A 69530-nucleotide genomic window follows, 5' to 3' on the forward strand; every position below is an offset into this window, starting at 1 on the left:
GAGGATGAGGATTGTAGGGGCTGGAGGAGGTTACAGAGATAGGGAGGGGGGGCGGGGGCCATGGAGAGGTGGAGAGGGAATTCCAGAGCTTCGGGCCGAGGCAGCGGGCGGCCCTCTGCCCGATTGCTATCTGCCATTAACGGCACGTCTGATTCCTTTACAACTCTGCAGTTTGCGAAAACCACAATAAATAATTAAGGTGCGATTCATAACGAAGCAATAATGAAATAATAATTCAAGAAACAGGAGCCGTGGAAATGTAATAATTCCTTGAATTATCAGTGGCCTCTGGGAGTCTCTCCGTGAATATAATCATTTCTAATTTAATGCTGAGATTAATCATTAATTCAAGGATGGAAAATTTGATGCACCATTGGTCCTGATCAACCATTCCTGCACTTGTCATCCCTGTCCCCGGCAACCGACTCCGTCCCCGTCCCCGGCAACCGACTCCGTCCCCGTCCCCGGCAACCGGCTCCGTCCCCGTCCCCGGCAACCGGCTCCGTCCCCGTCCCCGGCAACCGGCTCCGTCCCCGTCCCCGGCAACCGACTCCGTCCCCGTCCCCGGCAACCGACTCCGTCCCCGTCCCCGGCAACCGACTCCGTCCCCGTCCCCGGCAACTGACTCAGTCCCCGTCCCCGGCAACCGACTCCGTCCCCGTCCCCGGCAACCGACTCCGTCCCCGTCCCCGGCAACCGACTCCGTCCCCGTCCCCGGCAACCGACTCCGTCCCCGTCCCCGTCCCCGGCAACCGACTCCGTCCCCGTCCCCGGCAACCGACTCCGTCCTCGTCCTCGTCCCCGGCAACCGACTCCGTCCCCGTCCCCGGCAACCGGCTCCGTCCCCGTCCCCGGCAACCGACTCCGTCCCCGTCCCCGGCAACCGGCTCCGTCCCCGTCCCCGGCAACCGGCTCCGTCCCCGTCCCCGGCAACCGGCTCCGTCCCCGTCCCCGGCAACCGACTCCGTCCCCGTCCCCGGCAACCGACTCCGTCCCCGTCCCCGGCAACCGACTCCGTCCCCGTCCCCGGCAACCGGCTCCGTCCCCGTCCCCGGCAACCGGCTCCGTCCCCGTCCCCGGCAACCGGCTCCGTCCCCGTCCCCGGCAACCGGCTCCGTCCCCGTCCCCGGCAACCGACTCCGTCCCCGTCCCCGGCCACCGACTCCGTCCCCGTCCCCGGCAACCGACTCCGTCCCCGTCCCCGGCAACCGGCTCCGTCCCCGTCCCCGGCAACCGACTCCGTCCCCGTCCCCGGCAACCGACTCCGTCCCCGTCCCCGGCAACCGACTCCGTCCCCGTCCCCGGCAACCGACTCCGTCCCCGTCCCCGGCAACCGGCTCCGTCCCCTGTCCCCTGTCGGAGGCGCCGTCTTTCGGATGAGACGTTAAACCGAGGGCCCCGTCTGCCCCTCTCGGGCGGGTGTAAAAGATCCCACGGCCCACTATTGGAAGAAGAGCAGAGCGGGGGAGTTCTCCCCAGTGTCCTGGGGCCGATATTTATCCCTCAATAAAAAAAAAACAATGATCTGGGTCATTTATCACAGTGCTGTTTGTGGGATCTTGCTGTGCGCAAATTGGCTGCTGCGTTTCCCACATTGCAAACAGTGACCGCACTTCGGAAAGTATTTCATTGGCTGCCCAGGTGGTGGGACATCCTGTGGTGGTGAACGGCGAGACGGAAATGGGAGTTCTTCTCAATTGCTGACAGCCTGAAATCTTGACCTCTTCCTCTCCCGAAATCTCTCAGAGAAAAATAGAGGAAGTTCGAGAGGGCAGAGAGTGAGGTCTGCCTTCGGGTCTCTCTCTCTCTCTCTCTCTCGTCACCTCTTCACTGCACTGATTGTCCCGGGTATTCTGATCACAACAATCCTGCCCTGATCTGCAGTCCTCTCAGACACAAGCAGAGATTCAGTCGAGTCTGCTCCAGGCCCTCGTGTCTCCAATGATAAAAAGGCTCGTCAAATCGCAGTCTTCAGAGTCACCGAGAGACACACAGAGCTGGCTGGTCTGCACACCGTGTCTCGGTATCTCCCTCTCCGCCTCGCAACCTCTCCCTCTCTCCCTCTCCACCTCTCTCTCTCTCCCACTCTCCATCTCCCTCTCCCTCCCTCTCCCTCTCCCTCCCTCTCTCGCCATCTCTGTCTCTCTCCCTCTCCACCTCTCTCTCTCCATCTCCCTCTCCCTCTCTCTCCCTTTCTGTCTCTCTCCCTCTCCACCTCTCTCTCTCTCCCACTCTCCATCTCCCTCTCCCTCTCTCTCCCTCTCCCTCTCTCTCCCTCTCTCGCCATCTCTGTCTCTCTCCCTCTCCACCTCTCTCTCTCCATCTCCCTCTCCCTCTCTCTCCCTTTCTGTCTCTCTCCCTCTCCACCTCTCTCTCTCTCCCACTCTCCATCTCCCTCTCTCTCCCCCACCACCTCTCTCACCCTCTCCCTCTCCCTCTCTCTCTCTCTCCCTCTCTCGCCATCTCTGTCTCTCTCCCTCTCCACCTCTCTCTCTCCATCTCCCTCTCCCTCTCTCTCCCTTTCTGTCTCTCTCCCTCTCCACCTCTCTCTCTCTCCCACTCTCCATCTCCCTCTCCCTCTCTCTCCCTCTCCCTCTCTCGCCATCTCTGTCTCTCTCCCTCTCCACCTCTCTCTCTCCATCTCCCTCTCCCTCTCTCTCCCTTTCTGTCTCTCTCCCTCTCCACCTCTCTGTCTCTCCCACTCTCCATCTCCCTCTCCCTCTCTCTCCCCCACCACCTCTCTCTCCCTCTCCCTCTCTCTCCCTCTCTCGCCATCTCTGTCTCTCTCCCTCTCCCTCTCTCTCCCTCTCTCGCCATCTCTGTCTCTCTCCCTCTCCACCTCTCTCTCTCCATCTCCCTCTCCCTCTCTCTCCCTTTCTGTCTCTCTCCCTCCACCTCTCTCTCCCTCCCTCTCTCTCTCCTTTTCCGCCTCTCTCCCTCTCTCGCCATCTCTGTCTCTCTCCCTCTCCACCTCTCTCCCTCCACCTCTCTCTCCCTCCCACTCTCTCTCCCTTTCCGCCTCTGTCCCTCTCTCGCCATCTCTGTCTCTCTCCCTCTCCACCTCTCTCTCTCCAACTCCATCTCCCTCTCCCTCACTCTGCCTCTCCGCCACTCTCCCACTCCTTCTCTCTCCCTCACTCACCCTCTCGCTCTCCCTCACTCTCAGGGAGATATCTGTACACTGACTGGTGTCTCTCAGTCCCTCTCTCTCAGGGAGATATCTGTACACTGACTGGTGTCTCTCAGTCCCCTCTCTCTCAGGGTGATATCTGTACACTGACTGGTGTCTCTCAGTCCCTCTCTCTCAGGGAGATATCTGTACACTGACTGGTGTCTCTTAGTCCCTCTCTCTCAGGGAGATATCTGTACACTGACTGGTGTCTCTCAGTCCCCTCTCTCTCAGGGAGATATCTGTACACTGACTGGTGTCTCTCAGTCCCCTCTCTCTCAGGGAGATATCTGTACACTGACTGGTGTCTCTCAGTCCCCTCTCTCAGGGAGATATCTGTACACTGACTGGTGTCTCTCAGTCCCCTCTCCCTCAGGGAGATATCTGTACACTGACTGGAGTCTCAGTCCCCTCTCTCTCAGGGAGATATCTGTACACTGACTGGTGTCTCTCAGTCCCCTCTCTCTCAGGGAGATATCTGTACACTGACTGGTGTCTCTCAGTCCCCTCTCTCTCAGGGTGATATCTGTACGCTGACTGGTGTCTCTCAGTCCCCTCCCTGTCTGGGAGATATATATACACTGACTGGTGTCTCTCAGTCCCTCTCTCAGGGATATATCTGTACACTGACTGGTGTCTCTCAGTCCCTCTCTCTCAGGGAGATATCTGTACACTGACTGGTGTCTCTCAGTCCCCTCTCTCTCAGGGAGATATCTGTACACTGACTGGTGTCTCTCAGTCCCTCTCTCTCAGGGAGATATCTGTACACTGACTGGTGTCTCTCAGTCCCCTCTCTCTCAGGGAGATATCTGTACACTGACTGGTGTCTCTCAGTCCCCTCTCTCTCAGGGAGATATCTGTACACTGACTGGTGTCTCTTAGTCCTCTCTCTCAGGGAGATATCTGTACACTGACTGGTGTCTCTCAGTCCCCTCTCTCTCAGGGAGATATCTGTACACTGACTGGTGTCTCTCAGTCCCTCTCTCTCAGGGAGATATCTGTACACTGACTGGTGTCTCTCAGTCCCCTCTCTCTCAGGGAGATATCTGTACACTGACTGGTGTCTCTCAGTCCCCTCTCTCTCAGGCAGATATCTGTACACTGACTGGTGTCGCTCAGTCCCCTCTCTCTCAGGGACATATCTGTACACTGACTGGTGTCTCTCAGTCCCCTCTCTCTCAGGGACATATCTGTACACTGACTGGTGTCTCTCAGTCCCCTCTCTCTCAGGGAGGTATCTGTACACTGACTGGTGTCTCTCAGTCCCTCTCTCTCAGGGAGATATCTGTACACTGACTGGTGTCTCTCAGTCCCTCTCTCAGGGAGATATCTGTACGCTGACTGGTGTCTCTCAGTCCCCTCTCTCTCAGGGAGATATCTGTACACTGACTGGTGTCTCTCAGTCCCCTCTCTCAGGGAAATATCTTCACACTGACTGGTGTCTCTCAGTCCCCTCTCTCTCAGGGAGATATCTGTACACTGACTGGTGTCTCTCAGTCCCCTCTCTCTCAGGGAGATATCTGTACACTGACTGGTGTCTCTCAGTCCCCTCTCTCAGGGAAATATCTTCACACTGACTGGTGTCTCTCAGTCCCCTCTCTCTCAGGGAGATATCTGTACGCTGACTGGTGTCTCTCAGTCCCCTCTCTCTCAGGGAGATATCTGTACACTGACTGGTGTCTCTCAGTCCCCTCTCTCAGGGAAATATCTTCACACTGACTGGTGTCTCTCAGTCCCCTCTCTCTCAGGGAGATATCTGTACACTGACTGGTGTCTCTCAGTCCCCTCTCTCTCAGGGAGATATCTGTACACTGACTGGTGTCTCTCAGTCCCCTCTCTCAGGGAAATATCTTCACACTGACTGGTGTCTCTCAGTCCCCTCTCTCTCAGGGAGATATCTGTACGCTGACTGGTGTCTCTCAGTCCCCTCTCTGTCTGGGAGATTTATATACAATGAATGGTGTCTCTCAGTCCCCTCTCTCTCAGGGAGATATCTGTACACTGACTGGTGTCTCTCAGTCCCTCTCCCTCAGGAAGATATCTGTACACTGACTGGTGTCTCTCAGTCCCCTCTCTCTCAGGGAGATATCTGTACACTGACTGGTGTCTCTCAGTCCCCTCTCTCTCAGGGAGATATCTGTATACTGACTGGTGTCTCTCAGTCCCCTCTCTCTCAGGGAGATATCTGTACACTGACTGGTGTCTCTCAGTCCCCTCTCTCAGGGAGATATCTGTACACTGACTGGTGTCTCTCAGTCCCCTCTCTCTCAGGGAGATATCTGTACACTGACTGGTGTCTCTCAGTCCCCTCTCTCTCAGGGAGATATCTGTACACTGACTGGTGTCTCTCAGTCCCCTCTCTCTCAGGGAGATATCTGTACACTGACTGGTGTCTCTCAGTCCCCTCTCTCTCAGGGAGATATCTGTACACTGACTGGTGTCTCTCAGTCCCCTCTCTCAGGGAAATATCTTCACACTGACTGGTGTCTCTCAGTCCCCTCTCTCTCAGGGAGATATCTGTACGCTGACTGGTGTCTCTCAGTCCCCTCTCTGTCTGGGAGATTTATATACAATGAATGGTGTCTCTCAGTCCCCTCTCTCTCAGGGAGATATCTGTACACTGACTGGTGTCTCTCAGTCCCTCTCCCTCAGGAAGATATCTGTACACTGACTGGTGTCTCTCAGTCCCCTCTCTCTCAGGGAGATATCTGTACACTGACTGGTGTCTCTCAGTCCCCTCTCTCTCAGGGAGATATCTGTATACTGACTGGTGTCTCTCAGTCCCCTCTCTCTCAGGGAGATATCTGTACACTGACTGGTGTCTCTCAGTCCCCTCTCTCAGGGAGATATCTGTACACTGACTGGTGTCTCTCAGTCCCCTCTCTCTCAGGGAGATATCTGTACACTGACTGGTGTCTCTCAGTCCCCTCTCTCTCAGGGAGATATCTGTACACTGACTGGTGTCTCTCAGTCCCCTCTCTCTCAGGGAGATATCTGGACACTGACTGGTGTCTCTCAGTCCCTCTCTCTCAGGGAGATATCTGTACACTGACTGGTGTCTCTCAGTCCCCTCTCTCTCAGGGAGATATCTGTACACTGACTGGTGTCTCTCCGTCCCCTCTCTCTCAGGGAGATATCTGTACACTGACTGGTGTCTCTCAGTCCCCTCACTCTCAGGGAGATATCTGTACACTGACTGGTGTCTCTCAGTCCCTCTCTCTCAGGGTGATATCTGTACACTGACTGGTGTCTCTCAGTCCCTCTCTCTCAGGGAGATATCTGTACACTGACTGGTGTCTCTCAGTCCCTCTCTCTCAGGGAGATATCTGTACACTGACTGGTGTCTCTCAGTCCCTCTCTCTCAGGGAGATATCTGTACACTGACTGGTGTCTCTCAGTCCCCTCTCTCTCAGGGAGATATCTGTACACTGACTGGTGTCTCTCAGTCCCCTCTCTCTCAGGCAGATATCTGTACACTGACTGGTGTCGCTCAGTCCCCTCTCTCTCAGGGAGATATCTGTACACTGACTGGTGTCTCTCAGTCCCTCTTTCTCAAGGAGATATCTGTACACTGACTGGTGTCTCTCAGTCCCCTCTCTCTGTGGGAGATATCTGTACACTGACTGGTGTCTCTCAGTCCCTCTCTCAGGGAGATATCTGTACACTGACTGGTGTCTCTCAGTCCTCTCTCTCTGTGGGAGATATCTGTACACTGACTGGTGTCTCTCAGTCCCCTCTCTCTCAGGGAGATATCTGTACACTGACTGGGGTCTCTCAGTCCCTCTCTCTCAGGGAGATATCTGTACACTGACTGGTGTCTCTCAGTCCCCTCTCTCTCAGGGAGATATCTGTACACTGACTGGTGTCTCTCAGTCCCTCTCTCTCAGGGAGATATCTGTACACTGACTGGTGTCTCTCAGTCCCCTCTCTCTCAGGGAGATATCTGTACACTGACTGGTGTCTCTCAGTCCCCTCTCTCTCAGGCAGATATCTGTACACTGACTGGTGTCGCTCAGTCCCCTCTCTCTCAGGGACATATCTGTACACTGACTGGTGTCTCTCAGTCCCCTCTCTCTCAGGGACATATCTGTACACTGACTGGTGTCTCTCAGTCCCCTCTCTCTCAGGGAGGTATCTGTACACTGACTGGTGTCTCTCAGTCCCTCTCTCTCAGGGAGATATCTGTACACTGACTGGTGTCTCTCAGTCCCTCTCTCAGGGAGATATCTGTACGCTGACTGGTGTCTCTCAGTCCCCTCTCTCTCAGGGAGATATCTGTACACTGACTGGTGTCTCTCAGTCCCCTCTCTCAGGGAAATATCTGCACACTGACTGGTGTCTCTCAGTCCCCTCTCTCTCAGGGAGATATCTGTACACTGACTGGTTTCTCTCAGTCCCCTCTCTCTCAGGGAGATATCTGTACGCTGACTGGTGTCTCTCAGTCCCCTCTCTGTCTGGGAGATTTATATACAATGAATTGTGTCTCTCAGTCCCCTCTCTCTCAGGGAGATATCTGTACACTGACTGGTGTCTCTCAGTCCCTCTCCCTCAGGAAGATATCTGTACACTGACTGGTGTCTCTCAGTCCCTCTCTCTCAGGGAGATATCTGTACACTGACTGGTGTCTCTCAGTCCCCTCTCTCTCAGGGAGATATCTGTACACTGACTGGTGTCTCTCAGTCCCCTCTCTCTCAGGGAGATATCTGTACACTGACTGGTGTCTCTCAGTCCCCTCACTCTCAGGGAGATATCTGTACACTGACTGGTGTCTCTCAGTCCCTCTCTCTCAGGGTGATATCTGTACACTGACTGGTGTCTCTCAGTCCCTCTCTCTCAGGGAGATATCTGTACACTGACTGGTGTCTCTCAGTCCCTCTCTCAGGGAGATATCTGTACACTGACTGGTGTCTCTGAGTCCCTCTCTCTCAGGGAGATATCTGTACACTGACTGGTGACTCTCAGTCCCTCATTCTCTCAGGGAAATATCTGTACACTGACTGGTGTCTCTCAGTCCCTCTCTCTCAGGGAGATATCTGTACACTGACTGGTGTCTCTCAGTCCCTCTCTCTCAGGGAGATATCTGTACACTGACTGGTGTCTCTCAGTCCCTCTTTCTCAAGGAGATATCTGTACACTGACTGGTGTCTCTCAGTCCCCTCTCTCTCAGTGAGATATCTGTACACTGACTGGTGTCTCTCAGTCCCTCTTTCTCAAGGAGATATCTGTACACTGACTGGTGTCTCTCAGTCCCCTCTCTCTGTGGGAGATATCTGTACACTGACTGGTGTCTCTCAGTCCCCTCTCTCTGTGGGAGATATCTGTACACTGACTGGTGTCTCTCAGTCCCTCTCTCAGGGAGATATCTGTACACTGACTGGTGTCTCTCAGTCCTCTCTCTCTGTGGGAGATATCTGTACACTGACTGGTGTCTCTCAGTCCCCTCTCTCTCAGGGAGATATCTGTACACTGACTGGGGTCTCTCAGTCCCTCTCTCTCAGGGAGATATCTGTACACTGACTGGTGTCTCTCAGTCCCCTCACTCTCAGGGAGATATCTGTACACTGACTGGTGTCTCTCAGTCCCTCTCTCTCAGGGAGATATCTGTACACTGACTGGTGTCTCTCAGTCCCTCTCTCTCAGGGAGATATCTGTACACTGACTGGTGTCTCTCAGTCCCCTCTCTCAGGGAGATATCTGTGCACTGACTGGTGTCTCTCAGTCCCCTCTCTCTCAGGGAGATATCTGTACACTGACTGGTGTCTCTCAGTCCCTCTCTCTCAGGGAGATATCTGTACACTGACTGGTGTCTCTCAGTCCCCTCTCTCTCAGGGAGATATCTGTGCACTGACTGGTGTCTCTCAGTCCCCTCTCTCTCAGGGAGATATCTGTACACTGACTGGTGTCTCTCAGTCCCCTCTCTCTCAGGGAGATATCTGTACACTGACTGGTGTCTCTCAGTCCCCTCTCTCTCAGGGAGATATCTGTGCACTGACTGGGGGTCTCTCTAATTACCTGGTGCCGGAATTAATTGTTACAGTCTCGGAAACTTACTGACCGTCCCTCATCCTTCACACTTAACAGGTCCTGCCTCAGCTGTCAGTCGCCTTGGCGAGAAGCAAGTTCCACTCTGCTGACGGTAAATGAAATGCACAGAGCGCGTCATGGCTGATCGGGCTGCGTTGCCATGACGAAGCCTTTATCTGCGACGCGCGTGGGCGCCATTTGGGATCGCGAGCACGTCCCTCTCCCAGCAGGCTGTCGCTCCAAATAACAGGGTGTCCGCATGAGAAATCGCACTCGTGCGACGAATGACAACAACAGCCCCCCATTAACTTGATCAAACGTCCCAGGGGCGCTCCCCAGGAGCGTAGGTCAGGCAGAATCAGACCCCGAGACACATGAGGAGATCTTAGGGACAGGTGACCAAAAGCTCGGTCAAAGAGGGAGGTTTTAAGGAGCGTCTTAAAGGAGGAGAGAGAGGGGGGGAGAGGTTTAGGGAGGGAATTCCGGAGCTCAGGGCCCCAGGCAGCTGAAGGCACGGCCGCCAATGGTGGAGCGATGGGAATCGGGGAATGCACAAGAGAGAGCCTAACCACCTCCCCTTGACATTCAACGGCATTACCATCACCGAATCCCCCACCATCAACATCCTGGGGGTCACCATTGACCAGAAACTGAACTGGACCAGCCATATAAATACTGTGGCTACAAGAGCAGGTCAGAGGCTGGGTATTCTGCGGCGAGTGACTCACCTCCTGACTCCCCAAAGCCTTTCCACCATCTCCAAGGCACAAGTCAGGAGTGTGATGGAATACTCTCCACTTGCCTGGATGAGTGCAGCTCCAACAACACTCGAGAAGCTCGACACCATCCAGGACAAAGCAGCCCGCTTGATTGGCACCCCATCCACCACCCTAAACATTCACTCCCTTCACCACCGGCGCACCGTGGCCGCAGTGTGTACCATCCACAGGATGCACTGCAGCAACTCGCCAAGGCTTCTTCGACAGCACCTCCCAAACCCGCGACCTCTACCACCTAGAAGGACAAGAGCAGCAGGCGCATGGGACCAACACCACCTGCACGTTCCCCTCCGAGTCACACACCATCCCGACTTGGAAATATATCGGCCGTTCCTTCATCGTCGCTGGGTCAAAATCCTGGAACTCCCTTCCTAACGGCACTGTGGGAGAACCGTCACCACACGGACTGCAGCGGTTCAAGAAGGCGGCTCACCACCACCTTCTCAAGGGGCAATTAGGGGATGGGCAATAAATGCCGGCCTCACCAGCGACACCCACATCCCATGAACGAATTGGAGGAGCGCAGAGATCTCGGAAGGTTGTATGGGCTGGAGGAGGTTACAGAGATAGGGAGGGGGGCGAGGGCCATGGAGGGATTTGAACAGGAGGATGAGAATTGTAGGGGCTGGAGGAGGTTACAGAGATAGGGAGGGGGGGGCGAGGGCCATGGAGGGATTTGAACAGGAGGATGAGGATTGTAGGGACTGGAGGAGGTTACAGAGATAGGGAGGGGGGGCGAGGGCCATGGAGGGATTTGAACAGGAGGATGAGAATTGTAGGGGCTGGAGGAGGTTACAGAGATAGGGAGGGGGGGACGAGGGTCATGGAGGGATTTGAACAGGAGGATGAGAATTGTAGGGGCTGGAGGAGGTTACAGAGATAGGGAGGGGGGACGAGGGTCATGGAGGGATTTGAACAGGAGGATGAGAATTGTAGGGGCTGGAGGAGGTTACAGAGATAGGGAGGGGGGCGAGGGCCATGGAGGGATTTGAACAGGAGGATGACAATTGTAGGGGCTGGAGGAGGTTACAGAGATAGGGAGGGGGGCGAGGGCCATGGAGGGATTTGAACAGGAGGATGAGAATTTTAGGGGCTGGAGGAGGTTACAGAGATAGGGAGGGGGGGCGAGGGCCATGGAGGGATTTGAACAGGAGGATGAGAATTGTCGGGGCTGGAGGAGGTTACAGAGATAGGGAGGGGGGGGCGAGGGCCATGGAGGGATTTGAACAGGAGGATGAGAATTTTAGGGGCTGGAGGAGGTTACAGAGATAGGGAGGGGGGGCGAGGGCCATGGAGGGATTTGAACAGGAGGATGAGAATTGTCGGGGCTGGAGGAGGTTACAGAGATAGGGAGGGGGGCGAGGGCCATGGAGGGATTTGAACAGGAGGATGAGAATTTTAGGGGCTGGAGGAGGTTACAGAGATAGGGAGGGGGGGGCGAGGGCCATGGAGGGATTTGAACAGGAGGATGAGAATTGTAGGGGCTGGAGGAGGTGACAGAGATAGGGAGGGGGAGCGAGGGCCATGGAGGGATTTGAACAGGAGGATGAGGATTGTCGGGGCTGGAGGAGGTTACAGAGATAGGGAGGGAGGGCGAGGGCCATGGAGGGATTTGAAGAGGAGGATGAGAATTGTAGGGGCTGGAGGAGGTTACAGAGATAGGGAGGGGGGGCGAGGGCCATGGAGGGATTTGAACAGGAGGATGAGAATTGTAGGGGCTGGAGGAGGTTACAGAGATAGGGAGGGGGAGCGAGGGCCATGGAGGGATTTGAAGAGGAGGATGAGAATTGTCGGGGCTGGAGGAGGTTACAGAGATAGGGAGGGGGGCGAGGGTCATGGAGGGATTTGAACAGGAGGATGAGAATTGTCGGGGCTGGAGGAGGTTACAGAGATAGGGAGGGGGGGCGAGGGCCATGGAGGGATTTGAACAGGAGAGGATGAGGATTTTAAAATCGAGGCGTTCCCGGACCGGGAGCCAATGTCGGTCCAGCGAGCACAGGGGGGTGATCTAATCGTTTCTCACATCGCTGTTTGTGGGATCTTGCTGTGCGCAAAATTGTCTGCTGCGTTTCCCACATTACAACAGTGACCGCACTTCAAAAAAAGTCCGTCATTGGCTGTAAAGCGCTTTGGGACATTCTGAGGTGGTGATAGAAATCCAAGACTTCCTCCCTTCTTTGCTCCCCTCCCTCTCCTCCCCCTCCCTCCATTCTCTCTCACCAGACCCCCTCCCTCTTCCCTCCCTTCCTCCCCTCTCCTTCCCCTCCCTCCCTTCCTCCCACCCTTCTCCCTCCCTCCCCTCCCACTTCCTCCATTCCCTCCCTCCTCCCTCCCTTTCTCCATCCCTCCATCTCACCCTTCTCCCCTCTCCCTCCCCTCCCTCCCTCCCTCCATTCCCTCCCTCCCTCCCTTTCACCTTCCCCCCTCTCCCTCCCCTCCCTCCCTCCATTCCTCCTCCCTCCCTCTCCTCCCATCCCACCCTACCCCTCCTGCTCTCCCTTCCTCCCCTCTCCCTCTCACCCTTCCCCCCTCTCCCTCCCCTCCCTCCCTCCATTCCTCCTCCCTCCCTCTCCTCCCATCACACCCTACCCCCTCCTCCTCTCCCTTCCTCCCTCTCCTTCCCCTCCCACCTTCCCTTCCTCATTCCCTCCCTTTCTCCATCCCTCCCTCTCACCCTTCTCCCTTCTCCCCTCTCCCTCCCCTCCCTCCCTCCATTCCTCCTCCCTCCCATCCCCTCCCACGCCACCCTACCCCCTCCTGCTCTCCCCTCCCTCCCCTCTCCCTCCCCTCCCTTCTCCCCTTCCCCTCCCTCCCTCCCGTCCTCCCTCCTTCACTCCCTCCCACCCTTCTCCCCCTCTCTCCTTCCCTTCCTCCATTCTCTTCCTCCCTCCTCCTCTCCCTCCCTCCCTCCCTCCCATGGGAGACTGCTACCCCACTGACCAATGACTGACCCGGCCTTGGGGGTATTGGTTGGGTTATATGGTGGGAGATGGGGGCCGTAGTCAGACAGATCCCTGCCCTTCGCCCCCTTCTCCTGGGGGACAGACTGATGAGCATTGAGATTGGATCATCCATTCCATCGTTCAGTATGAATGGCACAGAGTGACGGGGGCCAGATTAAAGCCGCCAAGAGGCCAGCAACCCAATGAGGAGAACGTGAGAGACAGGATTCCCGAGGAGCAGACGTGGGATAGCCAGGGGTGACAGGCAGTGCTCGCTAACTCCACTGACAGGCAATTGGTCATTCTGTTAAGGCTGGAGTGGACAGAGCTGTGAACCAGTGTGTACGATTCGCAAATAAATTGGTGAGAAACAGAGGCAGAATTCTCTCATCGACGACTACTGAGAATTCCTCCGATAGGGAACGGGCTGCCCGGTGTCTGAGTGTAAATGGGGAGAGGTGGGTGAGAGGGTTAATCCCCCTCCGATAGGGAACAGGCTGCCCGGTGTCTGAGTGTAAATGGGGAGAGGTGGGTGAGAGGGTTAATCCCCTCCGATAGGGAACAGGCTGCCCGGTGTCTGAGTGTAAATGGGGAGAGGTGGGTGAGAGGGTTAATCCCCCTCTGATAGGGAACAGGCTGCCCGGTGTCTGAGTGTAAATGGGGAGAGGTGGGTGAGAGGGTTAATCCCCCTCCGATAGGGAACAGGCTGCCCGGTGTCTGAGTGTAAATGGGAGAGGTGCCTATGTGAGTCCATGTGTGTATTTCTGTGCGTGACTGTATATGCGTGTTTCCGTGTCTGTGTGTGTCCATGTGTGTGTGTTGTGTGTCTGTGTGTGTGTCTGTGTGTGCATGTGTGTGTCTGTGTGCGTGTGTGGGTGCGTGTGTGTCTGCATGTCTGTATCTGTGTGCGTGTCTCTGTATGTCCCTGTGACTGTGTCTGTGTGTGTGTCTGTGTGTATCTGTGTCTGTGTGTGCGTGTCTGCGTATGTGCGTGTTTGTGTGTCTGTGCATGTCTGTGTGTGTGTGTCTATGTGTGTGCATATCTGTGTGCGTGTGTGTGTGTCTGTGTGTATGTTTCCCTATGCCTGTGTGTCTGTGTGTGTGCGTGTCTCTGTGTGTGTGTGTGTGTGTGTCTGTGTCTGTGTGTGTGCATGTCTGCGTCTGTGTTTCTGTGCGTGTCTGTGTCTGTGTGCGTGTCTGCGTCTGTGTGTCTGTGCGTGTCTGTGTGTGCATGTCTGCGTCTGTGTGTCTGTGCGTGTCTGTGTGTGCATGTCTGTGTCTGTGTGTGTCTGTGTGTGCGTGTATCTGTGTCTGTGTGTGTGCATGTCTCTCTCTCTGTGTTTGTGTGTGTGTGTGTCTGTGTGTGCCTGTCCGTGTCTGTGTGTATGTATGTCTGTGTGTCTCTGTCTGTGTGTGTGCGTGTCTCTGCCTGTGTGTGTGTGTGTGTGTGTGCATGTCTGTGTGTGTGCGTGTCTCTACCTGTTTGTCTGTGCGTGTCTCTGTCTGTGTGTGTGTGTCACTCTGTGTGTGTGTGTGTCTGTCTGTGTGCATGTGTCTGTGTGTGTGTCTCTGTCTGTGTGCGGCGTGTCACTGTGTGTGTGTGTGTGTGTGTATCTCTGTCTGTGTGCCTGTGTGCATGTCGCTGTCTGTGTGTATGTGTATGTCTGTGTGTGTGCATGTCTCTGTCTGTGTGTGTGTCTGTCTGTGTGCGTGTGTCTGTCTGTGTGCGTGTGTGTGTGTATCTCTGCCTGTGTGCATGTCCCTGTCCCTGTGTGTGTCTGTGTGCATGTGTGTGTGTCTCTGTCTGTCTGTCTGTGTGCGTGTCCCCTCTCTGTGTGTCTGTGTGCATGTGTGTGTGTCTCTGTCTGTCTGTCTGTGTGCGTGTCCCTCTCTGTGTGTCTGTGTGCATGTGTGTGTGTCTCTGTCTGTCTGTCTGTCTGTGTGCGTGTCCCTCTCTGTGTGTCTGTGCATCTGCTCCTTTCTAAATTTGGCCCCTCTGCTTGGGTCAAAGAGCCCACCCCAGAGACATGAACTGCCCTGTTCTGCCCCCAGATGCAGCCTGACCTGCCAAGTCCATACTGTCTCCGTGCCATTACTGCGCCTTGTTGGCTGCTGACCAGTTAGAGTGTAGTCGTACAGTGACCTCCTTAAACGGCTGTCAGGGAGAGATTCAACAAGGCAGCTGCAGGCAGACAGACTGTTCTGACAACACTCAAATTATCCACAGACGCCAGGCAGCCTGATCTCACATCTCACCTCCTTCAGTCTCAATGGGCTCCTGATTACAGAATCCTGGATCTAACAGTGTGTGTGGGGGAGTCTGAACGGGCTCCAGACCTGTGCAGTACCTCCCTGGGAGTGTTTGATGGGAGAGTGTAGAGGAGCTTTACTCTGTATCTACCCTGTACCTGCCCTAGGAGTGTTTGATGGGGACAGTGTAGAGGGAGCTTTACTCTGTATCTAACCCTGTACCTGCCCTGGGAGTGTTTGATGGGACAGTGTAGAGGGAGCTTTACTCTGTGTCTAACCCTGTACTGCCTGGGAGTGTTTGATGGGACAGTGTAGACGGAGCTTCACTCTGTATCTAACCCTGTACCTGCCCTGGGAGTGTTTGATGGGACAGTGTAGACGGAGCTTCACTCTGTATCTAACCTGTACCTGCCCTGGGAGTGTTTGATGGACAGTGTAGAGGGAGCTTTACTCTGTATCTAACCCTGTACCTGCCCTGGGAGTGTTTGATGGGACAGTGTAGAGGGAGCTTTACTCTGTATCTAACCTGTACCTGCCCTGGGAGTGTTTGATGCGACAGTGTAGAGGGAGCTTTACTCTGTATCTAACCCTGTACCTGCCCTGGGAGTGTTTGATGGGACAGTGTAGAGGGAGCTTTACTCTGTATCTAACCCTGTACCTGCCCTGGGAGTGTTTGATGGGACAGTGTGGAGGGAGCTTTACTCTGTATCTAACCCTGTACCTGCCCTGGGAGTGTTTGACGGACAGTGTAGAGGGAGCTTTACTCTGTATCTAACCCTGTACCTGCCCTGGGAGTGTTTGATGGGACAGTGTAGAGGGAGCTTTACTCTGTATCTAACCCTGTACCTGTCCCTGGGAGTGTTTGATGGGACAGTGTAGAGGGAGCTTTACTCTGTATCTAACCCTGTACCTGCCCTGGGAGTGTTTGATGGGACAGTGTAGAGGGAGCTTTACTCTGTATCTAACCCTGTACCTGCCCTGGGAGTGTTTGATGGGACAGTGTAGAGGGAGCTTTACTCTGTATCTAACCCTGTACCTGCCCTGGGAGTGTTTGATGGGACAGTGTAGAGGGAGCTTTACTCTGTATCTAAACCTGTATCTGCCTGGGAGTGTTTGACGGGACGGTGTAGAGGGAGCTTTACTCTGTATCTAACCCTGTACCTGCCCTGGGAGTGTTTGATGGGACAGTGTCAGAGGGAGCTTTACTCTGTATCTAACCCTGTACCTGCCATGGGAGTATTTGACGGGACAGTGTAGAGGGACTTACTCTGTATCTAACCCTGTACCTGCCCTGGGAGTGTTTGATGGGACAGTGTAGAGGGAGCTTTACTCTGTATCTAACCCTGTACCTGCCCTGGGAGTGTTTGATGGACAGTGTAGAGGGAGCTTTACTCTGGACCTAACCCTGTACCTGCCCTGGGAGTGTTTGATGGGACAGTGTAGAGGGAGCTTTACTCTGTATCTAACCCTGTACCTGCCCTGGGAGTGTTTGATGGGACAGTGTAGAGGGAGCTTTACTCTGTATCTAACCCTGTACCTGCCCTGGGAGTGTTTGATGGGACAGTGTGGAGGGAGCTTTACTCTGTATCTAACCCTGTACCTGCCCTGGGAGTGTTTGATGGTACAGTGCAGAGGGAGCTTTACTCTGTATCTAACCCTGTACCTGCCCTGGGAGTGTTTGATGGGACAGTGTAGAGGGAGCTTTACTCTGTATCTAACCCTGTACCTGCCCTGGGAGTGTTTGACGGGACAGTGTGGAGGGAGCTTTACTCTGTATCTAACCCTGTACCTGCCCTGGGAGTGTTTGATGGGACAGTGTAGAGGGAGCTTTACTCTGGACCTAACCCTGTACCTGCCCTGGGAGTGTTTGATGGGACAGTGTGGAGGGAGCTTTACTCTGTATCTAACCCTGTACCTGCCCTGGGAGTGTTTGATGGGACAGTGTAGAGGGAGCTTTACTCTGGACCTAACCCTGTACCTGCCCTGGGAGTGTTTGATGGGACAGTGTAGAGGGAGCTTTACTCTGTATCTAACCCTGTACCTGCCCTGGGAGTGTTTGACGGGACAGTGTAGAGGGAGCTTTACTCTGTATCTAACCCTGTACCTGCCCTGGGAGTGTTTGATGGGACAGTGTAGAGGCAGCTTTACTCTGGACCTAACCCTGTACCTGCCCTGGGAGTGTTTGATGGGACAGTGTGGAGGGAGCTTTACTCTGTATCTAACCCTGTACCTGCCCTGGGAGTGTTTGATGGGACAGTGTTGAGGGAGCTTTACTCTGTATCTAACCCTGTACCTGCCCTGGGAGTGTTTGATGGGACAGTGTGGAGGGAGCTTTACTCTGTATCTAACCCTGTACCTGCCCTGGGAGTGTTTGATGGTACAGTGCAGAGGGAGCTTTACTCTGTATCTAACCCTGTACCTGCCCTGGGAGTGTTTGATGGGACAGTGCAGAGGGAGCTTTACTCTGTATCTAACCCTGTACCTGCCCTGGGAGTGTTTGATGGGACAGTGTCGAGGGAGCTTTACTCTGTATCTAACCCTGTACCTGCCCTGGGAGTGTTTGATGGGACAGTGTAGAGGGAGCTTTACTCTGTATCTAACCCTGTACCTGCCCTGGGAGTGTTTGATGGGACAGTGTAGAGGGAGCTTTACTCTGTATCTAACCCTGTACCTGCCCTGGGAGTGTTTGACGGGACAGTGTGGAGGGAGCTTTACTCTGCATCTAACCCTGTACCTGCCCTGGGAGTGTTTGATGGGACAGTGTAGAGGGAGCTTCACTCTGTATCTAACCCTGTACCTGCCCTGGGAGTGTTTGATGGGACAGTGTCGAGGGAGCTTTACTCTGTATCTAACCCTGTACCTGCCCTGGGAGTGTTTGATGGGACAGTGTAGAGGGAGCTTTACTCTGTATCTAACCCTGTACCTGTCCCTGGATCCCATCCCCCAGTGAGAAGTCATATTTAACGTTGCAACGTCCTACTGGTCTATCAGAAAGAACAACACTGTGACCAACTGGTTGAAAGGATGTACTACAGCAAGATTATAAATTGCATCGAAAGTACAGCACATAAACAGGCCATTTGGCCCAACTGGGCCCTGCCAGTCTTTACACTCCACACGATCCCTCTCCCTCCCTACTTTATCTCACCCTATCAGCATCAAATGTACTTTTATATATCGTACAACAAAATAAAGTCCAGGCTGGAATCTAATCGAGGGGTTCGGGGGGTTTATATACAGAATAACAGATACCCGGGAGTGAGTTACAGACTGGAATCTAATCGAGGGGTTCGGGGGGTTTATATATAGAATAACAGATACCCGGGAGTGAGTTACAGGCTGGAATCTAATCGAGGGGTTCGGGGGGTTTATATATAGAATAACAGATACCCGGGAGTGAGTTACAGACTGGAATCTAATCGAGGGGTTCGGGGGGTTTATATATAGAATAACAGAAACCCGGGAGTGAGTTACAGGCTGGAATCTAATCGAGGGGTTCGGGGGGGTTTATATATAGAATAACAGATACCCGGGAGTGAGTTACAGACTGGAATCTAATCGAGGGGTTCGGGGGGGTTTATATATAGAATAACAGATACCCGGGAGTGAGTTACAGACTGGAATCTAATCGAGGGGTTCGGGGGGTTTATATATAGAATAACAGATACCCGGGAGTGAGTTACAGGCTGGAATCTAATCGAGGGGTTCGGGGGGTTTCTATATAGAATAACAGATACCCGGGAGTGAGTTACAGACTGGAATCTAATCGAGCGGTTCGGGGGGTTTATATATAGAATAACAGATACCCGGGAGTGAGTTACAGACTGGAATCTAATCGAGGGGTTCGGGGGGTTTATATATAGAATAACAGATACCCGGGAGTGAGTTACAGACTGGAATCTAATCGAGGGGTTCGGGGGGTTTATATATAGAATAACAGATACCCGGGAGTGAGTTACAGACTGGAATCTAATCGAGGGGTTCGGGGGGTTTATATATAGAATAACAGATACCCGGGAGTGAGTTGCAGACTGGAATCTAATCGAGGGGTTTGGGGGGTTTATATACAGAATAACAGATACCCGGGAGTGAGTTACAGACTGGAATCTAATCGAGGGGTTCGGGGGGTTTATATATAGAATAACAGATACCCGGGAGTGAGTTACAGACTGGAATCTAATCGAGGGGTTCGGGGGTTTATATACAGAATAACAGATACCCGGGAGTGAGTTACAGACTGGAATCTAATCGAGGGGTTCGGGGGGTTTATATATAGAATAACAGATACCCGGGAGTGAGTTACAGACTGGAATCTAATCGAGGGGTTCGGGGGGTTTATATATAGAATAACAGATACCCGGGAGTGAGTTACAGACTGGAATCTAATCGAGGGGTTCGGGGGGTTTATATATAGAATAACAGATACCTGGGAGTGAGTTACAGACTGGAATCTAATCGAGGGGTTTGGGGGGTTTATATATAGAATAACAGATACCCAGGAGTGAGTTACAGACTGGAATCTGATTGAGGGGTTCGGGGGGTTTATATATAGAATAACAGATACCTGGGAGTGAGTTACAGACTGGAATCCAATCGAGGGGTTCGGGGGGTTTATATATAGAATAACAGATACCTGGGAGTGAGTTATAGACTGGAATCTAATCGAGAGGTTCGGGGGGTTTATATATAGAATAACAGATACCCGGGAGTGAGTTACAGACTGGAATCTAATCGAGGGGTTCGGGGGATTATATATAGAATAACAGATACCCGGGAGTGAGTTACAGGCTGGAATCTAATCGAGGGGTTCGGGGGGTTTATATATAGAATAACAGATACCCGGGAGTGAGTTACAGACTGGAATCTAATCGAGGGGTTCGGGGGGTTTATATATAGAATAACAGATACCCGGGAGTGAGTTACAGACTGGAATCTAATCGAGGGGTTCGGGGGGTTTATATATAGAATAACAGATACCCGGGAGTGAGTTACAGGCTGGAATCTAATTGCAGGGTTCGGGGGGTTTATATATAGAATAACAGATACCCGGGAGTGAGTTACAGACTGGAATCTAATCGAGGGGTTCGGGGGGGTTTATATATAGAATAACAGATACCTGGGAGTGAGTTACAGACTGGAATCTAATCGAGGGGTTCGGGGGGTTTATATATAGAATAACAGATACCCGGGTGTGAGTTACAGACTGGAATCTAATCGAGGGGTTCGGGGGGTTTATATTTAGAATAACAGATACCCGGGAGTGAGTTACAGACTGGAATCTTATCGAGGGGTTCGGGGGGTTTATATATAGAATAACAGATACCCGGGAGTGAGTTACAGGCTGGAATCTAATCAAGGGGTTCGGGGGGTTTATATATAGAATAACAGATACCCAGGAGTGAGTTACAGACTGGAATCTAATCGAGGGGTTCGGGGGGTTTATGTATAGAATAACAGATACCCGGGAGTGAGTTACAGACTGGAATCTAATCGAGGGGTTCGGGGGGTTTATATATAGAATAACAGATACCCGGGAGTGAGTTACAGACTGGAATCTAATCGAGGGGTTCGGGGGGTTTATATATAGAATAACAGATACCCGGGAGTGAGTTACAGACTGGAATCTAATCGAGGGGTTCGGGGGGTTTATATATAGAATAACAGATACCCGGGAGTGAGTCACAGACTGGAATCTAATCGAGGGGTTCGGGGGGTTTCTATATAGAATAACAGATACCCGGGAGTGAGTTACAGACTGGAATCTAATCGAGGGGTTCGGGGGTTTATATATAGAATAACAGATACCCGGGAGTGAGTTACAGACTGGAATCTAATCGAGGGGTTCGGGGGGTTTATATATAGAATAACAGATACCTGGGAGTGAGTTACAGACTGGAATCTAATCGAGGGGTTCGGGGGGTTTATATATAGAATAACAGATACCCGGGAGTGAGTTACAGGCTGGAATCTAATTGCAGGGATCGGGGGGTTTATATATAGAATATCAGATACCCGGGAGTGAGTTACAGGCTGGAATCTAATTGCAGGGATCGGGGGGTTTACATATAGAATATCAGATACCCGGGAGTGAGTTACAGGCTGGAATCTAATCGAGGGGTTCGGGGGGTTTATATATAGAATAACAGATACCCGGGAGTGAGTTACAGGCTGGAATCTAATTGCAGGGTTCGGGGGGTTTATATATAGAATAACAGATACCCGGGAGTGAGTTACAGACTGGAATCTAATCGAGGGGTTCGGGGGGTTTATATATCGAATAACAGATACCCGGGAGTGAGTTACAGACTGGAATCTAATCGAGGGGTTCGGGGGGTTTATATATAGAATATCAGATACCCGGGAGTGAGTTACAGGCTGGAATCTAATCGAGGGGTTCATATATAGAATAACAGATACCCGGGAGTGAGTTACAGGCTGGAATCTAATTGCGGGGTTCGGGGGGGTTTATATTTTGAATAACAGATACCCGGGAGTGAGTTACAGACTGGAATCTAATCGAGGGGTTCGGGGGGGTTTATATATAGAATAACAGATACCCGGGAGTGAGTTACAGACTGGAATCTAATCGAGGGGTTCGGGGGGTTTATATATAGAATAACAGATACCCGGGAGTGAGTTACAGACTGGAATCTAATCGAGGGGTTCGGGGGGTTTATATATCGAATAACAGATACCCGGGAGTGAGTTACAGACTGGAATCTAATCGAGGGGTTCGGGGGGGTTTATTTCTATCTGATAAAGACAGAACGGGGTGGAGAAACCAAATGTTCTTTCACGAAGCATTTTGGTAGGAAGAACGAGGAGAGGCAATATAAACTAGAGGGCACAATTCTAAAAGGGGTACAGGAACAGAGAGATCTGGGGGTGTGTGTACACAAATCGTTGAAGGTGGCAGGGCAGGTTGAGAAAGTGGTTGAAAAAGCATCTGGGATCCTGGGCTTTATAAATAGAGGCACAGAGTACAAAAGCAAGGGAGTGATGCTAAACCCTTTATAAAACACTGGGTTAGACCCTCAGCTGGAGTATTGGGTCCAGTTCTGGGCCCCGCTCTTTAGGAAAGATGTGAAGGCCTTAGAGAGGGTGCAGAGGAGATTTACCAGAATGGTCCCAGGGATGAGGGACCTCAGTGATGCGGAGAGACTGGAGAATCTGGGGTCGTTCCCCTCAGAGCAGAGAAGGTTAAGGGGAGAGATTTAATCGAGGGGTTCAAAATCATGAAGGGGTTTTGAGAGAGTAAATAAGGAGAGACTGTTTCCAGTGGGCAGGAGGGTCGGTGAGCAGAGGGCACGGATTTAAGGCGATCGGGGAAAGAGCCAGAGGGGGGAGATGAGGAGAATGTTTTTTTACGCAGCGAGTTGTTCTGATCTGGAATTCACTGCCTGAAAGGGAGCAGATTCAATAATAACTTTCAAAAGGGGAATCGGAGAAATAATCAAAGGGGAAAAATTTACAGGGATACGGGGAAAGAGCAGGGGGGAGTGGGACTGATTGGATAGATCTTTCAAAGAGCTAGCACAGGCTCGATGGGCTGAATGGGATCTTTCTGTGCTGGGTCCGCTCTCGATGGGCCGAGTGGGATCTTTCTGTGCTGGGTCCGCTCTCGATGGGCCGAGTGGGATCTTTCTGTGCTGGGTCCGCTCTCGATGGGCCGAGTGGGATCTTTCTGTGCTGGGTCCGCTCTCCGTGGACCGAGTGGGATCTTTCTGTGCTGGGTCCGCTCTCGATGGGCCGAGTGGGATCTTTCTGTGCTGGGTCCGCTCTCCGTGGACCGAGTGGGATCTTTCTGTGCTGGGTCCGCTCTCGATGGGCCGAATGGGATCTTTCTGTGCTGGGTCCGCTCTCGATGGGCCGAGTGGGATCTTTCTGTGCTGGGTCCGCTCTCGATGGGCCGAGTGGGATCTTTCTGTGCTGGGTCCGCTCTCCGTGGACCGAGTGGGATCTTTCTGTGCTGGGTCCGCTCTCGATGGGCCGAGTGGGATCTTTCTGTGCTGGGTCCGCTCTCGATGGGCCGAGTGGGATCTTTCTGTGCTGGGTCCGCTCTCCGTGGACCGAGTGGGATCTTTCTGTGCTGGGTCCGCTCTCGATGGGCCGAGTGGGATCTTTCTGTGCTGGGTCCGCTCTCCGTGGACCGAGTGGGATCTTTCTGTGCTGGGTCCGCTCTATGATTCTATGAGAACCCTCCCCCACCCCCCACCTCTAAAAGAAAAGGTGGCCGACATCATCCACGAGTATGACATCATCCTGAAAGTGACATCATCCCCGAAAGTGAAGTCATCCGCGAGTGTGACGTCGTCCCCGAGCGTGACGTCGTCCCCGAGCGTGACGTCATCTGCGAGTGTGACGTCGTCCCCGAGTGTGACGTCATCCCCGAGTGTGACGTCATCCCCGAGTGTGACGTCATCTGCGAGTGTGACATCCTCCCCGAGTGTGACGTCGTCCCCGAGCGTGACGTCCTCCCCGAGTGTGACATCCTCCCCGAGTGTGATGTCGTCCCCGAGTGTGACGTCGTCCCCGAGTGTGACGTCATCCCCGAGTGTGACGTCATCTGCGAGTGTGACATCCTCCCCGAGTGTGATGTCGTCCCCGAGTGTGACGTCATCCCCGAGTGTGACATCCTCCCCGAGTGTGATGTCGTCCCCGAGTGTGACGTCGTCCCCGAGTGTGACGTCATCTGCGAGCGTGACGTCGTCCCCGAGTGTGACGTCATCCCCGAGTGTGACATCCTCCCCGAGTGTGATGTCGTCCCCGAGTGTGACGTCATCCCCGAGTGTGACATCCTCCCCGAGTGTGATGTCGTCCCCGAGTGTGACGTCATCCCCGAGTGTGACATCCTCCCCGAGTGTGATGTCGTCCCCGAGTGTGACGTCGTCCCCGAGTGTGACGTCATCTGCGAGCGTGACGTCGTCCCCGAGTGTGACGTCATCTGCGAGTGTGACGTCGTCCCCGAGCGGCGAGGCGTCCCCGAGCGTGACGTCATCGCGAATGTGACGTCATGTGTGGGCGTGACGTCATCCCCGAGTGCGACGTCGTCCCCGAGCGTGACTTCACAACCTGAGCGCGACGTCATCCCGGAGCGCGACGTCACTCCAAGGGGCGGGGCCAAGGAGGGAAATGACGGTTGGAAACCGTTGATCGGGGGAAGATTTAAACTTTTTAATTCCGAATTAAAGCAAAAGGTGACATTTATTCCATAAAGAGTGAGGGCGGAAAATCAATTCAATCCCCGCACAAAGAAATAAAAACACCCGCCTTTAAAGGCAGCGGGGGGGGGGGGGGGGGGCGACGTCATCGCCGGATGTGACGTCGCCCTGAGGGGGCGGGGCCCAGCGAGGGGAATGGGATCGGGGGGGTTAAAAAAAAAACAGCCGGTTTGGGAGGGGAAAAAAACCCATTAAAAAAAATATCGACTGATTAAAATATTATTAACCCGGGGGGAGAGAGAGGGAGGGAGAGAGGGGGGGTGAGGTCACGGCCGGAGGTGACGTGGGCCCCCGGGGGCGGGGCGGGGGCGGGGCCAGGGATCGCTATAAAGGCGGCGCGGCCGGAAGTCGGGTCTCTTTGCGAGGGAGACGCCGGAGGTGAGGGTCGGAGAGAGGGGAGAGAGGAGGGGAGGGGGGAGACACGTGGTGGTGGGGGGGTTAAACCCCCTCACACTGCCTCACTGTGTTCTCAATATGGGCACAACTCTCCCCCCACCCCCCCCCTCTCTGTATTTTTTTTTGGGGGGGGGGTGGGGGGTTTAACTGCTCCTAATGGGCTGTCTGTGGGATCTTGCTGTGCATGGAATGGTTGTCTGGGTGTGGTGGAGGGGGAGAAGGGAGAGTTCTATCACTCCCCCCCCACCCCCCCCTCTCTCTGTATTTTTTTTGGGGGGGGGGGTGGGGGGTTTAACTGCTCCTAATGGGCTGTCTGTGGGATCTTGCTGTGCGTTGACTGGGTGTGGTGGAGGGGGGGTGTCAGTGGGAGAAGGGAGAGCTCTATCATCCTCCCCATAAGACCAATGGATGATCTGTCTGAGTTCGATGGTGGGATTTTGAGGGAGGAGGAGGAGGGGGTTTAACTGCTCCTAATGGGCTGTCTGTGGGATCTTGCTGTGCACCCAATTGGCTGTATGTTGGTGGAGAGGGGGTTTGAAGACCCGCGCTGTTGTCCTTCCCCCCCCATCCCTGGGTTAAAGTATTATAAATGTAATATATGCACATATATAATTGTTAGAAGTATTTGGGGGTTTACTGGTCCTCATGGGCTGTCTGTGGGATCTTGCTGTGCACCTAACGGCTGTATGTTGAGGGGGGGGGGAAGGGAGTGAGGGAGAGGGGACAAGATCCTGTCCCTCCACAGGGTTAATAAATCATAAATATAATGTTTAAAATATTAAAGGGGGGGGCAGATAGATTGTCTATATATTTCAGGAGGGGGGGATCATGCTGCCTGGGGTGGGGGGAGTGAAGAGTTCTCCTGGGGGGCCCCCCCCCATTTCGACCAACACAGATTAACTGGGTGGCTTTGCTGCTCCTGGTTTGGTTGTGGGATCTTGCTGTGCACTAAATGGCTGCTCAGGCAGGGAGGGAGAGGGAGGAGTGTCGATGGGTTTAACCTTGCCCCCCCCCCCCACCCCCCCCGGGGCAGTGGTGGGTTGGTGGGGGTTTAGCTCGGTCCCCGTTGGCCTTGGGCAGCGTGTGCGCGGTGCGTGTCCGCGTTACGGTGCCTCCTCGGGGCCTGCGTTCTGCAGCCCCCGGGGGGATCTGCGCCTCACACCAGTCTCCCTGCGATCGGCCGTAGAGTAAATCTCGAGACCATAGTACCGGCCAGTCGTCGTCCGTCGCTGGCCGGCCTCCAGTCTCTCGGACAAGGGGGAGCTTTCCCCCGGGGGATGGGGCGGACAGAGGAGGCGCTGGAATCGTTTCCCGGCTGCACTGTCGGAGGTAGATGGATATACTCTAGGGCTCGAGCCCCATAATCCAGGCCCACACTCCCCGGTGCCAGTACTGAGGGAGTGCCGCACTGTCGGAGGGAGATGGATATACTCTAGGACTCGAGCCCCATAATCCAGGCCCACACTCCCCGGTCCCAGTACTGAGGGAGTGCCGCACTGTCGGAGGGAGATGGATATACTCTAGGACTCGAGCCCCATAATCCAGGCCCACACTCCCCGGTCCCAGTACTGAGGGAGTGCTGCACTGTCGGAGGTAGATGGATATACTCTAGGACTCGAGCCCCATAATCCAGGCCCACACTCCCCCGGTCCCAGTACTGAGGGAGTGCCGCACTGTCGGAGGGAGATGGATATACTCTAGGGCTCGAGCCCCATAATCCAGGCCCACACTCCCCGGTGCCAGTACTGAGGGAGTGCTGCACTGTCGGAGGTAGATGGATATACTCTAGGACTCGAGCCCCATAATCCAGGCCCACACTCCCCGGTGCCAGTACTGAGGGAGTGCCGCACTGTCGGAGGGAGATGGATATACTCTAGGACTCGAGCCCCATAATCCAGGCTCACACTCCCCGGTCCCAGTACTGAGGGAGTGCCGCACTGTCGGAGGGAGATGGATATACTCTAGGACTCGAGCCCCATAATCCAGGCCCACACTCCCCGGTCCCAGTACTGAGGGAGTGCTGCACTGTCGGAGGGAGATGGATATACTCTAGGACTCGAGCCCCATAATCCAGGCCCACACTCCCCCGGTCCCAGTACTGAGGGAGTGCCGCACTGTCGGAGGTAGATGCATATACTCTAGGACTCGAGCCCCATAATCCAGGCCCACACTCCCCGGTGCCAGTACTGAGGGAGTGCCGCACTGTCGGAGGGAGATGGATATACTCTAGGACTCGAGCCCCATAATCCAGGCCCACACTCCCCGGTCCCAGTACTGAGGGAGTGCCGCACTGTCGGAGGGAGATGGATATACTCTAGGACTCGAGCCCCATAATCCAGGCTCACACTCCCCGGTCCCAGTACTGAGGGAGTGCCGCACTGTCGGAGGGAGATGGATATACTCTAGGACTCGAGCCCCATAATCCAGGCTCACACTCCCCGGTCCCAGTACTGAGGGAGTGCCGCACTGTCGGAGGGAGATGGATATACTCTAGGACTCGAGCCCCATAATCCAAGCCCACACATTACAACTGGAGCCAAGTTTTCGTTCTCGAGTAAAGTGTAGATGCTAACCAGCTCAGAAAGCAATTGGGGAACGACCAGAAGGGGTCACGGGGACTTTTGTGTCTGTAGAATACTTTACTATTTCTTTTACAACGTTAATAATTTCTTTGATAGTTTAATTTCATTAGAGTCATAGAGTTATACAGCACGGATAGAGGCCCTTCGGCCCATCGTGTCCGCGCCGGCCATCAGCCCTGTCTACTCTAATCCCATATTCCAGCATTTGGTCCGTAGCCTTGTATGCTATGGCATTTCAAGTGCTCATCCAAATGCTTCTTGAATGTTGTGAGGGTTCCTGCCTCCACAACCCTTTCAGGCAGTGAGTTCCAGACTCCAACCACCCTCTGGGTGAAAAAGTTCTTTCTCAAATCCCCTCTAAACCTCCCGCCTTTTACCTTGAATCTATGCCCCCTTGTTATAGAACCCTCAACGAAGGGAAAAAGCTCCTTAGTATCCATCCTATCTGTGCCCCTCATTGTTTCTCTTTGCCTTCCTAATTGTTTTTATAAACTTCTTTCCTAACCTTTTCGTATGAGTGTTGAGAGAGAGAGAGAGATAATCAAAATATCTTTGAAGGTGCTTGAAACAGAGCCTTGAGGTGGAGTGTGGTTTGATCTGGGCAGAGGCCTGTTTGTGCCTGGTTTCCCGTGGCCGCTGTTTTCAGAGGGGGGGGGGGGGTCAGAGTTCTCCCCGATAACCTGGGCGTCCAGCGGGTTCTCCCCGTCGCTGTTTCGTGGGATCTTGCTGTGCGCCCAGGCTGCTGCCTTTACCAGAGGTGTGGTGATCACCCGATCTCCCTTCCCTCCCCGCAGGCTCTGAGCAGTCATGCCCGTCGCCAGGACCTGGGTTTGCAGCAAGACGTATGTCGCTCCACGACGTCCTTTTGAAAAGTCTCGTTTGGACCAGGAGTTGAAACTCATTGGTGAGTTGGGCTGTGCTCTGGGTGGGGTCTCTACGCTGTATCTGAGGGCTGGAGGAGGTTACAGAGATAGGGAGGGGTGGGGCGAGGGCCATGGAGGGATTTGAACAGGAGGATGAGAATTGTAGGGGCTGGAGGAGGTTACAGAGATAGGGAGGGGGGGCGAGGGCCATGGAGGGATTTGAACAGGAGGATGAGGATTGTAGGGGCTGGAGGAGGTTACAGAGATAGGGAGGGGGGGCGAGGGCCATGGAGGGATTTGAACAGGAGGATGAGAATTGTAGGGGCTGGAGGAGGTTACAGAGATAGGGAGGGGGGTGAGGGCCATGGAGGGATTTGAACAGGAGGATGAGAATTGTAGGGGCTGGAGGAGGTTACAGAGATAGGGAGGGGGGCGAGGGCCATGGAGGGATTTGAACAGGAGGATGAGAATTGTAGGGGCTGGAGGAGGTTACAGAGATAGGGAGGGGGGCGAGGGCCATGGAGGGATTTGAACAGGAGGATGAGAATTGTAGGGGCTGGAGGGGGTTACAGAGATAGGGAGGGGGGGCGAGGGTCATGGAGGGATTTGAACAGGAGGATGAGAATTGTAGGGGCTGGAGGAGGTTACAGAGATAGGGAGGGGGGGGCGAGGGTCATGGAGGGATTCGAACAGGAGGATGAGAATTGTAGGGGCTGGAGGGGGTTACAGAGATAGGGAGGGGGGTGAGGGCCATGGAGGGATTTGAACAGGAGGATGAGAATTGTAGGGGCTGGAGGAGGTTACAGAGATAGGGAGGGGGGGCGAGGGCCGTGGAGGGATTTGAACAGGAGGATGAGAATTGTAGGGGCTGGAGGGGGTTACAGAGATAGGGAGGGGGGTGAGGGCCATGGAGGGATTTGAACAGGAGGATGAGAATTGTAGGGGCTGGAGGGGGTTACAGAGATAGGGAGGGGGGCGAGGGCCATGGAGGGATTTGAACAGGAGGATGAGAATTTTAAATTCGAGGTGTTCCCGGTCCAGCGAGCAAGGGCGATGGGGGGCCGTGGGTGGGGGCCCCATCAGTACTTTGACCGTTTCTCTCTCTCTCTTCACCCACCCCCAGGTGAATATGGACTGCGGAATAAACGGGAAGTTTGGCGAGTGAAATTCACACTGGCCAAGATCCGTAAGGCAGCTCGAGAATTGCTGACTCTGGACGAGAAGGATGCCAAGCGTCTGTTCGAAGGTAAGTCCCACCCCTGCACAAGTCGCTCCTGGAGTCGAGTGGTCTCGAGACGAGCCAGCTCATGGCTGGGACTGCAGATAATCTGTCTGAAGCTCTTTTTTTCCCCCCCAACGCCCTGCCAGCTTTGTGTCCCAGCCAGTGAGTGGCCTGGGTTTGTGATCCAGGGCCCCATCTGATCGAGTGTTGAGATCCTCCCTGGACTGATACGCCCGTCACCTCCAGGCTCGGCTCTTCCGTTGCTCTCCTGGCCGGCCGCCCGCCCTCCGTAAACTCCAGCTCGTCTGAAACAGTCCCAGTATCCGAACTCACACCGAGTCCCGTTCACCCATCACCCCCCTGTGCTCGCTGGACCGACACTGGTTCCCGGTCCGGGAACGCCTCGATTTTAAAATTCTCATCCTCCTCTTCAAATCCCTCCATGGCCCTCGCCCCCCCTCCCTATCTCTGTAACCTCCTCCAGCCCCGACAATTCTCATCCTCCTGTTCAAATCCCTCCATGGCCCTCGCCCCCCCCTCCCTATCTCTGTAACCTCCTCCAGCCCCTACAATTCTCATCCTCCTGTTCAAATCCCTCCATGGCCCTCGCCCCCCCCTCCCTATCTCTGTAACCTCCTCCAGCCCCGACAATTCTCATCCTCCTGTTCAAATCCCTCCATGGCCCTCGCCCCCCCCTCCCTATCTCTGTAACCTCCTCCAGCCCCTACAATTCTCATCCTCCTGTTCAAATCCCTCCATGGCCCTCGCCCCCCCCTCCCTATCTCTGTAACCTCCTCCAGCCCCTACAATTCTCATCCTCCTGTTCAAATCCCTCCATGGCCCTCGCCCCCCTCCCTATCTCTGTAACCTCCTCCAGCCCCGACAATTCTCATCCTCCTATTCAAATCCCTCCATGGCCCTCGCCCCCCTCCCTATCTCTGTAACCTCCTCCAGCCCCTACAATTCTCATCCTCCTGTACAAATCCCTCCATGGCCCTCGCCCCCCTCCCTATCTCTGTAACCTCCTCCAGCCCCTACAATTCTCATCCTCCTGTTCAAATCCCTCCATGGCCCTCGCGCCCCCTCCCTATCTCTGTAACCTCCTCCAGCCCCTACAATTCTCATCCTCCTGTACAAATCCCTCCACGGCCCTCGCGCCCCCTCCCTATCTCTGTAACCTCCTCCAGCCCCGACAATTCTCATCCTCCTATTCAAATCCCTCCATGGCCCTCGCCCCCCTCCCTATCTCTGTAACCTCCTCCAGCCCCTACAATTCTCATCCTCCTGTACAAATCCCTCCATGGCCCTCGCCCCCCTCCCTATCTCTGTAACCTCCTCCAGCCCCTACAATTCTCATCCTCCTGTTCAAATCCCTCCATGGCCCTCGCGCCCCCTCCCTATCTCTGTAACCTCCTCCAGCCCCTACAATTCTCATCCTCCTGTACAAATCCCTCCACGGCCCTCGCGCCCCCTCCCTATCTCTGTAACCTCCTCCAGCCCCCTACAATTCTCATCCTCCTGTTCAAATCCCTCCATGGCCCTCGCCCCCCCCTCCCTATCTCTGTAACCTCCTCCAGCCCCTACAATCCTCATCCTCCTGTTCAAATCCCTCCATGACCCTCGCCCCCCCCCTCCCTATCTCTGTAACCTCCTCCGACCCTCCGAGATCTCTGCGCTCCTCCAATTCTGGCCTCTTGCGTATCCCCGATTCCCATCGCTCCACCATCGGCGGCCGTGCCTTCAGCTGCCTGGGCCCTGAGCTCTGGAATTCCCTCCCTAAACCTCTCCCCCTCTCTCTCTCCTCCTTTTAAGACGCTCCTTCAAACCTCCCTCTTTGACCGAGCTTTTGGTCACCTGTCCTAATATCTCCTTACGTGGCTTGGTGTCTGATTAAGGCTCCTGGGGGGAGGGCGGGGTGTTGTTGAAGATTGTGGGTGGGTGGGCTCCCCGAGTCGATGATGAATTGTTATCCCTGTCAGACACTAAGTGTTGAACTACTTGGTTCACTGAGACTTGGGGTGGACTCTCCCAGCGTTCGAACACCGCTGTCACTCCCCTCCTGTGTAACGCTCTCCTGCTTGTCTCCCTCTCCCGCACAGGTAACGCCCTCCTCCGTCGCCTGGTCCGTATTGGGGTGCTGGACGAGAGCAAGATGAAGCTGGATTACATCCTGGGCCTGAAGATCGAGGACTTCCTCGAGCGGCGGCTCCAGACTCAGGTGTTCAAACTGGGCCTGGCCAAGTCCATTCACCATGCCAGGGTGCTCATCCGTCAGAGACACATCAGGTAGGCACCTCAGGCAGTCTGCCCCCTCTTCTCCCCCTCCCGCACGCTCCCTGGGGGTTGGGATTTTTGCTCTCCCGCCCCCCTGCCCTTGTTTTTAACGAGGCCGGGGACTGATGGGCGCAGCAGGAGGCCCGTCGTGCCTGTGCCTGCTGTCCACTTCAGGCCCACGCCCTCTCCCCGAGCCCTGCCGAACGTTTCCCTGGGCTGTTGCGAGGTGGTGCGAGCCCAGCTCGCGTCACGCAGCGGGGAAGGGGTGCAGGACGATGGGAGGGGGGGGTGGAGAGGAGAGAGAAGAGAGGCTTCCCCCTCTCCGCCTTTCTCTCTCCCTCTGTCTCCGGCTGGCTCGCTCGGCGGTGGGGGGGGCAGTGCCAGCCAGTCGGGCCCCCTCGCTGCTCACGGTTCGCCGCGCCCTGTTTGAGGCCGGGTTCTCGGAGTTGGGGGGGGTGGGGGCCGCTGTCTCTCATCCCTTCCTTTTCCCGTCCGCCAGACGCCCTATTAAACAAATGCTGCTTTTGTCTTTTGTGCAGAGCATAAGCCCTTGGGTGGGTGGGGAACATACGGTGCACATCAGGGCTGTGGTTCAGCAAGGTCCATTCGGCAGCTTGCCGTATACCTTGCCCCAGAGAGAGAGAGAGAGAGAGAGAGAGAGAGAGCGCGAGCAAGAGTCGAGGGGGGTCTCTCGGCGCCAAGAGGCGCACTCCCTTGGACGGCCGGTGCCCGCAAGGCGACTGTGGAGAGGTAATGGTTGTGCTTCGGGGACTCTGACCGTTGTCGGAACAGGCAGAGGTTGTGACAGTCACCGGGGGCTGTTTGCCTGTAGCTGGGTCCCAGTCTCGCCGGGGGGAAGGGGGGCTGTCTGCCTGTAGCAGGGTCCCAGTCTCGCTGGGGAGGGGGGCTGTTTGCCTGTAGCTGGGTCCCAGTCTCGCTGGGGAGGGGGGCTGTTTGCCTGTAGCTGGGTCCCAGTCTCGCTGGGGAGGGGGGCTGTTTGCCTGTAGCTGGGTCCCAGTCTCGCCGGGGGGAGGGGGGCTGTTTGCCTGTAGCTGGGTCCCAGTCTCGCTGGGGGGAGGGGGGCTGTTTGCCTGTAGCTGGGTCCCAGTCTCGCTGGGGGGAGGGGGCTGTTTGCCTGTAGCTGGGTCCCAGTCTTGCTGGGGAGGGGGGCTGTTTGCCTGTAGCTGGGTCCCAGTCTCGCTGGGGAGGGGGGGCTGTTTGCCTGTAGCTGGGTCCCAGTCTCGCTGGGGAGGGGGGCTGTTTGCCTGTAGCTGGGTCCCAGTCTAGCTGGGGAGGGGGGGCTGTTTGCCTGTAGCTGGGTCCCAATCTCATTTGGAGGGGGGGCTGTTTGCCTGTAGCTGGGTCCCAATCTCATTTGGAGGGGGGGCTGTTTGCCTGTAGCTGGGTCCCAGTCTCACTGGGGAGGGGGGCTGTTTGCCTGTCGCTGGATCCCAGTCTCACTGGGGAGGGGGCTGTTTGCCTGTAACTGGGTCCCAGTCTCGCTGGGGAGGGGGGCTGTTTGCCTGTAGCTGGGTCCCAGTCTCACTAGGGAGGGGGGCTGTTTGCCTGTAGCTGGGTCCCAGTCTCACTGCGGAGGGGGGCTGTTTGCCTGTAGCAGGGTCCCAGTCTCACCAGGGAGGGGACTGTTTGCCTGTAGCAGGGTCCCAGTCTCACCAGGGAGGGGGCTGTTTGCCTGTAGCTGGGTCCCAGTCTCACTGGGAGGGGCCCTTACTGCGCCCTGCTGTCCCGCTGCCCTCCGAGGGCGCAGTGTGCTGTAAGAGCCCTTAGCATGAGCTGAGTTGGGCAGGCTCTGCCTGGCTGGCCGTTGTGCCCGTCCTGGGGGAGGGGGCAGAGCGGGCCCTGGGGGCTCTTCTCCTGAGACTGACCTCTCCCCCTCTCTCTCTCTCTAGAGTCCGTAAGCAGGTGGTGAACATTCCCTCTTACATCGTGCGTCTGGACTCCCAGAAGCACATTGATTTCTCACTGCGATCTCCGTATGGCGGAGGGCGCCCCGGGCGGGTGAAGAGAAAGAACGCCAAGAAGGCACAGGGCGGAGCCGGGGCAGCTGACGACGAGGAGGAGGACTAACCTCACGGGGCTTCCCCCCAGTTTGTACATCACAGACCAGAGAGTAAATGAATAAAATGGGTTCTATATTACTCTGTCTGTGTGCGTGTGTCATCTTTTTAATGGTTGCAGATAGTGTCTCTACTCCCATCCGGAATGGAAATGATTGGGAAATTTCACCTGGAGTAAGAGGGGGAATGGGGAGTGTGGGCCTGGATTATGGGGCTCGAGTCCTAGAGTATATCCATCTCCCTCCGACAGTGCAGCACTCCCTCAGTACTGGCACCGGGGGGTGTGTGGGCCTGGATTATGGGGCTCGAGTCGCCAGCAGTGGGGGCTCGAACCCACGACCTGACTGAGGTGAGCGTGCTATTCAGTGAGTCACTGCTTGACATCAAATTAACTGGCTCCCTGATCTTGTTGCTGTTTGTGCACAGCAAGATCCCACAGTATAACTGCCACATTTACCCACAATTTCTTTCAACAGCTCATCCTCTCTGGAAGTGGGACAGGAGGAGCGAGAGCTGGAAACTGACAGTTTGTCATTAAAGATCTGAATTCTAAACAGGGTCGAGGAGAGGGATCTGGGGGGACAGATGCACAAATCACTAAAACTAACGACACAGGTTAATGAGGTCATAAAAAGGTAAATCACGCACGGGTTCATTTCAGGAGGGATAGCATTGAAAAGCAGAGAAGTTAGGTTAAACTTGTATCGAACCTTGGTTAGACCACACTTGGAGCACTATGCACAGATCTGGTCTCCATATACCTTGGTTAGACCACACATGGAGACCAGAACTGTACACAGTGCTCCAAGTGTGGTCTAACCAAGGTATATGGAGACCAGAACTGTACACAGTGCTCCAAATACCTTGGTTAGACCACACTTGGAGCCCTGTGTACAGTTCTGGTCTCCATATACCTTGGTTAGACCACACATGGAGCACTGTGTACAGTTCTGGTCTCCATATACCTTGGTTAGACCACACTTGGAGCCCTGTGTACAGTTCTGGTCTCCATATACCTTGGTCAGACCACACTTGGAGCACTGTGCACAGTTCTGGTCTCCATATACCTTGGTCAGACCACACTTGGAGCACTGTGCACAGTTCTGGTCTCCATGTACCTTGGTCAGACCACACTTGGAGCACTGTGCACAGTTCTGGTCTCCATGTACCTTGGTCAGACCACACTTGGAGCACTGTGCACAGTTCTAGTCTCCATATACCTTGGTTAGACCACACTTGGAGCACTGTGCACAGTTCTGGTCTCCATATTATAAAAAGGATATTAAGGCATCAGAGAAGGTTCAAAAAAGATTCACAAGGATGATACCAGAACTGAGAGGTTATAAACTATCAGGAAAGGCTGAACAGACTGGGTCTCTTTTCTCTAGAAAAGAGAAGACTGAGGGGTGACCTGATCGAGGTCTTTAAGATTATGAAAGGGTTCGATAGGGTAGACGTAGAGAAGATATTTCCACTTGTGGGGGGAGACCAGAACTAGGGGGGGTCATAAATATAAGATAGTCAGTGATAAATCCAATGGGGAATTCAGGAGAAACTTCTTTCCCCAGAGAGTGGTGAGAATGTGGAACTCACTCCCACAAGGAGTAGTTGAGGTGAATAGTGTAGATGGATTTAAGGGGAAGCTGGATAAACACATGAGGGAGAAAGGAATAGAAGGATAGGATAAGATGGAGTAGGGAGCATAAACACTGGCATTGACGCAGCAGTTCTTCACCCCATGGTTCTCTGTGTGAGCACCCCAGACGGCGTGTTTGGCGGCTATTCAACTGTGGGAGGAGGGTCACAGCCGAGCCCGAGTCCTGCCCTCGAGGTGCCATCAATTAACTGAGTAAAGGCTGGGTTTTTCAGTACAACGGGGACTGGAGATCTGTCGTGAACCGCCACCCCCCCATGCCATACACGCAGTAGATCCCATCCCCCAGCGTGGTGGTCAGTCCCTGTGGGTACCTGTCCCCCAGCAAGGAGGGGGTCAGTGCCCGCCGTGACCCGTCCCTTACCGAGGAGGGGTTCAGTACCCAGGTGGACCCGTCACCCAGCGAGGAGTGTCTTTATTATTCGTTCATGGGATGTGGGCGTCGCTGGCGAGGCCGGCATTTATTGCCCATCCCTAATTGCCCCTTGAGAAGGTGGTGGTGAGCCGCCTTCTTGAACCACTGCAGTCCGTGTGGTGAAGATTCTCCCACAGTGCTGTTAGGAAGGGAGTTCCAGGATTTTGACCCAGCGACGATGAAGGAACGGCCGATATATTTCCAAGTCGGGATGGTGTGTGACTCGGAGGGGAACGTGCAGGTGGTGTTCTTCCCATGTGCCTGCTGCTCTTGTCCTTCTAAGTGGGAGAGGTCGCGGGTTTGGGAGGTGCTGTCGAAGAAGCCTTGGCGAGTTGCTGCAGTGCATCCTGTGGATGGTCCACACTGCAGCCACAGTGCGCCGGTGGTGAAGGGAGTGAATGTTTAGGGTGGTGGATGGGGTGCCAATCAAGCGGGCTGCTTTGTCCTGGATGGTGTCGAGCTTCTTGAGTGTTGTTGGAGCTGCACTCATCCAGGCAAGTGGAGAGTATTCCATCACACTCCTGACTTGTGCCTTGTAGATGGTGGAAAGGCTTTCGGGAGTCAGGAGGTGAGTCACTCGCCGCAGAATACCCAGCCTCTGACCTGCTCTTGTAGCCACAGTATTTATATGGCTGGTCCAGTTAAGTTTCTGGTCAATGGTGACCCCCAGGATGTTGATGGTGGGGGATTTGGCGATGGTAATGCCGTTGAATGTCAAGGGGAGGTGGTTGGACTCTCTCTTGTTGGAGATGGTCATTGCCTGGCACTTGTCTGGCACGAATGTTACTTGCCACTTATGAGCCCAAGCCTGGATGTTGTCCAGGTCTTGCTGCATGCGGGCTCAGACTGCTTCATTATCTGAGGGGTTGCGAATGGAACTGAACACTGCAGTCATCAGCGAACATCCCCATTTCTGACCTTATGATGGAGGGAAGGTCATTGATGAAGCAGCTGAAAATGGTTGGGCCGAGGACACTGCCCTGAGGAACTCCTGCAGCAATGTCCTGGGGCTGAGATGATTGGCCTCCAACAACCACTACTATCTTCCTTTGTGCTAGGTATGACTCCAGCCACTGGAGAGTTTTCCCCCTGATTCCCACTGACTTCAATTTTACTCGGGCTCCTTGGTGCCACACTCGGTCAAATGCTGCCTTGATGTCAAGGGCAGTCTCTCTCACCTCACCTCTGGAATTCAGCTCTTTTGTCCATGTTTGGACCAAGGCTATAATGAGGTCTGGAGCCGAGTGGTCCTGGCGGAACCCAAACTGAGCATCGGTGAGCAGGTTATTGGTGAGTAAGTGCCGCTTGATAGCACTGTCGATGACACCCTCCATCACTTTGCTGATGATTGAGAGTAGACTGATGGGGCGGTAATTGGCCGGATTGGATTTGTCCTGCTTTTTGTGGACAGGACATACCTGGGCAATTTTCCACATTGTCGAGTAGATGCCAGTGTTGTAGCTGTACTGGAACAGCTTGGCAAGTTCTGGAGCACAAGTCTTCAGCACTACAGCCGGGATGTTGTCGGGGCCCTTAGCCTTTGCTGTATCCAGTGCACTCAGCCGTTTCTTGATATCACGTGGAGTGAATCGAATTGGCCGAAGACTGGCTTCTGTGATGGTGGGGATATCGGGAGGAGGCCGAGATGGATCGTCCACTCGGCACTTCTGGCTGAAGATGGTTGCAAACGCTTCAGCCTTGTCTTTTGCACTCACGTGCTGGACTCCGCCATCATTGAGGATGTGCCCACGGGGACCTGTCCCCCAGCATGGAGGGGGGTCGGTGCCCGTGGGGACCCATCCCCCAGCGAGGAGGGGGGTCGGTGCCCATGGGGACCCATCCCCCAGCGAGGAGGGGGGTCGGTGCCCGTGGGGACCCGTCCCCCAGCGAGGAGGGGGTCGGTGCCCGTGGAGACCCGTCCCCCAGCGAGGAGGGGGGTCGGTGCCCATGGGGACCCATCGCCCAGCGAGGAGGGGGGTCGGTGCCCGTTGGGACCCATCCCCCAGCATGGAGGGGGGTCGGTGCCCGTGGGGACCCGTCCCCCAGCGAGGAGGGGGGTCGGTGCCCATGGGGACCCATCGCCCAGCGAGGAGGGGGGTCGGTGCCCGTTGGGACCCATCCCCCAGCATGGAGGGGGGTCGGTGCCCGTGGGGACCCATCCCCCAGCGAGGAGGGGGGTCGGTGCCCGTGGGGACACATCCCCCAGCGAGGAGGGGGGTCGGTGCCCGTGGAGACCCGTCCCCCAGCATGGAGGGGGGGTCGGTGCCCGTGGGGACCCGTCCCCCAGCGAGGAGGGGGGTCGGTGCCCATGGGGACCCATCGCCCAGCGAGGAGGGGGGTCGGTGCCCGTTGGGACCCATCCCCCAGCATGGAGGGGGGTCGGTGCCCGTGGGGACCCATCCCCCAGCGAGGAGGGGGGTCGGTGCCCGTGGGGACACATCCCCCAGCGAGGAGGGGGGTCGGTGCCCGTGGAGACCCGTCCCCCAGCGAGGAGGGGGTCAGTGCCCGTGGGGACCCGTCCCCCAGCGAGGAGGGGTGTCGGTGCCCGTGGAGACCCGTCCCCCAGCGAGGAGGGGGGTCGGTTCCCGTGGGGACCCGTCCCCCAGCGAGGAGGGGGGTCGGTGCCCGTGGGGACCCATCCCCCAGCGAGGAGGGGGTCAGTGCCCGTGGGGACCCGTCCCCCAGCGAGGAGGAGGGTCAGTGCCCGTGTGGACCCGTCCCCCAGCGAGGAGGGGGGTCGGTGCCCATGGGGACCCGTCCCCCAGCGAGGAGGGGGGTCGGTGCCCATGGGGACCCGTCCCCCAGCGAGGAGGGGGTCGGTGCCCGTGGGGACCCGTCCCCCAGCGAGGAGGGGGGTCGGTGCCCATGGCGACCCGTTGCCCACACGCTTTGGGCAGTTGGATGACGTTGATCTTTATTCGCGGGCGTGAGTTGATCTTGTCATGGGTCTTGTACGCCACCTGTCTCCAGGCTGTTGCCCCTGAGCTGGGGTTTCAGTTCCTCCCTCCACTCTCGGCCTGAAAGTCACCTTGCATTCCCTGTGCGATGGTGCGCAAGGTACGTAAACTCAGGGCCCGTGACTCACCAGGCTGGTTGGCACAATGCCAGGAATATCAGCCTGATATGGGAAACCAGCAGATGTGAGGAGCTGTTACAGAGCAGGGGAGCTCATAACCAGGGGAGTCTCACCATCAGGAATCATTTAAAGAGGGAGTCTCACCATCAGGAACCATTTAAAGAGGGAGTCTCACCATCAGGAACCATTTACAGATGGAGTCTCACCATCAGGAACCATTTAAAGAGGGAGTCTCACCATCAGGAACCATTTAAAGAGGGAGTCTCACCATCAGGAACCATTTAAAGAGAGAGTCTCACCATCAGGAACCATTTAAAGAGGGAGTCTCACCATCAGGAACCATTTACAGGTGGAGTCTCACCATCAGGAACCATTTAAAGAGGGAGTCTCACCATCAGGAACCATTTACAGATGGAGTCTCACCATCAGGAACCATTTAAAGAGGGAGTCTCACCATCAGGAACCATTTACAGATGGAGTCTCACCATCAGGAACTATTTAAAGAGGGAGTCTCACCATCAGGAACCATTTAAAGAGGGAGTCTCACCATCAGGAACCATTTAAAGAGGGAGTCTCATCATCAGGAATCATTTACAGATGGAGTCTCACCATCAGGAACCATTTACAGATGGAGTCTCACCATCAGGAACCATTTAAAGAGGGAGTCTCACCATCAGGAACCATTTAAAGAGGGAGTCTCACCATCAGGAACCATTTAAAGAGGGAGTCTCACCATCAGGAACCATTTGCAGATGGAGTCTCACCATCAGGAACCATTTAAAGAGGGAGTCTCACCATCAGGAACCATTTAAAGAGGGAGTCTCACCATCAGGAACCATTTGCAGATGGAGTCTCACCATCAGGAACCATTGAAAGAGGGAATCTCTCACCATCAGGAACCATTTACAGATGGAGTCTCACCATCAGGAACCATTTAAAGAGGGAGTCTCACCATCAGGAACCATTGAAAGAGGGAATCTCTCACCATCAGGAACCATTTACAGGTGGAGTCTCACCATCAGGAACCATTTACAGATGGAGTCTCACCATCAGGAACCATTTACAGATGGAGTCTCACCATCAGGAACCATTTAAAGAGGGAGTCTCACCATCAGGAACCATTTACAGATGGAGTCTCACCATCAGGAACCATTTAAAGAGGGAGTCTCACCATCAGGAACCATTTAAAGAGGGAGTCTCACCATCAGGAACCATTTAAAGAGGGAGTCTCACCATCAGGAACCATTTGCAGATGGAGTCTCACCATCAGGAACCATTGAAAGAGGGAATCTCTCACCATCAGGAACCATTTACAGATGGAGTCTCACCATCAGGAACCATTTAAAGAGGGAGTCTCACCATCAGGAACCATTTACAGATGGAGTCTCACCATCAGGAACCATTGAAAGAGGGAATCTCTCACCATCAGGAACCATTTACAGATGGAGTCTCCACCATCAGGAACCATTTAAAGAGGGAGTCTCACCATCAGGAACCATTTAAAGAGGGAGTCTCACCATCAGGAACCATTTACAGATGGAGTCTCACCATCAGGAACCATTGAAAGAGGGAATCTCTCACCATCAGGAACCATTTACAGATGGAGTCTCACCATCAGGAACCATTTACAGATGGAGTCTCACCATCAGGTATGAGTTGAGTTATCCAATCCCAGCTGGGACAATCGGTGGGGGGGCTACAATTGGGTGTCAGTAACTCCTGAGTTAGGAGAGTGGAAAATCAACCAAGGTTCCTGCTCCTGATCACTACAGGCAAGGGTGGGGGGGGTCAGTACCCGTGGGGTCCCGTCCCCCAGCGAGGGGGGGGTCTTTGCCTGTGGGGACCCGTCCCCCAGCAAGGAGGGGGGGCCAGTGCCTATGGGGACCCATCCCCCAGCGAGGTGGGGGGTCAGTGCCTATGGGGACCTGTCCCCCAGCGAGGAGGGAGGTCAGTGCCCGTGGAGACCCATCCCCCAGCGAGGAGGGGGGTCGGTGCTCGTGTGGACCCGTCCCCCAGCGAGGAGGGGAGGGTCAGTGGCCGTGGGGACCCGTCCCCCAGCGAGGAGGGGGTCAGTGCCCGTGGGGACCCGTCCCCCAGCGAGGAGGGGGTCAGTGCCCGTGGAGACCCATCCCCCAGCGAGGAGGGGAGGGTCAGTGGCCGTGGGGACCCGTCCCCCAGCGAGGAGGGGGTCAGTGCCCGTGGGGACCCGTCCCCCAGCGTGGAGGGGGGTCAGTGCCTGTGGGGACCCGTCCCCCAGCGAGGAGGGGGGTCAGTGCCCGTGGGGACCCGTCCCCCAGCGAGGAGGGGGTCAGTGCCCGTGGAGACCCATCCCCCAGCGAGGAGGGGGGTCGGTGCCCGTGGGGACCCGTCCCCAGCGAGGAGGGGGGTCAGTGCCCGTGGGGACCCGTCCCCCAGCGAGGAGGGGGGTCAGTGCCCGTGGGGACCCGTCCCCCAGCGAGGAGGGGAGGGGGTCAGTGCCTGTGGGGACCCGTCCCCCAGCGAGGAAGGGAGGGGGTCAGTGCCCGTGGAGGGAGTGCCCGGGTGGAGGAGCTGCGTCACTTGTCAGGTTGAGTTGAGGAACAGGTGGGTTTGGCCAATGCTGGCGGGGGGGGGAGAGGATGGGCAGGGAGGAGCTACGCATATCGATCGACTCTACTCCTCGAGACGGCAGCCCATGTGAGCGTTCACCTCTCCTGGCAGCTCTGGGGTTGAGGTGAAGGGACGAAGAGAGAGAGAGAGAGGGAGGGAGAAGGCTTCAGAACGCGAGCTCCCCTGAGTGAAAGTGTCAAGGAGACTTTGGGCAAACGACAAGTATCTTTGAGTGTTCAAGGAATTTCCCCTGCGGTTTATTCCCTCCATAAGGTTCCCGTGGCCATATCCGTGTGCAAAATTGCTGTAACGGTGAGACAAGGTGAGAAGGGGACGCAAGGGGAGGAGTGAAACTGCGAGCGGTCAATGTCCAGTGACCCCTGGGTTAGAGAGAGGGGGAAATCAGCCAGGGTTCCTGCTCCCGATCACTGTCCAGTGACCCCTGGGTTAGAGAGAGGGGGAAATCAGCCAGGGTTCCTGCTCCCGATCACTGTCCAGTGACCCCTGGGTTCGAGAGAGGGGGAAATCAGCCAGGGTTCCTGCTCCCGATCACTGTCCAGTGACCCCTGGGTTAGAGAGAGAGGGAAATCAGCCAGGGTTCCTGCTCCCGATCACTGTCCAGTGACCCCTGGGTTAGAGAGAGAGGGGGAAATCAGCCAGGGTTCCTGCTCCCGATCACTGTCCAGTGACCCCTGGGTTAGAGAGAGAGGGGGAAATCAGCCAGGGTTCCTGCTCCCGATCACTGTCCAGTGACCCCTGGGTTAGAGAGAGGGGAAATCAGCCAGGGTTCCTGCTCCCGATCACTGTCCAGTGACCCCTGGGTTAGAGAGAGAGGGGGAAATCAGCCAGGGTTCCTGCTCCCGATCACTGGTCAGTGACCCCTGGGTTAGAGAGAGGGGAAATCAGCCAGGGTTCCTGCTCCTGATCACTGTCCAGTGACCCCTGGGTTAGAGAGAGGGGGAAATCAGCCAGGGTTCCTGCTCCTGATCACTGTCCAGTGACCCCTGGGTTAGAGAGAGGGGGGGAAATCAGCCAGGGTTCCTGCTCCTGATCACTGTCCAGTGACCCCTGGGTTAGAGAGAGGGGGAAATCAGCCAGGGTTCCTGCTCCCGATCACTGTCCAGTGACCCCTGGGTTAGAGAGAGGGGGAAATCAGCCAGGGTTCCTGCTCCCGATCACTGTCCAGTGACCCCTGGGTTAGAGAGAGAGGGAATTCAGCCAGGGTTCCTGCTCCTGATCACTGTCCAGTGACCCCTGGGTTAGAGAGAGGGGGAAATCAGCCAGGGTTCCTGCTCCCGATCACTGTCCAGTGATCCCCTGGGTTAGAGAGAGGGGGAAATCGGCCTGGGTTCCTGCTCCCGATCACTGTCCAGTGACCCCTGGGTTAGAGAGAGGGGGAAATCAGCCAGGGTTCCTGCTCCTGATCACTGTCCAGTGACCCCTGGGTTAGAGAGAGAGGGGGAAATCAGCCAGGGTTCCTGCTCCCGATCACTGTCCGGTGACCCCTGGGTTAGAGAGAGGGGGAAATCAGCCAGGGTTCCTGCTCCTGATCACTGTCCAGTGACCCCTGGGTTAGAGAGAGAGGGAAATCAGCCAGGGTTCCTGCTCCTGATCACTGTCCAGTGACCCCTGGGTTAGAGAGAGAGGGGGAAATCAGCCAGGGTTCCTGCTCCTGATCACTGTCCAATGCTCGTGGGGGACCCATTCCCCCATCTACATCTCCCTCCGACAGTGCAGCGCTCCCTCAGTACTGGCACCGGGGAGGGTGGGCCTGGATTATGGGGCTCGAGTCTCTGGAGTGGGGGCTCGAACCCAGGACTTTCTGACTCCGAGGGTCGAGAGCTCCCACTGGTTTAACACAGCTGGCGGTTCACACGTTGAACAACCAGATTACATTGTACACTATCGCAGAGTAAACTCGCACATTTGTTCCGAAGGTGTTGTCGTCCTTTTCTGTTTACACAAGAGGACAATTCTCAGGACTGCGTACCAGCCTGCTCAATGTCCTAGTGTTTCACATACAATATATTGTTTTCAGTTATTATTCATTGTCGGGATGTGGGCGTTGCTGGCGAGGCCGCATTCACTGCCCGTCCCTAATCGCCCTTGAGAAGGTGGTGGTGAGCCGCCTTCTTGAACCGCTGCAGTCCGTGTGGTGAAGGTTCTCCCACAGTGCCGTTAGGAAGGGAGTTCCAAGATTGAGTGTGGAGGGAGCTTTACTCTGTATCTAACCCTGTACCTGCCCTGGGAGTGTTTGATGGGACAGTGTAGAGGGAGCTTTACTCTGTACCTAACCCTGTACCTGCCCTGGGAGTGTTTGATGGGACAGTGTAGAGGGAGCTTTACTCTGTATCTAACCCTGTCCCTGCCCTGGGAGTGTTTGATGGGACAGTGTGGAGGGAGCTTTACTCTGTATCTAACCCTGTACCTGCCCTGGGAGTGTTTGACGGGACAGTGTAGAGGGAGCTTTACTCTGTATCTAACCCTGTACCTGCCCTGGGAGTGTTTGATGGGACAGTGTAGAGGGAGCTTTACTCTGTATCTAACCCTGTACCTGCCCTGGGAGTGTTTGATGGGACAGTGTAGAGGGAGCTTTACTCTGTATCTAACCCTGTACCTGCCCTGGGAGTGTTTGATGGGACAGTGTAGAGGGAGCTTTACTCTGTATCTAACCCTGTACCTGCCCTGGGAGTGTTTGATGGGACAGTGTAGAGGGAGCTTTACTCTGTATCTAACCCTGTACCTGCCCTGGGAGTGTTTGATGGGACAGTGTAGAGGGAGCTTTACTCTGTATCTAACCCTGTACCTGCCCTGGGAGTGTTTGATGGGACAGTGTAGAGGGAGCTTTACTCTGTATCTAACCCTGTACCTGCCCTGGGAGTGTTTGACGGGACAGTGTAGAGGGAGCTTTACTCTGTATCTAAACCTGTACCTGCCCTGGGAGTGTTTGATGGGACAGTGTAGAGGGAGCTTTACTCTGTATCTAACCCTGTACCTGCCCTGGGAGTGTTTGATGGGACAGTGTAGAGGGAGCTTTACTCTCTATCTCACCCTGTACCTGCCCTGGGAGTGTTTGATGGGACAGTGTAGAGGGAGCTTTACTCTGTATCTAACCCTGTACCTGACCCTGGGAGTGTTTGATGGGACAGTGTAGAGGGAGCTTTACTCTGTATCTAACCCTGTACCTGCCCTGGGAGTGTTTGACGGGACAGTGTAGAGGGAGCTTTACTGTATATCTAACCCTGTACCTGCCCTGGGAGTGTTTGATGGGACAGTGTGGAGGGAGCTTTACTCTGTATCTAACCCTGTACCTGACCCTGGGAGTGTTTGATGGGACAGTGTGGAGGGAGCTTTACTCTGTATCTAACCCTGTACCTGCCCCGGGAGTGTTTGATGGGACAGTGTAGAGGGAGCTTTACTCTGTATCTAACCCTGTACCTGTCCCTGGGAGTGTTTGATGGGACAGTGTAGAGGGAGCTTTACTCTGTATCTAACCCTGTACCTGCCCTGGGAGTGTTTGATGGGACAGTGTAGAGGGAGCTTTACTCTGTATCTAACCCTGTACCTGACCCTGGGAGTGTTTGATGGGACAGTGTGGAGGGAGCTTTACTCTGTATCTAACCCTGTACCTGCCCCGGGAGTGTTTGATGGGACAGTGTAGAGGGAGCTTTACTCTGTATCTAACCCTGTACCTGACCCTGGGAGTGTTTGATGGGACAGTGTAGAGGGAGCTTTACTCTGTATCTAACCCTGTACCTGCCCCTGGGAGTGTTTGACGGGACAGTGTAGAGGGAGCTTTACTCTGTATCTAACCCTGTACCTGCCCTGGGAGTGTTTGATGGGACAGCGTAGAGGGAGCTTTACTCTGTATCTAACCCTGTACCTGCCCCGGGAGTGTTTGATGGGACAGTGTAGAGGGAGCTTTACTCTGTATCTCACCCTGTACCTGCCCCGGGAGTGTTTGATGGGACAGTGTAGAGGGAGCTTTACTCTCTATCTCACCCTGTACCTGCCCTGGGAGTGTTTGATGGGACAGAGGGGAGAGCTTTTTTGAGAGGGCACGGAGGCGATCGGCCGAATGGGGAAAGGGGGCTGAGGGGAGAGCTCCAGATATATATTAATGACCTGGACTTGGGTATATAGGGCATAATTTCCAAATGTGCAGATGACATGAAACTCAGAAATGTAGCAAACAATGTGGAGGATAGTAACAGACTTCAGGAGGACAGAGACAGACTGGTGAAATGGGCAGACACACGACAGATGGAATTTAACACAGAGAATTGTGACGTGATACATTTTGGTAGGAAGAACGAGGAGAGGCAATATAAACTAAATGGTACAATTTTGAAGGGAGTGCGGGAACAGAGAGACCTGGGGGTGTTTGTACACAAATCATTGAAGGTGGCAGGACAGGTTGAGAAGGCTGTTAAAAAAGCATCTGGGACCCTGGGCTTTATTAATAGAGGCACAGAGTCCAAAAGCAAGGAAGTGATGCTAAACCCTTTATAAAACACTGGGTTAGACCTCAGCTGGAGAATTGGGTCCAATTCTGGGCCCTGCTCTTTAGGAAAGATGTGAAGGCCTTAGAGAGGGTGCAGAGGAGATTTACCAGAATGGTCCCAGGGATGAGGGACCTCAGTGATGTGGAGAGACTGGAGAATCTGGGGTCGTTCCCCTCAGAGCAGAGAAGGTTAAGGGGGAGATTTAATCGAGGGGTTCAAAATCAGGAAGGGGTTTTGAGAGAGTGAATAAGGAGAGACTGTTTCCAGTGGGCAGGAGGGTCGGTGAGCAGAGGGCACGGATTTAAGGCGATCGGGAAAAGAGCCAGAGGGGGGAGATGAGGAGAATGTTTTTTTAACGCAGCGAGTTGTTCTGATCTGGAATTCACTGCCTGAAAGGGAGCAGATTCAATAATAACTTTCAAAAGGGGAATCGGATAAATAATCAAAGGGGAAAAATTTACAGGGATGCGGGGAAAGAGCAGGGGGGAGTGGGACTGATTGGATAGATCTTTCAAAGAGCCAGCACAGGCCACGATGGGCAGAACGGCCTCCTCCTGTACTATGATACTATAAAGGCTGTAAGCCCATTACCTGCTGAGGGGTGAGTAATAGTCACTTTCTTTTTATAACGGCAAGACTGATCTGTTAGCGAGAGCTGATAACAAACGCCTGGAAAAGCTCAAATAAAATCCTTCTCCAGATACAAAGCCCAGTGCCCGATGTTATCGGTCTGTGAGAGACTAAACATTAACCAGTCTCAATCACATCCGATCTTTCCATTCCAGCGTGAATTAGCAAACACAAAACCTGAGAGAGAGAGAGGGAGGGAGGGAGTGGGAGGGAGAGAAAGAGAGAGGGAGGGGGAGAGGGAGGGAGAGAGAGAGAGAGGGAAGGAGGGAGGGAAAGGGGGGGGAGGGAAAGGTAGCGGGAGGGAGGGAGAGTGAAATAGGGAGGGAGAGGGTAAGAGGGAGGGGGTGAGAGAGGAAAAGGGAGGGAAAGAGGGAGGGAGAGAGAGGGAGAGAGCAGAAGAGAAGGAGGGAGAGGGAGAGAGGGCGGGAGAGGGAAAGAGGGAGAGGGAGGGAGGGAAAAAGAGGGAGAGAGCAGAAGAGAAGGAGGGAAAGGGAGAGAGGGAAAGAGGGAGGGAGAAAGAAAGAGGGGGAGAGGGAGGAAGAGGGAAAGAGGGAGGGAGGGAGAGAAAGCGAGAAGGAGGGAAAGTGGGAGGGAGAGAGGGAAAGTGGGAAAGAGGGAGGCGGAGGGAGAGAGGGAAAGAGGCAGGGAGAGAGGGAAAGAGGGAGGGAGAGAGGGAAAAAGGGAAGAAAAGAGGGAGGGAGAGAGAAAGATGGATAGAGCGAAAGAGGGAGGGAGATGGAGAGACGGAAAGGGGGGGAGGTTGGGAAAGAGAGAGAAGGAAGGGGAGGGAGAGAGAAGGAAAGGGAAAGAGGGAGGGAGAGGGAAGGAAAGAGGGAGGGAGAGGGAAAGGGAGGGAGGGCGAGGGGGAGCAAGGGAGGGAGATGGAGGGTGAGAGTCAGAGGGAGAGAGCAGAAGAGAGGGAGAGTGAGAGGGGGAGAGAAAAGGAGAGAGGGAGGGAGAGGAGAGTGTGAGAGAGGGAGGGAAATGGGGAGAAAGAGAGAGAAAGACAGACAGACAGACAGATACAGAGAGAGACAGACAGAGAAATAGACAGAAAGCGGGGGAATTTTTCATCAAGTTACATCGAACCTAGAGTACAGAAACAGGCCATTCGGCCCAACAGGTCTATCCTGGTGTTTACTCTCCACACGAGCCTCCTCCCTCCCTACTCCATCTCACCCTATCCTTCTATTCCTTTCTCCCTCATGTGTTTATCCAGCTTCCCCTTAAATCCATCTACACTATTCACCTCAACTACTCCTTGTGGGAGCGAGTTCCACATTCTCACCACTCTCTGGGGAAAGAAGTTTCTCCTGAATTCCCCGATTGGATTTATCACTGACTATCTTATATTTATGGCCCCCCCTGGTTCTGGTCTCCCCCCACAAGGGGAAACATCTCCTCTACGTCTACCCTGTCGAACCCTTTCATAATCTTCAAGACCTCTAACCCGCCGGTCGGGAGTAACGCTGGTTTTACTCCCGATATTGGACGGAGTGTAAAATGGACGCTCCACCCGATCCTGTGGGTTTCCTGCCCGGCGACTGAGGTTAAAATTACCCCCACCGCCTCGAACCCTGACCCGTTGGGGCAACGGAGACCCGTTGCTAGGGGCGACGACAGGCCGAAGCCTCATCCCCCCTCCCCCCCCCCGGCCTCCTTCAGATGAAGACTGGTTCGTGTAGGCCCATCTCCTCCAACGCAGTCAGCCAAATGCCAGTGTGCAGACGGGCAGGAAGCAATCTAAGGGGTTAAAATCTCCCTGAGTCAGGCCGCCGGGGAATTCCTACATCTCCCTCTCTCTCTACGGTATTAGTATTCCTCCCAAACTATCAAGAGAGCCAGTTAGGCATTTGTTAACTGCGTCCTCAGTCAGGAAATCAACCAAAATCCTGTAACGCTGCAGTGTTCAGTATATTTGGTTACAGCATAAGATAAGGGCTCATGGTGTTGGGGGTAATATACTGGCAGGGATGGAGGATTGGCTAACTAGCAGAAAACAAAGAGTCGGGATAAAAGGGTCATTTTCAAAATGGCGATCTGTAACTAGTGGCAGGGCTCAGTGCTGGGGCCTCAACTATTTACAGTATATATCAGTGACTTGGATGAAGGAACAGAGAGTCTGGTGGCCAAATTTGCTGATGATACAAAGATAGGTGGAAAAGCAAGTTGCAAAGAGGACACAAAGTGTCTGCAAAGGGATATCGACAGGTTAAGGGAACGGGCAAAAATCTGGCAGATGGAATCTAATGTGGGAAAATGTGAATCGTCCACTTTGGGAGGCAAACTATTATTTGAATGGAGAAATACTACAGAATGCTGCGGTACAGAGGGATCTGGGTGTCCTCGTACATGAAACACAAAAAGTCAACATGCAGGTGCAGCAGGTAATCCGGAAGGCAAACGGAATATTGGCCTTTGTTTCGAGGGGGATGGAGTATAAAAGCAGGGAAGTCATGCTCCAACTGTACAGGGTGCTGGTGAGACCACACCTGGAGTACTGCGTACAGTTCTGGTGCCCTTATTTAAGGAAGGGCATACTTGCATTGGAGGCAGTTCAGAGAAGGTTCACTCGGTTGATTCCAGGTATGGAAGGGTTGTCTTATGAGGAAAGATTGAACAGGTTGGGTCTATACTCATTGGAGTTTCGAAGAATGAGAGGGGATCTTATTGAAACATATAAGATTCTGAGGGGACTCGATAGGGTAGATGCTGAGAGGTTGTTACCCCTCATGGGGGAATCTAAAACTAGGGGGTATAGTCTCAGAATAAGGGGTCGCCCGTTTAAGACAGAAATGAGGAGGAATTTCTTCTCCCAGAGGGTCGTGAATCTTTGGAATTCTTTACCCCAAAAAGCCGTGGAGGCTGAGTCATTGAATACATTCAAGGCTGAGTTAAACAAATTTTTGATCAGCGAGGGAGTCAAAGGATATGGGGAAAGGGCGGGAAAGTGGAGTTGAGGTAAAAATCAGATCAGCCATGATCTCATTGAATGGGGGAGCAGGCTCGAGGGGCCGAATGGCCTGCTCCTGCTCCTATCTCTTATGGTCTTATGGTCTAACACTCCCTGCACCACAACAGGTTAGATACAGAGTAAAGCTCCCTCTACACTGTCCCATCAAACACTCCCAGGGCAGGTACAGGGTTAGATACAGAGTAAAGCTCCCTCGACACTGTCCCATCAAACACTCCCAGGGCAGGTACAGGGTTAGATACAGAGTAAAGCTCCCTCTACACTGTCCCGTCAAACACTCCCAGGGCAGGTACAGGGTTAGATACAGAGTAAAGCTCCCTCTACACTGTCCCATCAAACACTCCCAGGGCAGGTACAGGGTTAGATACAGAGTAAAGCTCCCTCTGCACTGTCCCATCAAACACTCCCAGGGACAGGTACAGGGTTGGTTAGATATAAGTGGGACCTCCTCCAATTCTGACCCGCACCTCATCCCAGATACACAATGCTGACTGTCTATTTCCTTTCACATTATTAGCAATTGTGACCCCTGAACCTCGACATTGCTGCCAATGAAGGAATTTAATGTCTTGTTTTATTGTCTTCCCCTCCCGTTTCTTATTTTACTTTCTTACAATTTTCACCCATCTCTTTATCCCATTTGTGATCTCTCCTGTTGAGTTCCTTTTCTCTTTCTCTCCCTCTCTCTCTCTCTCTCTATCTCTTTCTCACTCTCTCTCCCTCTGTCTGTCTCTCTCCCTATCTCTCTCTCTCTCTCTGTCTGTCTCTTTCTCTCTCTCTCTCTCTCTCACCCTCTCTCTGTCTCTCTCACCCTCTCTCTCTCTCTCTCCCTCTCTCCCTCTCTCTGTCTCTCTCTCTCTCTCTCCCCCTCTCTCTGTCGCTCTGTCTCTCTCTCTCTCGCTCTGTCTCTCTATGTCTCTGTCTCTGTCTCTTCTCTCTGTCTCTCTCTCTCTTTGTCTCTCCCTCCATCCCCCTCTCTCTCTATTTTCCCTCCCTATTCCTCTCTCCTTCGCCCCTCTGTTGATTCCACTCTTCACATTCTCTCTATCTCTCTGTCTCTCTCTCCCCACTCTCTCCCCACACTCTCTCTGTTTCCCTCTGTTGATCCCACTCTCCACATTCTCTCTCTCTCCACACACTCTCTCTCTCCACACTCTCTCTCTCTCTCCCCACACTCTCTCTGTTTCCCTCTGTTGATCCCACTCTCCACATTCTCTCTCTCTCCCCACACTCTCTCTCCACACTCTCTCTCTCCACACACTCTCTCTCCACACTCTCTCTCTCTCCACACACTCTCTCTCCACATTCTCTCTATCTCTTTCTGTCTCTCTCTCTCCCCACACTCTCTCTGTTTCCCTCTGTTGATCCCACTCTCCACATTCTCTCTCTCTCCACTCTCTCTCTCTCCACACACTCTCTAACTCCACACACTCTCTCTCTCTCCACACTCTCTCTCTCTCTCCCCACACTCTCTCTGTTTCCCTCTGTTGATCCCACTCTCCACACACTCTCTCTCTCCCCACACTCTCTCTCCACACTCTCTCTCTCCACACACTCTCTCTCCACACTCTCTCTCTCTCCACACACTCTCTCTCCACATTCTCTCTATCTCTTTCTGTCTCTCTCTCTCCCCACACTCTCTCTCTCCACACTCTCTCTCCACACTCTCTCTCTCTCCACACACTCTCTCTCCACATTCTCTCTATCTCTTTCTGTCTCTCTCTCTCCCCACACTCTCTCTGTTTCCCTCTGTTGATCCCACTCTCCACATTCTCTCTCTCTCCACTCTCTCTCTCTCCACACACTCTCTAACTCCACACACTCTCTCTCTCTCCACACTCTCTCTCTCTCTCCCCACACTCTCTCTGTTTCCCTCTGTTGATCCCACTCTCCACATTCTCTCTCTCTCCACTCTCTCTATCTCCACACACTCTCTCTCTCTCCACACTCTCTCTCTCTCTCCCCACACTCTCTCTGTTTCCCTCTGTTGATCCCACTCTCCACATTCTCTCTCTCTCCACACACTCTCTCTCTCCACACTCTCTCTCTCTCCACACTCTCTCTCTCCACACACTCTCTCTCCACACTCTCTCTTCTCTCTCCACACACTCCCTCTCCACATTCTCTCTATCTCTTTCTGTCTCTCTCTCTCCCCACACTCTCTCTGTTTCCCTCTGTTGATCCCACTCTCCACATTCTCTCTCTCTCCACACTCTCTCTCTCCACTCTCTCTCTCCACACACTCTCTCTCCACACTCTCTCTCTCCACATTCTCTCTCTCTCCACACTCTCTCTCTCCACTCTCTCTCCACACACTCTCTCTCTCCACACTCTCTCTCCACACACTCTCTCTCTCCACTCTCTCTCTCCACACACTCTCTCTCTCCACACTCTCTCTCCACACACTCTCTCTCTCCACACACTCTCTCTCCACACTCTCTCTCTCCACTCTCTCTCTCTCTCCCTGTCTCTCTCTCTTTCCCTCTGTCGATCCCACTCTCCACACTCCAGGATGGCCTCCGGAGCCCAGGACGACCCTCCATTGGAAAGCCCTCCCTCCTGTCGGGCCTAGAACCTGGGGCCTCACTGCCAGACTGTCCAGGGGAATGCCCCTGAAGGGTGGCCTGATCCGCACCCTCTTTCTCATCCTCGCCGCATTGAATCACACCCAGGTAAAGAATGTGAGGCAGACATCAGGGAGGGGGGAGTCAGGGACTGACCTTTCACCCGCTCTGGGACATCACCAGACAGAGGGGATGAAGGGCTCATCTCTCTGATGGGGGACTGGGCAGTGGGTAAGACTCATGGGGCTACTCCCTTCTGTTTCCCTAGAAGGCCACAGGCAAGAGATTAGAAGACACAGTCCAAGATTGGAAACACTACAAACAGGAATGCGACCTCAAAATGGCCCAAGATCCAGCTTCAGAAGGTATGTCATCCAACGAATCGGGACTCAGAATTTAGTGTTGTTAGCGTATAGATATCTCCCTGAGAGAGGGGACTGAGAGACACCAGTCAGTGTACAGATATCTCCCTGAGAGAGAGAGGGACTGAGAGACACCAGTCAGTGTACAGATATCTCCCTGAGAGAGAGGGGACTGAGAGACACCGGTCAGTGTACAGATATCTCCCTGAGAGAGAGAGGGACTGAGAGACACCAGTCATTGTACAGATATCTCCCTGAGGGAGAGAGGACTGAGAGACACCAGTCAGTGTACAGATATCTCCCTGAGGGAGTGGGGACTGAGAGACACCAGTCAGTGTACAGATATCTCCCTGAGAGAGAGGGGACTGAGAGACACCAGTCAGTGTACAGATATCTCCCCGAGAGAGAGAGGGGACTGAGAGACACCAGTCAGTGTACAGATATCTCCCTGAGAGAGAGGGACTGAGAGACACCAGTCAGTGTACAGATATCTCCCTGAGGGAGAGGACTGAGAGACACCAGTCAGTGTACAGATATCTCCCTGAGGGAGAGGACTGAGAGACACCAGTCAGTGTACAGATATCTCCCTGAGGGAGAGGACTGAGAGACACCAGTCAGTGTACAGATATCTCCCTGAGGGAGAGGACTGAGAGACACCAGTCAGTGTACAGATATCTCCCTGAGGGAGAGGACTGAGAGACACCAGTCAGTGTACAGATATCTCCCTGAGAGAGAGGGGACTGAGAGACACCAGTCAGTGTACAGATATCTCCCTGAGAGAGAGAGGGACTGAGAGACACCAGTCAGTGTACAGATATCTCCCTGAGAGAGAGGGGACTGAGAGACACCAGTCAGTGTACAGATATCTCCCTGAGAGAGAGGGACTGAGAGACACCAGTCAGTGTACAGATATCACCCTGAGAGAGGGGGGACTGAGAGACACCAGTCAGTGTACAGATATCTCCCTGAGAGAGAGGGACTGAGAGACACCAGTGAGTGTACAGATATCTCCCTGAGAGAGAGAGGACTGAGAGACACCAGTCAGTGTACAGATATCTCCCTGAGAGAGAGGGGACTGAGAGACACCAGTCAGTGTACAGATATCTCCCTGAGAGAGAGGGACTGAGAGACACCAGTCAGTGTACAGATATCTCCCTGAGAGAGAGAGGGTCTGAGAGACACCAGTCAGTGTACAGATATCTCCCTGAGAGAGAGGGGACTGAGAGACACCAGTCAGTGTACAGATATCTCCCTGAGAGAGAGGGGACTGAGAGACACCAGTCAGTGTACAGATATCTCCCTGAGAGAGAGGGGACTGAGAGACACCAATCAGTGTACAGATATCTCCCTGAGAGAGAGGGACTGAGAGACACCAGTCAGTGTACAGATATCTCCCTGAGAGAGAGGGGACTGAGAGACACCAGTCAGTGTACAGATATCTCCCTGAGAGAGAGGGGACTGAGAGACACCAGTCAGTGTACAGATATCTCCCTGAGAGAGAGAGGGACTGAGAGACACCAGTCAGTGTACAGATATCTCCCTGAGAGAGAGGGGACTGAGAGACACCAGTCAGTGTACAGATATCTCCCTGAGAGACAGGGGACTGAGAGACACCAGTCAGTGTACAGATATCTCCCTGAGAGAGAGGGGACTGAGAGACACCAGTCAGTGTACAGATATCTCCCTGAGAGAGAGAGGGACTGAGAGACACCAGTCAGTGTACAGATATCTCCCTGAGGGAGTGGGGGTCTGAGAGACACCAGTCAGTGTACAGATATCTCCCTGAAGGAGTGAGGGACTGAGGGACACCAGTCAGTGTACAGATATCTCCCTGAGAGAGAGGGGACTGAGAGACACCAGTCAGTGCACAGATATCTCCCTGAGGGAGTGGGGGTCTGAGAGACCCCAGCCAGTGATTGAAAACGGTTCTCCATCTGTTGAATGTCTGTTGTTAACCTGGTCCTCCCTTGAATGTATTTTCGCAGAGATGGTTTGCACTCGTAATTTTGACTCCTATGCATGTTGGCCTGACGGTCGGTTGAACACAACAGTCAGAGTGCGCTGTCCATGGTATCTGCCGTGGTACGAGACAGGTGAGTCTTCATTCTCGCCCACCCCGCTCCCCCTCTCGATGACTCTGGTCCCTGGTCTTCTACCCACTGACCTCTCTCTCTCTCTCTCTCCACCCTTCCCACCCCCTGGCCCCCCTGCCTCTTCTATCCCTTCGCAGTCCAGCACCGCTCTGTTCTGAGGCAGTGTGGTCCCGATGGTCACTGGGTGATGGACAATTTGAGCCGGCCCTGGAGGGACCATTCGGCCTGCGAATTCAATCCGGACTACTTCCTGTCACAGGTAAGAAGCCACGTTTACCAGGTTATGTTCATCGGCAGGACCCCCATTAAAGAGGGAGTCTCCCAGTCAGGGACCCCCATTAAAGAGGGAGCCTCCCAGTCAGGGACCCCCATTCAAGAGGAAGTCTCCCAGTCAGGGACCCTCATTCAAGAGGGAGCCTCCCAGTCAGGGACCCCCATTCAAGAGGGAGTCTCCCAGTCAGGGACCCCCATTAAAGAGGGAGTCTCCCAGTCAGGGACCCCCATCAAAGAGGGAGTCTCCCAGTCAGGGAGCCCCATTCAAGAGGGAGTCTCCCAGTCAGGGACCCCCATTCAAGAGGGAGTCTCCCAGTCAGGGACCCTCATTCAAGAGGGAGTCTCCCAGTCAGGGACCCCCATCAAAGAGGGAGCCTCCCAGTCAGGGACCCCCATTCAAGAGGGAGTCTCCCAGTCAGGGAGCCCCATTCAAGAGGGAGCCTCCCAGTCAGGGACCCCCATTCAAGAGGGAGCCTCCCAGTCAGGGACCCCCATTCAAGAGGGAGTCTCCCAGTCAGGGACCCCCATTCAAGAGGGAGTCTCCCAGTCAGGGACCCCCTTTAAAGAGGGACTCTGTCTCCGTCAACGACCTCCTTTAAAGAGGGAGTCTGTCTCTGTCAGGGACCCCCTTTAAAGAGGGAGTCTGTCTCCGTCAGGGACCCCCTTTAAAGAGGGAGTCTGTCTCTGTCAGGGACCCCTTTTAAAGATATTAAACGAGGTCCTGTCTGCTTGTTTGGGTGAATATTAAAGATCCCTTGGCCACGACTGGAAGACCAGAGATGGGGAGGTTGAGGGGAATTCTCCCCTGTTGTCCTGGGCCCAACAATCGATGGGGGGGGAGGGGGTCACTCACCTCATCGCTGTTTGCGGGATCTTCCTTTGCACCAATTGGCCGTTGAACGATGGTGACAGCGTTTTAAAAGCGATTGGTTGGGTTGTGGAGGGGGTTTGGGAGGACCTGAGACTGTGATGGGCTCGCTCGGTGAGACTGTGTTGCTTTCAGGAGGAGACTGGATGGATCCTGGATCGTTTCCGTGTGATGTACACCGTTGGATACTCGCTCTCACTCACTGCGCTGGTCCTGGCCTTCACCATCCTGTTGGCTTTCAGGTACGACCAATACCGGTCTGATTCTCCATAGCTACTACTCACTGTACGGCCCATTGCCCCCACCACCCAGCTCCCCTCATCAGGGAGAGAGGGGAGCCCCTTATCCCCTTCTGTCTGGGGCTGGGTTTGACCCGCAGGTCCCCAGAGAGGGTGAGAACATAAGAAATAGGAGCAGGAGTAGGCCATTCGGCCCCTCGAGCCTGCTCCGCCATTCAATCAGATCGTGGCTGATCTTTGACCTCAACTCCACTTTCCCGCCCGATCCCCATATCCCTTGATTCCCCGAGAGTCCAAAAATCTATCGATCTCAGCCTTGAATATATTCAACGACTGAGCGTCCACAGCCCTTTGGGGTAGAGAATTCCAAAAATTCACAACCCTCTGAGTGAAGAAATTTCTCCTCATCTCAGTCTTGAATGGCCGACCCCTTATCCTGAGACTATGCCCCCTAGTTCTGGACTCTCCAGCCAAGGGGAAACAACCTCTCAGCATCTACCCTGTCAAGCCCCCTCAGAATCTAATATGTTTCAGTGAGATCACCTCTCATTCTTCTAAACTCCAGAGAGTATAGGCCCATTCTACTCAACCTCTCCTCGTAGGACAACCCTCTCATCCCAGGAATCAATCGAGTGAGAGGACAGTGTCTGACCCACTTCCCCCATCAGAGAGAGAGAGAGAGAGAGAGGAGCCCCTTCATCCCCTCTGTCTGGAGCTCGGTTTGAACCCCCAGGTCCCAGAGAAGGTGCGAGGGCAGTGGACGTGAGCTCATTCCAGTGTAACGGTCCCCCTCTCTCCACCCCCCAGGAAGCTGCGATGCACTCGTAACTACATCCACCTGAACCTCTTTGCCTCCTTCATCCTGCGAGCTGCCTCCATCTTGGCCCGCGATGGGCTGCTGCGGAGCCGTTACAGCCGAGGGATTCAGGACCAGGGTGATCTCTCCGTCCTGCTGAGTGACAGGGTGAGTTTGAGCAGTGTCACCCCGGATCGTGTGTGTGTGTATCTGTGTGCGTAAGGGTGTAAGTGTGTATCTGTATGTGTGGGTATCTCTGTGTTTCTGTGTATATGTGTTTTTCTGTGTATCTGTGTGTGTGTGTGTTTATCTGTGCATGTATGTGTGTTTGTGTGTATATCTGTGTGTGTATGTGTGTGTGTATGGGTGCATCTGTATGTGTTTTTCTGTGTGCTTACGTCTGTGCTTCTGTCTGTGTTTATCTGTCTATGTTTATCTGTGTATATGTATGTGTGTGTAGGTATATGGGTGTATCTATGTGTGTGTTTCTGTGTGCTTCTGTGTGTGTGCTTCCTCGTGTGTGTATCTGTGTGTTTACCATTCTGGTAAATCTCCTCTGCACCCTCTCCAAGGCCTTGACATCTTTCCTAAAGTGCGGTGCCCAGAACTGGACCCAATACTCCAGTTGTGGCCGAACCAGTGTTTTATAAAGGTTCATCATGACTTCCATACTTTTGTACTCTGTGCCTCTATTTATAAAGCCCAGGATCCCAGATGCTTTTTTAACCACTTTCTCAACCTGCCCTGCCACCTTCAACGATTTGTGCACATATACCCTCAGATCTCTCTGTTCCTGTACCCCTTTTAGAATTGTGCCCTCTAGTTTATATTGCCTCTCCTCGTTCTTCCTACCGAAATGTATCACTTCGCATTTTTCTGTGTTAAATTTCATCTGCCACGTGTCCGCCCATTCCACCAGCCTGTCTATATCCTCTTGAAGTCTATCACTATCCTCCTCACTGTTCACTATCCTTCCAAGTTTCGTGTCATCTGCAAATTTGGAAATTGTGCCCCGTACACCCAAATCCAAGTCATTAATATATATCAAGAAAAGCAGTGGTCCCACCACCGACCCCTGGGGAGCACCACTGTACACCTCCCTCCAGTCCGAAAAACAACCGTTCACCACTACTCTCTGTTTCCTGATACTGAGCCAATTCTGTATCCATGTTGCTGCTGCCCCTTTTATTCCCTGAGCTTCAATCTTGATGACAAGATCGGCTCCATCACCGAGACCGCCTACTTCCATCTCCGTAACATTCCCCGTCTCCGCCCCCTGCCTCAGCCCATCCGCTGCTGAGACCCTCACCCGTGCCCTTTGTTACCTCCAGACTCGACTATTCCAATGCTCTCCTGGCCGGCCTCCCATCGTCCACCCTCCGTAAACTCCAGCTCGTCCAAAACTCCTGCTGCCCCCCCGTATCCAAACTCACACCAAGTCCCGTTCACCCATCACCCCCTGTGCTCGCTGGACCGACACTGGTTCCCGGTCCGGGAACGCCTCGATTTTAAAATTATCATCCTCCTGTTCAAATCCCTCCATGGCCCTCGCCCCCCCCTCCCTATCTCTGTAACCTCCTCCAGCCCCTACAATTCTCATCCTCCTGTTCAAATCCCTCCATGGCCCTCGTCCCCTCCCTATCTCTGTAACCTCCTCCAGCCCCTACAATTCTCATCCTCCTGTTCAAATCCCTCCATGGCCCTCGCCCCCCTCCCTATCTCTGTAACCTCCTCCAGCCCCTACAATCCTCATCCTCCTGTTCAAATCCCTCCATGGCCCTCACCCCCTCCCTATCTCTGTAACCTCCTCCAGCCCCTACAATTCTCATCCTCCTATTCAAATCCCTCCATGGCCCTCGCCCCCCTCCCTATCTCTGTAACCTCCTCCAGCCCCTACAATTCTCATCCTCCTGTTCAAATCCCTCCATGGCCCTCGCCCCCCCTCCCTATCTCTGTAACCTCCTCCAGCCCCTACAACCCTCCGAGATCTCTGCGCTCCTCCAATTCTGGCCTCTTGCGTATCCCCGATTCCCATCGCCCCTCCATTGGCGGCCGTGCCTTCAGCTGCCTGGGCCCTGAGCTCTGGAATTCCCTCCCTGAACCTCTCTACTATCTCTCTCCTCCTTTAAGACGCTCCTTAAAATCTACCTCTTTGTCCAAGCTTTTGGTCACCTGTCCAAATATCTCCTTACGTGGCTCGGTGACAAACCTGTGTCCAAAAATCGCTCCCGTGAAGTGCCTCGAGACATCTTACTACGTTAAAGGCGCTGTATAAATGGGAGTTGTTGATGTTGGACCTGTAAGAGTTTGTAGATCGCTTATCAGCTCCTGATGTAGTGACACATGTGTTTTCCTCTCTCTCTCCCTCTCTTCAATACCTCGATGGTTTTAAGCAGGCCGTGGCCGTCTGTCAGGCCGCCCAGGCCTTGACGCAGTACTGCGTGGCAGCAAATTATTACTGGCTACTCGTCGAGGGCCTATACCTACACAACCTTCTGCTGGTCGCAGTGTTCTCGCAGAGAAGCTACTACCTCGCTTACATGACGATCGGATGGGGTGAGTGTTTGGGGCTGAAGTCTTACTGCCTCACCTGATACCTTGGTTAGACCACACTTGCAGCACTGTGCACAGTTCTGGTCTCCATATACCTTGGTTAGACCACACTTGGAGCAATGTGCACAGTTCTGGTCTCCATATACCTTGGTTAGACCACACTTGCAGCACTGTGCACAGTTCTGGTCTCCATATACCTTGGTTAGACCACACTTGGAGCACTGTGCACAGTTCTGGTCTCCATATACCTTGGTTAGACCACACTTGGAGCACTGTGCACAGTTCCGGTCTCCATATACCTTGGTTAGACCACACTTGGAGCACTGTGTACAGTTCCGGTCTCCATATATCTTGGTTAGACCAGACTTGGAGCACTGTGCACAGTTCCGGTCTCCATATACCTTGGTTAGACCACACTTGGAGCACTGTGTACAGTTCCGGTCTCCATATATCTTGGTTAGACCAGACTTGGAGCACTGTGTACAGTTCTGGTCTCCATATACCTTGGTTAGACCACACTTGGAGCACTGTGTACAGTTCTGGTCTCCATATACCTTGGTTAGACCACACTTGGAGCACTGTGCACAGTTCTGGTCTCCATACTATAAAAAGAATATAGAGGCATCGGAGAAGGTGCAAAAAAGATTTACTAGGATGATACCAGAACTGAGAGGTTATAAACTATCAGGAAAGGCTGAACAGGCTGGGGCTCTTTTCTCTAGAAAAGAGAAGACTGAGGGGTGACCTGATAGAGGTGTTTAAGATTATGAAAGGGTTCGATAGGGTAGACGTAGAGAAGATATTTCCACTTGTGGGGGAGACCAGAACGAGAGGCCATAAATATAAGATAGTCAGTAATAAATCCAATCGGGAATTCAGGAGAAACTTCTTTACCCAGAGAGTGGTGAGAATGTGGAACTCGCTCCCACAAGGAGTAGTTGAGGCGAATAGTGTAGATGGATTTAAGGGGAAGCTGGATAAACACATGAGGGAGAGAGGAGTAGAAGGATAGGGTGAGAGGGTGAGATGGAGTAGAGAGGTAAGAGGCTCGTGTGGAGCATAAGTGCCAGCATGGTCCTGTTGGGCCGAATGGCCGGTTTGTTGCTGTACATTCTTTGTAATTCTTTGTAACAAGCACGGGACAGAATCTAGGTTAAAATGTTTTTCTTTTTTATTCGTTCTCTCGTCGCTGGCAGGGCCGGCATTTATTGCCCATCCCTAATTGCCCCTTGAGAAGGTGGTGGTGAGCCGCCTTCTTGAACCGCTGCTGTCCGTGTGGTGAAGATTCTCCCACAGTGCTGTTCAGTCGGGAGTTCCAGGATTTGGACCCAGCGACGATGAAAGAACAGCCGATATATGTTTCAAGTCCGGATGGGGTGTGTGACTTGGAGGGGAACGTGGAACATGGGAACAGGAGGAGGCCATTCAGCCCCTCGAGCTTGTTCCGCCATTCAATTAGATCATGGCTGATCTGTGTCCTAACTCCTTCTACCCGCTTTGCTTCTGTATAACACCCTTGCCTAACAAAAATCGATCAATCTCAGTCTTGAAAGCTCCAATTTGCGTCCCAGCATTCTCAGTCTTTTGCGGAGAGAGTTCCAGATTCCCACTCCCCCTTTGTGTGGAGAATTGCTTCCTGACATCACCCCTGAACGGCCGAGCTCTAATTTTAAGGTTCTGCCCCCTTGTTCTGCACTCCCCCCACCAGAGGAAATAGTTTCTCTCTATCGAACCTATCAAATCCTTTAATAATCTTAAACCCCTCGATTGGATCCCCCCTTAATCTTCGATACTCGAGGGAATACAAGTCTAGTCTGTGCAACCTGTCCTTGTAATTTAACCCTTTTAGTCCTGGTATTATTCTGGTGAATCTGCACTGCCCCCACCTCCAAGGCCAATGTATCCTTCCTGAGGTGCGGTGCCCAGAACTGAACCCAGTGGTGATGGTGTTCCCGTGCACCTGCTGCCCTTGTCCGTCTAGGTGGGGAGGGAGTGGGAGTTTAAGGTGGTGGATGGGCTGCTGATCGAGAGGACTTGCTTTGTCCTGGATGGTGTCGAGCTTCTCGAGTGTTGTTGGAGCTGCACTCATCCAGGCAAGTGGAGAGTATTCCATCACACTCCTGACTTGTGCCTTGTAGATGGTGGAAAGGCTTTGGGGAGTCAGGAGGTGAGTCACTCACCGCAAAAAGGCACCTGTGTTTGCCCGTGCGATGTCCAGACGAGGTGTTTGAGATGTTTCTGAGATGTGATACACACAGATCTACCTTTATTTATAGGGACACCAATCCTATTTGTTATCCCTTGGGTGATTGTTAAGCACCTCTACGAAAACACACAGTAAGTAAACTTTATAAAGTAATACATGGATTTAAGAATTGGAGATTGGTCTCAATGTTCCAGGTATTAATCCGAGAGGTGATGCTGGAACGATAACATTACAGGACCGAACAGAGAATGGGATCGCACTGTGTGACCTAATGTTACATGACCTAACAGAGAATGACATCACACTGTGTGACCTAATGTTACATGACCGAACAGAAAATGGGATCACACTGTGTGACCTAATGTTACATGACCGAACAGAGAATGGGATCACACTGTGTGACCTAATGTTACATGACCGAACAGAGAATGGGATCGCACTGTGTGACCTAATGTTACATGACCGAACAGAGAATGGGATCACACTGTGTGACCTAATGTTACATGACCTAACAGAGAATGGGATCGCACTGTGTGACCTAATGTTACATGACCAAACAGAGAATGACATCACACTGTGTGACCTAATGTTACATGACCAAACAGAGAATGACATCACACTGTGTGACCTAATGTTACATGACCTAACAGAAAATGACATCACACTGTGTGACCTAATGTTACATGACCTAACAGAAAATGACATCACACTGTGTGACCTAATGTTACATGACCTAACAGAGAATGACATCACACTGTGTGACCTAATGTTACATGACCAAACAGAGAATGACATCACACTGTGTGACCTAATGTTACATGACCTAACAGAGAATGACATCACACTGTGTGACCTAATGTTACATGACCTAACAGAGAATGACATCACACTGTGTGACCTAATGTTACATGACCAAACAGAGAATGACATCACACTGTGTGACCTAATGTTACATGACCTAACAGAAAATGACATCACACTGTGTGACCTAATGTTACATGACCTAACAGAGAATGAGATCACACTGTGACCTAATGTTACATGACCTAACAGAAAATGACATCACACTGTGTGACCTAATGTTACATGACCTAACAGAGAATGACATCACACTGTGTGACCTAATGTTACATGACCTAACAGAGAATGACATCACACTGTGTGACCTAATGTTACATGACCTACCAGAAAATGACATCACACTGTGTGACCTAATGTTACATGACCGAACAGAGAATGACATCACACTGTGTGACCTAATGTTACATGACCAAACAGAGAATGACATCACACTGTGTGACCTAATGTTACATGACCGAACAGAGAATGGGATCGCACTGTGTGACCTAATGTTACATGACCGAACAGAGAATGGGATCGCACTGTGTGACCTAATGTTACATGACCGAACAGAGAATGGGATCGCACTGTGTGACCTAATGTTACATGACCTAACAGAAAATGACATCACACTGTGTGACCTAATGTTACATGACCTAACAGAGAATGACATCACACTGTGTGACCTAATGTTACATGACCAAACAGAGAATGACATCACACTGTGTGACCTAATGTTACATGACCTAACAGAAAATGACATCACACTGTGTGACCTAATGTTACATGACCTAACAGAAAATGACATCACACTGTGTGACCTAATGTTACATGACCGAACAGAAAATGACATCACACTGTGTGACCTAATGTTACATGACCAAACAGAAAATGGGATCACACTGTGTGACCTAATGTTACATGACCGAACAGAGAATGGGATCACACTGTGTGACCTAATGTTACATGACCTAACAGAAAATGACATCACACTGTGTGACCTAATGTTACATGACCTAACAGAAAATGACATCACACTGTGTGACCTAATGTTACATGACCTCACAGAAAATGACATCACACTGTGTGACCTAATGTTACATGACCTAACAGAGAATGACATCACACTGTGTGACCTAATGTTACATGACCTAACAGAGAATGACATCACACTGTGTGACCTAATGTTACATGACCTAACAGAGAATGACATCACACTGTGTGACCTAATGTTACATGACCGAACAGAAAATGACATCACACTGTGTGACCTAATGTTACATGACCTAACAGAGAATGACATCACACTGTGTGACCTAATGTTACATGACCTAACAGAGAATGACATCACACTGTGTGACCTAATGTTACATGACCGAACAGAGAATGACATCACACTGTGTGACCTAATGTTACATGACCTAACAGAAAATGGGATCACACTGTGTGACCTAATGTTACATGACCAAACAGAAAATGACATCACACTGTGTGACCTAATGTTACATGACCTAACAGAAAATGACATCACACTGTGTGACCTAATGTTACATGACCTAACAGAAAATGACATCACACTGTGTGACCTAATGTTACATGACCTAACAGAAAATGACATCACACTGTGTGACCTAATGTTACATGACCTAACAGAGAATGAGATCACACTGTGTGACCTAATGTTACATGACCTAACAGAAAATGACATCACACTGTGTGACCTAATGTTACATGACCGAACAGAGAATGACATCACACTGTGTGACCTAATGTTACATGACCGAACAGAGAATGAGATCACACTGTGTGACCTAATGTTACATGACCTAACAGAGAATGGGATCACACTGTGTGACCTAATGTTACATGACCGAACAGAAAATGGGATCACACTGTGTGACCTAATGTTACATGACCGAACAGAGAATGACATCACACTGTGTGACCTAATGTTACATGACCGAACAGAGAATGACATCACACTGTGTGACCTAATGTTACATGACCGAACAGAAAATGGGATCACACTGTGTGACCTAATGTTACATGACCGAACAGAAAATGGGATCACACTGTGTGACCTAATGTTACATGACCGAACAGAGAATGACATCACACTGTGTGACCTAATGTTACATGACCTAACAGAGAATGGGATCACACTGTGTGACCTAATGTTACATGACCTAACAGAGAATGACATCACACTGTGTGACCTAATGTTACATGACCTAACAGAGAATGGGATCACACTGTGTGACCTAATGTTACATGACCTAACAGAGAATGAGATCACACTGTGTGACCGAATGTTACATGACCAAACAGAAAATGACATCACACTGTGTGACCTAATGTTACATGACCTAACAGAGAATGGGATCACACTGTGTGACCTAATGTTACATGACCTAACAGAGAATGAGATCACACTGTGTGACCTAATGTTACATGACCAAACAGATAATGACATCACACTGTGTGACCTAATGTTACATGACCTAACAGAGAATGGGATCACACTGTGTGACCTAATGTTACATGACCGAACAGAGAATGACATCACACTGTGTGACCTAATGTTACATGACCAAACAGAAAATGACATCACACTGTGTGACCTAATGTTACATGACCTAACAGATAATGACATCACACTGTGTGACCTAATGTTACATGACCTAACAGAGAATGGGATCACACTGTGTGACCTAATGTTACATGACCGAACAGAGAATGACATCACACTGTGTGACCTAATGTTACATGACCAAACAGAAAATGACATCACACTGTGTGACCTAATGTTACATGACCTAACAGATAATGACATCACACTGTGTGACCTAATGTTACATGACCTAACAGAGAATGACATCACACTGTGTGACCTAATGTTACATGACCTAACAGAGAATGACATCACACTGTGTGACCTAATGTTATGTGACAAGGCCACCCAAATGAATGGGCACCAGATCGGACAAAAAAAGACTGATGATCAGCATTAAATAATACCACAAAATGTTGGATCTGTGATGAGAAATGAAATAGACAGTCTGGGGAACATGAGAACATAAGATCATAAGAAATAGGAGCAGGAGTAGGCCATTCGGCCCCTCGAGGCTGCCCCGCCATTCAATCAGATCATGGCTGATCTTCGCCCTCAACTCCACTTTCCCGCCCGACCCCATATCCCTTGATTCCCCTAGAGTCCAGAGCACTTCGATCTCAGCCTCGAATATCCTCAACGACTGAGCATCCACAGCCCTCTGGGAGAGAGAATTCCAAAGATTCACAACCCTCTGAGTGAAGAAATTCCTCCTCATCTCAGTCTAGGATGGCCGACCCCTTATCCTGAGACTATGCCCCCTCGTTCTAGACTCTCCAGCCAGGGGGAAACAGCCTCTCAGCATCTACCTTATCAAGCCCCCCTCAGGATCTTCTATGTTTCAATGAGATCACCTCTCATTCTTCTAAACTCCCGAGTGTATCGGCCCATTCTACTCAATCGAGGTAGAATCACCTGCGGTGAGCCATGGCCTGGTAAGATGGGACTGAACTCCCTTCAACAATTTACCATTGCTTAGGTCTGAAATACAACTCCAGAGACCTTTCCACGACAGTGAGGAGGGAATGATGCCGCTATCCCTCGGAATCCCTGACCTGACTCCGAGCAGGAAGCCCGAGAGGTCCAGGCCACCCCCAGGGGTCAGCGTAATAGGGTGAGGAGGGGCTGGAAATGTAGCCGTGCTGGTTGGGTTTCTTGAATACTTTTTTCCTTTCTCACTCAGTTGCTGGGTTCAGAATCAGAACATGGCGTTCTGGTGGATCATTCGCTCCCCCATCTTATTCGCAATTTTGGTAAGTGAATACCACATTTAGTCAGCTGCTGTCACTGGGACCCTTCAGAGTCAGGAGGTTCGAGCCCCCACTCCAGGGAGTCGAGCCCAAATCCAGGCCCACACTCCCCGGTGCCAGTACTGAGGGAGTGCTGCACTGTCGGAGGTAGATGGATATACTCTAGGACTCGAGCCCCATAATCCAGGCCCACACTTCCCGGTGCCAGTACTGAGGGAGTGCTGCACTGTCGGAGGTAGATGGATATACTCTAGGACTCGAGCCCCATAATCCAGGCCCACACTCCCCGGTGCCAGTACTGAGGGAGTGCTGCACTGTCGGAGGTCGATGGATATACTCTAGGACTCGAGCCCCATAATCCAGGCCCACACTCCCCGGTGCCAGTACAGAGGGAGCGCTGCACTGTCGGAGGTAGATGGATATACTCGAGGATTCGAGCCCATAATCCAGGCCCACACTCCCCGGTGCCAGTACTGAGGGAGTGCTGCACTGTCGGAGGTAGATGGATATACTCTAGGACTCGAGCCCCATAATCCAGGCTCACACTCCCCGGTGCCAGTACTGAGGGAGTGCTGCACTGTTGGAGGTGCCATCTTTCGGATGAGATGTTAAACCGAGGCCCCGTCTGGCCACTACTGGAAGAAGAGCAGGGGAGGGAGTTCACCCCGGTGTCCTGGGGCCAACATGTTGGGAGGGTAGGGGGAGGTCACCCACTGATGGGTCAGGACTTTCAGTGGGTCTATGGAAGGGGAGATTGGATGGAACAATAAAACAGGGTAACTTTTTCTTTCCCCAGGTTAACTTTTTCATTTTTATCCGAATTGTTATTATCCTGGTGTCTAAGATGAAAGCGAAACAAATGGGGTCCACGGATTACAAATTCAGGTAGGTCAGCTCCTTCCACATACAATCAAACGGAGGAGTTGAGGAGCTGAGCAGGCCGTTCGGTCCATCGCCTCGCTCCCTCTGCTATCCCTACTATCCCAACAGCCATGCTCAATCAGAGATTGGGATCCCCTCTGTCCCATTCAGAAAAGTCCCGTCTTTAATGACATCTTCTCCGCACTGTGCACTGCCAACTGCTCCCATCAATATCAGTACCCTTGTTCCCGTTCCCCTTCTCTGTCCCCTCTCCGGTCCCCGTTCCCCTTCTCTGTCCGCTCTCCGTTCCCCTTCTCTGTCCCCTCCCCAGTCCCCGTTCCCCTTCTCTGTCCCCTCTCCGTTCCCCTTCTCTGTCCCCTCTCCGGTCCCCATTCCCCTTCTCTGTCCCCTCCCCAGTCCCCGTTCCCCTTCTCTGTCCCCTCTCCAGTCCCCATTCCCCTTCTCTGTCCCCTCCCCAGTCCCCGTTCCCCTTCTCTGTCCCCTCTCCGTTCCCCTTCTCTGTCCCCTCCCCAGTCCCCGTTCCCCTTCTCTGTCCCCTCTCCGTTCCCCTTCTCTGTCCCCTCTCCGGTCCCCATTCCCCTTCTCTGTCCCCTCCCCAGTCCCCGTTCCCCTTCTCTGTCCCCTCTCCAGTCCCCGTTCCCCTTCTCTGTCCCCTCCCCAGTCCCCGTTCCCCTTCTCTGTCCCCTCTCCGTTCCCCTTTGTCCCCTCCCCAGTCCCCATTCCCCTTCTCTGTCCCCTCCCCAGTCCCCGTTCCCCTTCTCTGTCCCCTCTCCGTTCCCCTTTGTCCCCTCCCCAGTCCCCATTCCCCTTCTCTGTCCCCTCTCCAGTCCCCGTTCCCCTTCTCTGTCCCCTCCCCAGTCCCCGTTCCCCTTCTCTGTCCCCTCTCCGTTCCCCTTCTCTGTCCCCTCTCCAGTCCCCGTTCCCCTTCTCTGCCCCCTCCCCAGTCCCCGTTCCCCTTCTCTGTCCCCTCCCCAGTCCCCGTTCCCCTTCTCTGTCCCCTCTCCAGTCCCCATTCCCCTTCTCTGCCCCCTCCCCAGTCCCCGTTCCCCTTCTCTGTCCCCTCTCCGTGCCCCTTCTCTGTCCCTCCCCAGTCCCCGTTCCCCTTCTTTGTCCCCTCCCCAGTCCCCGTTCCCCTTCTCTGCCCCCTCTCCGGTCCCCGGTCCCCTTCTCTGTCCCCTCTCCTGTCCCCGGTCCCCTTCTCTGTCCCCTCTCCAGTCCCCGTTCCCCTTCTCTGTCCCCTCTCCGTTCCCCTTCTCTGTCCCCTCTCCGGTCCCCGTTCCCCTTCTCTGTCCCCTCTCCAGTCCCCGTTCCCCTTCTCTGTCCCCTCTCCGTTCCCCTTCTCTGTCCCCTCTCCGGTCCCCGTTCCCCTCCTCTGTCCCCTCTCTGGTCCCCGTTCCCCTTCTCTGTCCCCTCTCCGGTCCCCGTTCCCCTTCTCTGTCCCCTCTCCTGTCCCCGTTCCCCTTCTCTGTCCCCTCTCCAGTCCCCGTTCCCCTTCTCTGTCCCCTCTCCGGTCCCCGTTCCCCTTCTCTGTCCCCTCTCCGGTCCCCGTTCCCCTTCTCTGTCCCCTCTCCGTTCCCCTTCTCTGTCCCCTCTCCGGTCCCCGTTCCCCTTCTCTGTCCCCTCTCCGGTCCCCGTTCCCCTTCTCTGTCCCCTCTCCGTTCCCCTTCTCTGTCCCCTCTCCAGTCCCCATTCCCCTTCTCTGTCCCCTCTCCAGTCCCCGTTCCCCTTCTCTGTCCCCTCTCCGGTCCCCGTTCCCCTTCTCTGTCCCCTCTCCAGTCCCTGTTCCCCTTCTCTGTCCCCTCCCCAGTCCCCGTTCCCCTTCTCTGTCCCCTCTCCAGTCCCCGTTCCCCTTCTCTGTCCCCTCTCCGTTCCCCTTCTCTGTCCCCTCTCCAGTCCCCGTTCCCCTTCTCTGCCCCCTCTCCAGTCCCCGTTCGCCTTCTCTGTCCCCTCTCCGGTCCCCGTTCCCCTTCTCTGCCCCCTCTCCAGTCCCCATTCCCCTTCTCTGTCCCCTCTCCGGTCCCCGTTCCCCTTCTCTGTCCCCTCCCCAGTCCCCGTTCCCCTTCTCTGTCCCCTCTCCGGTCCCCGTTCCCCTTCTCTGTCCCCTCTCCAGTCCCCGTTCCCCTTCTCTGTCCCCTCTCCGGTCCCCGTTCCCCTTCTCTGTCCCCTCTCCGGTCCCCGTTCCCCTTCTCTGTCCCCTCCCCGGTCCCCGTTCCCCTTCTCTGTCCCCTCTCCAGTCCCCGTTCCCCTTCTCTGTCCCCTCTCCGGTCCCCGTTCCCCTTCTCTGTCCCCTCTCCAGTCCCCGTTCCCCTTCTCTGTCCCCTCTCCAGTCCCCGTTCCCCTTCTCTGTCCC

At 53.7% G+C, this 69530-nt stretch overlaps 3 protein-coding genes and 1 non-coding gene across 5 annotated transcripts; 3 read left to right on the top strand and 1 right to left on the bottom strand.

The window, feature by feature from the left end:
- Positions 1–402: 402 nt before the first annotated feature.
- Positions 403–9391, bottom strand: LOC137319229 (putative per-hexamer repeat protein 5). Its single transcript, XM_067981536.1, has 2 exons — positions 9353–9391; positions 403–1353 (listed from the first exon to the last, which is right to left on the bottom strand). The coding sequence occupies exons 1-2, from the start codon at positions 9389–9391 to the stop codon at positions 403–405; spliced, it is 990 nt and encodes a 329-aa protein (XP_067837637.1).
- Positions 9392–24677: 15286 nt separating this feature from the next.
- rps9 (ribosomal protein S9) lies at positions 24678–33881 on the top strand. 2 transcript variants are annotated; one of them, XM_067981535.1, is made up of 5 exons: positions 24678–24763; positions 28158–28267; positions 29350–29472; positions 31548–31734; positions 33633–33881. In XM_067981535.1, exons 2-5 carry the CDS (start codon positions 28171–28173, stop codon positions 33808–33810), a joined length of 585 nt encoding a protein of 194 aa, XP_067837636.1. In that variant the 5' UTR covers positions 24678–24763; positions 28158–28170; the 3' UTR covers positions 33811–33881. The 2 variants fall into 2 exon arrangements, with proteins under 2 accessions (XP_067837636.1, XP_067837634.1); XM_067981533.1 differs by lacking the exon at positions 24678–24763 and having other exon boundaries at positions 28123–28267.
- Positions 31396–31465, top strand: LOC137319230 (small nucleolar RNA R38). Its single transcript, XR_010962047.1, has one exon. It is a non-coding gene; the product is annotated as a small nucleolar RNA R38 (small nucleolar RNA).
- Positions 33882–52249: 18368 nt separating the features above from the next.
- Positions 52250–67187, top strand: LOC137319227 (glucagon receptor-like). Its single transcript, XM_067981532.1, has 10 exons — positions 52250–52315; positions 52476–52572; positions 54555–54662; positions 54800–54921; positions 55939–56045; positions 56850–57006; positions 59235–59394; positions 61668–61728; positions 66232–66301; positions 67095–67187. The coding sequence occupies exons 1-10, from the start codon at positions 52250–52252 to the stop codon at positions 67185–67187; spliced, it is 1041 nt and encodes a 346-aa protein (XP_067837633.1).
- Positions 67188–69530: the final 2343 nt, after the last annotated feature.

The sequence above is a fragment of the Heptranchias perlo genome, unplaced genomic scaffold (genome assembly GCF_035084215.1).
Source record: "Heptranchias perlo isolate sHepPer1 unplaced genomic scaffold, sHepPer1.hap1 HAP1_SCAFFOLD_772, whole genome shotgun sequence".
Lineage (NCBI taxonomy): Eukaryota > Metazoa > Chordata > Chondrichthyes > Hexanchiformes > Hexanchidae > Heptranchias > Heptranchias perlo.

What these genes read in the sequence shown, in the direction of transcription:
- LOC137319229 (XM_067981536.1), bottom strand. Translation starts at nt 9,391, where the DNA reads ATGGCGCCCACGCGCGTCGCAGATAAAGGCTTCGTCATG. An exon ending in CAGATAAAGGCTTCGTCATG is followed by an intron (nt 1,354 to 9,352) that starts GCAACGCAGCCC and finishes CGCCTCCGACAG; the next exon opens with GGGACAGGGGACGGAGCCGG.
- LOC137319227 (XM_067981532.1), top strand. Translation starts at nt 52,250, where the DNA reads ATGCCCCTGAAGGGTGGCCTGATCCGCACCCTCTTTCTCATCCTCGCC. An exon ending in CCGCATTGAATCACACCCAG is followed by an intron (nt 52,316 to 52,475) that starts GTAAAGAATGTG and finishes CTGTTTCCCTAG; the next exon opens with AAGGCCACAGGCAAGAGATT. An exon ending in CACCTCTACGAAAACACACA is followed by an intron (nt 61,729 to 66,231) that starts GTAAGTAAACTT and finishes TTTCTCACTCAG; the next exon opens with TTGCTGGGTTCAGAATCAGA.
- rps9 (XM_067981535.1), top strand. Translation starts at nt 28,171, where the DNA reads ATGCCCGTCGCCAGGACCTGGGTTTGCAGCAAGACGTATGTCGCTCCA. An exon ending in TGCCAAGCGTCTGTTCGAAG is followed by an intron (nt 29,473 to 31,547) that starts GTAAGTCCCACC and finishes TCTCCCGCACAG; the next exon opens with GTAACGCCCTCCTCCGTCGC. An exon ending in ATCCGTCAGAGACACATCAG is followed by an intron (nt 31,735 to 33,632) that starts GTAGGCACCTCA and finishes CTCTCTCTCTAG; the next exon opens with AGTCCGTAAGCAGGTGGTGA.